The sequence below is a fragment of the Physcomitrium patens genome, chromosome 22 (genome assembly GCF_059467195.1).
Source record: "Physcomitrium patens ecotype Gransden chromosome 22, ASM5946719v1, whole genome shotgun sequence".
In the NCBI taxonomy this organism is placed as follows: domain Eukaryota; kingdom Viridiplantae; phylum Streptophyta; class Bryopsida; order Funariales; family Funariaceae; genus Physcomitrium; species Physcomitrium patens.
This window is the reverse complement of record NC_143431.1, coordinates 552,422-623,767: the sequence shown is the minus strand read 5'-3', so window position 1 is coordinate 623,767 and position 71,346 is coordinate 552,422. Positions and strand designations below refer to the sequence as shown.

General features: G+C 35.0%; 5 protein-coding genes across 16 annotated transcripts; 3 read left to right on the top strand and 2 right to left on the bottom strand.

The window, feature by feature from the left end:
* Positions 1-33,702: 33,702 nt before the first annotated feature.
* On the top strand, positions 33,703-40,486 carry LOC112275272 (DNA mismatch repair protein MSH2). 3 transcript variants are annotated; one of them, XM_024505502.3, is made up of 16 exons: positions 33,716-33,859; positions 33,969-34,199; positions 34,486-34,535; positions 34,871-34,903; positions 35,141-35,425; positions 35,625-35,902; positions 36,049-36,562; positions 36,856-37,410; positions 37,586-37,696; positions 37,889-37,978; positions 38,160-38,231; positions 38,568-38,678; positions 38,831-38,957; positions 39,246-39,454; positions 39,678-39,836; positions 40,064-40,486. In XM_024505502.3, exons 2-16 carry the CDS (start codon positions 34,142-34,144, stop codon positions 40,265-40,267), a joined length of 2,856 nt encoding a protein of 951 aa, XP_024361270.1. In that variant the 5' UTR covers positions 33,716-33,859; positions 33,969-34,141; the 3' UTR covers positions 40,268-40,486. The 3 variants fall into 3 exon arrangements, with proteins under 3 accessions (XP_090102308.1, XP_024361270.1, XP_073386353.1); XM_090246182.1 differs by having other exon boundaries at positions 33,703-34,199; XM_073530252.2 differs by lacking the exon at positions 33,969-34,199 and having other exon boundaries at positions 33,817-33,968.
* A 1,116-nt stretch (positions 40,487-41,602) lies between these two features.
* LOC112275384 (transcription termination factor MTERF4, chloroplastic) lies at positions 41,603-44,330 on the top strand. 2 transcript variants are annotated; one of them, XM_024505732.3, is made up of 3 exons: positions 41,603-42,147; positions 42,424-42,535; positions 42,777-44,330. In XM_024505732.3, the coding sequence occupies exons 1-3, from the start codon at positions 42,062-42,064 to the stop codon at positions 44,169-44,171; spliced, it is 1,593 nt and encodes a 530-aa protein (XP_024361500.1). In that variant the 5' UTR covers positions 41,603-42,061; the 3' UTR covers positions 44,172-44,330. The 2 variants fall into 2 exon arrangements, with proteins under 2 accessions (XP_024361500.1, XP_024361499.1); XM_024505731.3 differs by having other exon boundaries at positions 41,703-42,147; positions 42,774-44,330.
* Positions 44,167-47,937, bottom strand: LOC112275386 (protein HEAT-STRESS-ASSOCIATED 32). 8 transcript variants are annotated; one of them, XM_090246325.1, is made up of 8 exons: positions 47,295-47,887; positions 46,913-47,178; positions 46,752-46,814; positions 46,439-46,583; positions 45,884-46,075; positions 45,524-45,695; positions 44,941-45,161; positions 44,167-44,574 (listed from the first exon to the last, which is right to left on the bottom strand). In XM_090246325.1, the coding sequence occupies exons 3-8, from the start codon at positions 46,775-46,777 to the stop codon at positions 44,485-44,487; spliced, it is 846 nt and encodes a 281-aa protein (XP_090102451.1). In that variant the 5' UTR covers positions 46,778-46,814; positions 46,913-47,178; positions 47,295-47,887; the 3' UTR covers positions 44,167-44,484. The 8 variants fall into 8 exon arrangements, with proteins under 8 accessions (XP_090102451.1, XP_090102452.1, XP_024361506.1 ...); XM_090246326.1 differs by lacking the exon at positions 46,913-47,178 and having other exon boundaries at positions 46,752-46,870; positions 47,295-47,515; positions 47,823-47,885; XM_024505738.3 differs by having other exon boundaries at positions 46,913-47,033; positions 47,295-47,775.
* Positions 47,938-48,127: 190 nt separating this feature from the next.
* LOC112275385 (protein MITOFERRINLIKE 1, chloroplastic) lies at positions 48,128-51,264 on the top strand. Its single transcript, XM_024505733.3, has 4 exons — positions 48,128-49,200; positions 49,427-49,628; positions 49,983-50,348; positions 50,474-51,264. The coding sequence occupies exons 1-4, from the start codon at positions 48,878-48,880 to the stop codon at positions 50,915-50,917; spliced, it is 1,335 nt and encodes a 444-aa protein (XP_024361501.1). The 5' UTR covers positions 48,128-48,877; the 3' UTR covers positions 50,918-51,264.
* Positions 51,265-62,728: 11,464 nt separating this feature from the next.
* On the bottom strand, positions 62,729-65,526 carry LOC112274755 (expansin-A15). Of its 2 annotated transcripts, none has more exons than XM_024504478.3 (3): positions 65,014-65,526; positions 64,126-64,436; positions 62,729-63,953 (listed from the first exon to the last, which is right to left on the bottom strand). In XM_024504478.3, exons 1-3 carry the CDS (start codon positions 65,041-65,043, stop codon positions 63,644-63,646), a joined length of 651 nt encoding a protein of 216 aa, XP_024360246.1. In that variant the 5' UTR covers positions 65,044-65,526; the 3' UTR covers positions 62,729-63,643. The 2 variants fall into 2 exon arrangements, with proteins under 2 accessions (XP_024360246.1, XP_024360245.1); XM_024504477.3 differs by having other exon boundaries at positions 64,126-64,429; positions 65,014-65,525.
* Between the last annotated feature and the right edge of the window lie 5,820 nt (positions 65,527-71,346).

The window sequence follows — 71,346 nt, the reverse complement described above, 5'->3', positions numbered from 1 at the left end:
GTTTTGTAACCTTGCTCTTTTTAACCTTTCCAATGCTATCTGGACATCTTCCGTTCTTTGCTCCAATTGTCGAATCCTAATAGCCAGAAGTTCTTCTCTTGTCAATCCATCTTCCCATGGTAGCATACTCCAAATAAGTACCTTTTCTTCAATCGGCATAATTGGTTTTTGACCTGTCATAAGTTCTACTGGCATATATCCTGTCACCGAACTATGTGTTGTTCGATCAGCCCATAATGCAAATGACAAAAGCCGTGGCCACTCTTTAACCTTCCCATTACAAGCTTTAACCAATGCTTTCACAATCGGCGGGTGACCGCGTTTGCTTTTCGCATTCCCTTCCAGATTATAAGCAGTAGTCAGTGATAGTTTAACTCCACATCTTTCAAAGAACTTACGAGCTTCTTGTGTATTTAATTCTCCACGATCTGCAGTGATTTTTCCTACGCACCCGTAACGGCAAATGACATCTTCAAGCAAAAACCTACAAATCCCCTCTGTAGATTTTGTCCTCAATGCTCTTCCTTCTACTTGATTTGATAAATCTTCACGAGCTAAAACCAAATATCTCATCTGCCATAACCCAACCGGCATAATAACCAAATCAACAACCCATTTAAAATGAATAGCCAGAGGATACGTAGGATGAAGACCATCTCGATGTCGGATATTAGAATACGATTGACAGATTTCACATGACTCTACAAATGAGAGCACATCTCGATACATATTTTTCCACCAATATCGTTCCTTGAGTTTAGCAAAAGTAGCCCAGATTCCTCTATGCCCTGCCCATAAACTATCATGAAACTCCTTTAATAATTTTAGTTTTTCTTCCCTTTTGCCTATCACTCGTTGTGGCATCCCAATTCCTTTCTTCGGTCTCTTCAATAAGAATCCATCTTGAAGTAAAAATCCATATGCTTTTTTTCTTATTTGTTTGAATTTTTCTGTAGACCAATTCCCCTGCTTAGACAAGGTATTCAAATAATGACCAATATCCAATAATTCTCCTTCATAAGATTCTTCAAGAAATAGCTTGTCTTCTCTGTTGAGATTTGATATTGAATAGAATTTCAATCCAACATCATCAATGTCTTCAACCATTTCGTCCTCCCTCTCGTATCTTACTCGAGATAGCATGTCTGCTACTAAATTGTCCTTTCCAGTGATATGCTTAAATTCTAGATTTAGTGACTTAATATAAGCAATCCATTTCAACATTACAATATCTGGCGTTGAACAGTTAATAATCATTCCAAGCAATGGCAAGCAATCTGTTTCAATTACTACTACTGCCCCAATCAAATAGTCCTTTTCAGCTTTCATAGCCGAAACGACTCCCCAAAGTTCTCTTTTGACTTGCGAATATGCACGCTGATGAATACTTAAAACTTTAGCCCCAAATCGAACTGCAAATCTACTCCCATTCGAATCATCTTGACCCACAGCCCATCCAACGGCAATTGGACTAGCGTCTACAGTAAGAATCACTGGTCTATTGCACTTATAATCAACCTTCTTCAATATTGGAGGTGACATCAATAATTTCTTCAATCTTTGCATTGCCTAAATATGCCTTTCTTTCCATTCAAATCGGTAACCCTTGCGTAACAGTTCATATAATGGATCCGCTATGTGAGCAAAATGAGGAATCCAGATTCGATAAAATACACATGCACCCAAAAACCTGCGAACCTCTGTTAAAGAACGACAATCCTCTTTCATCCTTCCAATCGCATCAACTTTAGTCGGATCTGGTTTTCTTCCGTAAGATCCGCATAAATGTCCAACAATTACAACCTCTCGCACTCCAAATACGGACTTCATACCCGATAATGTAAGATGAACTTCTCCAAGCCGAGTTAAAATCTTTTCACAATCTTGTATATGATCAACAACATATCTGCGACACCCCCTCGTATCTAAAGTTTCATCCTTGTCTCCTTCTCTGCACCCCTTTATAAGAACATCATCCAGAAAAGGCATAGTCTTTTCCGGGATAAAATCTCTCAATACCTTATTCATCCCATTCATCATATGCGCAACTGAGTTGGTCGCGCCTTGAGGAAGAGTGCACATTCTAACCAATCCAAGCGGTGTCCTCATCGTTGTCATATCTCTACTTCCTTCAGCAAGTTGAAATTGATCATAACCTGAATACAAATCACCCATTGAATAGATCGCCCTTCCAGCAAACGCCTCAGCAAATTCATCCACAATAGGTCCAATTCCTGCATTCCTGACAGTTACAGCATTCACTGGCTGCATATCTTGAATAAACCGCAGTGACCCATTCTTCTTAGGTACCGTAAAGCATCGACTAGAATATGGCGCAAATGAAGGTTCTAATATTTTCATCTTTATCTTTTCTTTCAATAGTTCCACCAATTTAGGTAAATGTGCCCTCGGTACTGGAATCGGTCTTAGATTCCAAGGTACATGCGGTACAGTGAAGATAACCATAGGTGTTATAATATTTGGATCCACACACCCAATTTCATGAGATTCGAAGGCAAACGATCTACCTTGTTTAGCCAACATCTTTTTGAAGCAAGTAATTTCCTCTGGCAATAAAGAACCATCAGAACCAATCTTCAATTCTTCAAAAGTCTCTTCAGTAAACTGATGTCCAATACTCATTGGATCTCTTAAACTTGCTTCTTTTGATGCTTCTCCCATTTGTTCTTTAGAATCCTTTGGTAATGGTCCGGCAACAGGCTTTACCTTCTTATCTGCCGTTTTATATCTCGTCTCTACTGTGACTTCTGGTGCTTGAAAAGATTCAAGCATGGTATAAACCTCTCTCGAATGAATCTCAACAATCTTATCATTATCCCCTAACCCAATAGATGTAATCAATTCCAATGAATCTTCCAGTCCATTTTCTTCATAAACACCCAAAATCCTTTCATCATCTTGCAATGTACCTATCTTGCGTAACTGTCCTTCAATATCATATAATCTTTTTCTTTCTTTTCTTTTAAAATCATCAACTTTCTTATACATAATATTTCCATTCTCCAATATACCAATAAAACTCGCATCAAAGGCACCTTCATCTCGCGAGAGTACCTCCTCTTTTGTACCTCCATAATCTCGCTTTACAGTGGTACCTCCCCAAAATCCTTAAATCCTTCAACAATCTTTGGCAATGGTTTCTCCCTCAACCTATCTCGATTCCGTTCATGGTTAGGAGGTACTGTTAGAAATTGTACAGCTTTCCTCCCATCTTCGCTCCGTACCCTTGCATAAGCAGAACCATCGTCAAGTACCTTTGTTTCCATCCGTGTTGCCGTGATATAAGGTTGTCTTAAAATCAACGGATAAGACGTTGTATCTTGAACGAAGAAATGTTGCTCCGTCGCAACATCCCCAATCCGAATTTTGACATCTGGACAAGCTCCATATAATTCGCCTCGTGTGTTATTAGCTGCTCGTATTGCCTATCCATGTTCCATATCAATTGGCCATTTTTGCTTCTTATAAAGATCTTTAGACATGAGATTTATTTCAGAACCATGGTCCACCAAAGCAACTATTGGTTCTTCTATATCTCCTACCTTCACCAATACCTCAGTAGTTGCCCTTGCCCAATGCTTTCGAGTATAATGGCTCAAAGTTTCCATTTCCTTGTCACTAGAATCTTCAAAACGTACTCGCTGATTATACCCATTCTTTTCATTTGTTGGTTGCTTGTAACCAATATCAACCTCTTCTTCATCTCTACATATTCTTGCATCAATAGCATGACTCATTTCAGTTTCGCTCATTAGTTGCCTCTTTCGCTTAATGCTGTCAATGATAACATCATGAAACTCCTTCTTTGCAATTCTCAAGACTTCTTTCAATGTGAATTCCACCTTAGCGTTTAATATACGTTCTTCCAACACCCCTTTCAAATTTGTTGCCGCTTCAATGTCAGAAAGTAGCTTATAAGCAATTGATTTGTCCTTATCTTTTGTCTCCGTTGTTTTTTCTCCCAATGATGCTGAGGTATCCTTTACAGGCATTTCTTGTGAAGCTGCCTCCCGAGCCTTGTCTCCTCGAGTTTGCCTCTTAAAAGAATTTCCTTCTCTAGTATCATCAAAATTTCCTCGTCTTTTTTCTTCCATCAAAGCTTCATGTTGGCTCTTAGCAATATATGCATGAACTGAAAGAGACTCAAGAGGATCCTCCCAACCTGTTCTTCCTCGTATTGTAGCTGCAGTTCTCAATAACGCTTCTCGAGGTAATTTCCCTTCTTGCATTGTAGAAACGGCAGAAGCCCAAAACTCACTAGTTTCCGTACTTCCACCAATTGCATCATCTACTCTAGCACCATAACTTGCACTTTCTCGTACTACTGTTTCATGCTCTTTTAAGTAATCTTGAACCAATGCTCTCATTCCTTCCTTGCCAAAATTGGTTTGAAGAAGATCCTCCCTATCTTTCAATGCTATCTTCCCATCTTTCCAGCAAATAATTCCCTCTCATATCATATTATTAAATTCATTGCAATCTTTTCTAGTGTGTGAAGCATCATCACACCAAATGCATCTTTGTACATATCGTTGTTTTGAAACATTCTTCGAATTGTTTATAGAAGTATTCTCTTTAAGTCTTGCTAATTTGATTTGAAGATCTCGCATTCCTCGTATAATTTCTTCCATACCCATATCTGCTTTCTTTGACAAGGATGTCGAAGGTTGAACTGTAGGCATTGTCGGTGGTGTTGTACGTACTGGAGCTTTTGATGCTTGTACTGTTTTCAGAATATTACTCCTATCCTTCCTCCTTTCTTTTTTTGTAAGCAACCCCATCGCATCTTCAACGTTCTTCCACTTCGTTGTCAATCCTTCATCTTCTTCTTTGTCTTCAAGAAGGGGTTCTAATTTCTCTTGCAATTCTCCATCAGCAGCTTGAAGAAATAGATCAACTTTGTTCGGCTCCAATGTCAATTTTTCTACCTTCGATAATTGAGAGTACTGCCTCTCAAACTCTCTTAGTAGCTCTGTTGCTTGCAAATTCTTATTGGGCCGTTCAATCCATCCCAGAAACAGCTTCTTAGTAACGCGATCAGCATCTTCTAAGAAATATTCGTCTTTCAATGCATGTGAAAAATCCTCCCATGAATTCCCACAACGATCCGTAATTGATGTAATGTGGTCCCTTATCTCCGGTATCGTGGCAAGTTCAAATAGTGCAACCATTTTCTTCTCAGAAACCCGATTTAATTCCATTTCACGAACATAACATCTTAAATACCTTGAAATATTCCTCCCATCAAATTGATCAATTTTATTGACCACTGCTTGTAATGCTTTGGTTGCCAAAGCTTCGTTTCGATCATTGCTTTGCTGTTGCTGCATTGACAATGAGAAGGCTTGAAACAAAATAGCAATAGACGGATCCATGTGCATACCTTGTCCTTTAGAAGACTCCCCACCAGAAACTTCTCCCAAAAATCCTTCAAAATTTTTATTTTCGTTTTCCATAAAAATAAAGATAAAATCAACCGAAATCCAATACCTTCTACCTCAAGCTTTCACGTCGGGTTCACCACTTATGTCGTATTACGTGCTTTCCTGCTCGAGAATGTGCCGGGCGTCTGGCTGTAGAAGGTAGTATGGAGATCCGCCGATAGTCAAGCAGTCTATCAGTTTTTACTGCTGGAATATAAACGACTACAAGAATACACCGTAAATCTATACGGGTGCTCTTCGACTGCTTGTTGAAGTCCTTTATGCCCCAGCCGGTAGGTCTCTAGACGTTACAGAGAACCCCGTACAACCCAAACTGTTAACCTTCAATACTGCTTTGTACTTACGATCTTGTATCCACTGACTGTCTTGTTAGATTAACCCAATAAATTTCATTCACTCCGCATACTCAATCCTATAGACACCCTTTTAATCCTTCAATCACAGACGTAACTTGATTTCACAAAACAGTCAAGAGTATTCAAACCCACTTCATTTAAAAATCCCGATTCACCATTACAACATTGACTTCAGCAGCGATTGCCTCAGTCTTCCCCAAAACTCTACGAAGAAGAAAAATCCAAATTCTATGTCTTTCCTTCCCCGACCCGAAGCATGAAGCTCCTCTCTCTCTTTCCCTTGATCTTCAAAAACCTCCAATAAAAAAAAACCCCGAACTGGTAACCTTGCAAAAGCTTGAAAAATCCTTCCCCCCCCCGATTTCCCTCAAAAAAAAAACCCCACACCCTCCAAAACTATATCCCACCTAACCTTATCCTCTGAATTTCTTCAATCTTCCGTCTTAGATCCGGAATTGGCTCCCACCTCAAGCTTGGATCCGAAATTGGCTCTCGCCGTCAAACTTTCTCCTCCGTTTTTGCCTTTAAGAAATCCATTTACCGAAAACAACGTTCCCTGAGACGGCACATAGAACAGGACAGCCTGAAACAGAATCGAACCCCGTAATCGGGACCACATTGAGTCGCCCGACCAATTCAGGTCCTATATTGGAAAAGATGCCCGTAGTAACCTGGATGTTCCCGTAATTGGGTCAAATTGGTCCTCGCGTCAGATTGGCTAAGACCCGTAGTAAGACCTGGATTTCCCGTAACTAGACTGCATTGGGTTGCCCCACCAATACAGGTCTCATATTGGGTAAGAGGACCCGGATTGGATTATCGAAATTGGATCCAATTGGCTCTTCGAACCCGTCGTGTGAATTGGTCCTTCTCTTCCTGCTGACTCCCGTTATTGGAATCCAACGGGGCATTTCAGTATGCCCCGGCAGACTGTAACGGAGTCACTGAACCTGACCACTCAGTATTTGTACTGGAGTTGGTCGATGCTCCCAATATTCGAGGTAACTGAATATTAATAAAATTCCCCTTTCTTTTTATTTTCACTGTATACTCGTGTTACAACACGACAGCGGTAGATATGCAGTCCAATCATCTTGTTGATAGTTGATGCTGCATCGTAAATATTGCTCCAAAACTTGATTCACCCGCTCCGTTTGACCGTCAGTTTGAGGATGAAAAGCCAAAGAGAGCTTAATATCCACCTTCAATATCTCAAAGAGGGACCTCCAAAACTTGGATACAAACTGAGTACCTCGATCCGACATGATATCATCTGGTAGGCCATGATAACGATATATGTTATCAAGAAAGAGTCTTGCGGTGTCTTCACTTGACGATGTTTTTTTGCAAGGCACGAAATGCGCCATCTTTGTAAATCGATCCACCACAACAAAGATGATGTCAAATGAATTCGATGGCGGTAGGTCCGTAATGAAGTCCATAGAAACTGAAGACCATGGTCGGTGCGGAATAGGCAATGGCTGGAGAAGTCCATATGGACGATGTCGAGGGATCTTGGATCTTGAACAAACATCACAAGAAAGGACAAATTCCTTCACATCCTTCCACATTTGAGGCCACCAAAAATCTCGTGAAATGAGCTCCAAAGTCTTGTTGAATCCAAAATGTCCCGCAGCTGGAAAGTCGTGGCGAGATTGAAGTACTCGGAGTCGAGTTGGTCCTTTCGGGATATACAACCGCTCCTCAAAATACAGAAGATCTCCCTCCACCTTAAACTTGTCATTATCGACATGTTGTTTGATGTCAAGAGCTATAGAATCCTCAATGGTCGCAGTACGTACCTCGCTGAGGAAGCCGTCATCGATAGTTGCAATAGTAGCAAAAATCCTGAATTTTTCTGGTTTCAACAATGTTGTACATTGTTGATCAAACGCTGCTTCTCCAGCCTTTGGCGCAAGATACGATCTCCTCGATAATGCGTCAGATAATCCTTGCTGTTTTCCAGCGCGGTAGGTGATAATAAAGTCAAATCGTGATAGAAACATATTCCATCGAGCTTGACGACGATTCAAAATTCGAGCTGTCATGAAGTACTCCAAATTCTTGTGGTCCGTATAAACAGTCACTGGATGTGCAGCTCCTTCGAGGAAGTGACGCCACTCTTGGAAGGCATCCACTATAGCAAGCAGCTCTTTGTCGTGGATCTCGTAGTTGATCTCAGCAGCAGAGAACTTCCGTGAATAGAACGCAACTGGGTGAAGCTTCTTGTCTATGCCCATCTGTGAAAGCACAGCTCCCAAAGCAAAATCTGAAGCATCGGTCTCTAAATAGAAAGCCTTTGCAAAGTCAGGGTGTACCAAGATTGGAGCCGTAGTGAATGCCGTCTTGAGATCTTGAAATGCTTTTGCTGCTTGTGATCCCCATTCGAGCTTGTCTTTGCTTGTTAGACGCGTGAGTGGTGCAGCAACTTGAGAATAATTCTTGATGAAGATCTGATAGAAGTTAGCAAATCCAAGAAAACACTGAACATCTCTAACCGTCTTCGGAACTTCCCAAGATATAATTGCTTCTACCTTTTTTGGATCCATCTTCAAGCCCTCTGTAGTCGCAATGAAGCCCAAAAATTCCATCTCATTCTGGTGAAATTGACACTTCTCCAACTTGGCGTAGAGTCCTCGTTCGCGTAGTTTTTCAAGAATCAAACAAACGTGCTTCTCATGTTCTTCTTCATTCTTGGAAAATATCAAAATATCATCCAGATAGATGACAACAAAGTCATCGAGGTACTCCCGAAAGATGTCGTTCATCATATGCTGAAAGACCGCTGGAGCATTGGTAAGACCAAAAGACATGACATTGTACTCAAAATGGCCATACCTTGTACGAAAGGCTGTCTTCCATTCATCTCCTTCTTTGATTCGCACAAGGTTGTAGGCTCCTCTTAAATCAATCTTTGTAAAAATCCTTGCACGTCCAAGTTGATCTAAGAGGCCGGAGATCAAAGGTAAGGGATAGCGATTTTTCTTGGTCACCTTGTTGAGTCCTCGGTAGTCCACGCACATCCGCAGTGAGCCATCCTTTTTCTTCACGAATAGGATTGGTGCTCCAGCTGGCGACTTTGAATGTCGAATAAAATTCTTGGCTAGATTCTCATCGATGTACTTCCGTAATTCTGCCAACTCCGTCTGCAATAGGTTGTATATTGGACCAAAAGGTGGTTGCGCTCCTTCCTCTAAGTCTATGGCGCAATCATATGGTCGATGTTCCGGCAGTATATCGGCGTTCTTCTTCTGAAACACGTCTTCAAAATCCCTATATTGCTCTGGTATATTCGATATTGAGATATTCTCGCCGCTAGTTGGAGCTGCATAAATGACAAATGGTGCACCTTCCTTGGACGATCTTAGGAACGCTCTCGCTCCAATAAACATGGATTTCTTCATGTAGGTTCTACCAACAGGTTTATTATTATTTTTTTCAGGAAATGTTATCCTTCGTAGCCTCCAATCAATGGACGGATTATGATCTTCTAACCAAGAAAGACCAAGGATAACAGGGCTTGATGGGGTTCTAATAATATTAAAAATAATGTGACTACTATGGTCCTTAAACACCACTTCTATAGTTTCTGATTCGTGGGTAACGTTACCTGACAATAAGGGTCGTCCATCTATCACCTCTACGTGAACAGGTTTGGACTTCTGTACTAAACGGATCTTGTGGAGTTTAGCAAACTCTTCATCTAAAAAACAAGTAGATGCCCCCGAATCCAATAAAGCTAAAGTTTTTTGTTTTTGAGGGCCTAAAAACAAATGAATTGTAAAACAACGGGCAGGTTGGACAGAGAAGGAGGAACCTGATTGTTGTCGTGATATTAGATTGTCCAGCCGCACGGTTCCTACTGTGGCTGGGCGTCGTCATTTTTTGGAATCATCGCATTTCTAGTCTTGACAGGGTGCCAATTTTGCTTCTTGGGGCAATTTCCAACCTTGTGACCTTCTTCTCCACAGTACAAACATAACCCTTCCTCCATACGCCGTTTCTTCTCTATTGGAGTAAGAGATCGGACACGCGCCGTGTCGATTTGCATGTCTGTTGCCTTCGAATGTGAGTTTAAGCTATTTGCAGACATAGTCACATCGTAACGAGTCATTTGGTGTCTTGGACGTTGGTCTTGGCGACGCTGGAATAGGCGGTTGTCACACTTTATAGCTTGGCTAATAGCTTCGTTGAGCGTTTGAGGATCAGGAAGAGATAACAGCAAGTCCTTCACATCATCCTTCAAGCCCCAATAAAACTGACTCACCAACGCCTCTTCACCCCAATTAATGTCACTTGCCAATTGTCTGAAATCCGAGGCATAGACTGATGCAGAGCGTGTTCCTTGTCGTAGCGATCGGATCTTTGTTGTAGCCCATCGAACTTTATCATGCTCGCCAAATGCTTCTGCAAACGTCTCCAAGAACGTTTCAAAGTTGCTCAGGATTGGCGATCGCTTCTCGAACAAGGGAGTAAACCAAGACAGAGCTTGTGTTGTAAGCAAGGTTCCAACAAGCCCAACACGCGCTTCCTCCGTCGGATAACGTTCGGGCTGTAAAATTGTTATCAACCTGATTTGGTTGACAAAACCTCGAAACTTGGAACGAGTTCCATCAAACTTATCCGGAAGACTAACTCGAGGCTCCTTTCGTTGTAGGACTACTCGATCTTGTTGAAATGGAAGTAGAACTGCTTCTTCTGGCGCAGAAGTTTGAAGGTGATATGCTTTAGATGGCGCTATCCCAGATGCTCCATTGTTATGGAGTCCTACCATGACTCCTTCGATCTCTGTTGTCCTATGTGACAACGAGGCAAGAGCATTTATGATGGCGTCTAGTTTGGATTCCAAACTTTCAGCCATTTTAACGTCTTAACCTTCGACTAACCTTCAGAAAGAAGAAAAAAGAGTTTTGACAAGAGGACAATATTGGTTCAGAGGAGAGTACTCCGCAACCTCTAAAACGCCTTAAGACTCCAAGATGAGGGGTAATCCACTCTCTCCAAGAAGAATAAGGCTCCAATATTGAGAAAGAAGAGATATCAGTTTAGAGGAGGATAATCCACAACCTCTAAAACACTAGCACACCTTCAAGAAGAGGGGTAATCCACTCTCTAACAAGAAGGAACTAGCTCTGATACCAGTGAAAATGCAGTCTCGACAAACTGTCACGGACACAAAATACAGACTTGAAATCTAACAAGAAGTTCAAGAAGAAGTGGCAGAACTAGATTAAACAGATGAGTACAAGAACAACACCAGAAAGGTGAGCTAGAACTCCAAGAGATGTGTTGTCGAGACTGAAGAACCCTTCAGCCTCGACTCCTATATATACTATTGAATAGGAAGCTTCTCGAGCTACTTCCGCTAACTAGGACGCTTCTCCAACAACTTCTACTAATTAGGAAACTTCTCGAGCAACTTCCTAGAATCTATCAAAATATTCTAGAACCTTCTAAGAATATTCTAGAACCTTCTAAGAGAATCTTTAGGAAATATTCTAAGAATCTTCTAGAACCTTCTAAAGGAATATTTAGAGAATCTTTAGAGAATATTCTAGAAGAATATTCGAAGAATCTTCTAATATATGTCCATGACAGCTTGTTGAAATGAAGAGTGCAATGGCACAAATGCAAGAACAATTGAGAGAGTTGATGCTTGCGATACATAAATTTAGCTTATTTCCACAAAGATCAACAAGAATGGTAGGAAGTGAGGATATAGAGCTGCTTCAACATCTGTACCAAATCATGTCCTCCTACCCATGATGGAACATATTTCAAGTATTAGAGAACCAAGAATTTCCTTGTCCGAGAAGTTTGATGGTACAAGATCCAAATTTTGAAGATTTATCAATCAAGTATAATTTATGATTGAACTTCAACCTCAAAGCTATCCAATTCTAAGATCACAAGTTAGATTCATTGGTACACTTCTTTTAGATTCAATTCTATCATGGTTTTCATCTTTTTTTGAACGACGAGATTCAATATTGGATAATTTGGAGGTGTTTTTGGTAGAATTCTAGTTTATATATAGAAAACATGATACAACTCATGTTGCAATCCAAAAGATCCATATTTTGTTAGAAGGCAATCGATCTGTAATGTTATATGCTTTACAGTTTTGACAACTTACAATTAATATCAAGTGGGATAATGGTGCACTTATTAGCCAATTTTTCTATGGATTATAATATGAAGTAAAGAAATTGATGCTCAACTTATCTGATCTTCAAACATTGAGTCAAGTAATTGAGTTTGTTGTAAAATGCAACAATCGATTTTTTGAATTTCAATCTGAGAATCGTACAAATGGGCCTCAATGTTATTATAATTCAATGTTAATACCAACATCTCCTCAATACATACATTCAAAAGCAAAGGATATGCAAATTGATATGGTATGTTTTAAACCTCTTATTGAGCAAGAAAAGATTCATTGCCGTCAAGTAGGATTGTACTTATATTGTAGAGAACCTAAACATACTCCTCAATATTTTCTAAAGAAGCGAAAAAATAACAAAATGAGAAAAACATTTGTCAAAGACGACAATGTGTAAGAAAATGAATTTGTCTAGCTACAATAGGGACCGTGTGGCTGAAATCTTATACAATTTCTAATAAAGGTCTTATCCTCTCCTTAGAACCCTCTCTTTATTTTATAATAGATATGTATTTAGGACCTAATAATTATAAAGCCTTTATCTTGATAGATTCAAGAGCCTCAACTTATTTCTTAGACGTAGAATTTGTTAAAAGTCATAAAATATTGTTAATACAAAAAATCAAACTTATTTATGTAGAAGTCATAGATGGTCATCTTTTGTATTCTAGAGATGTTATTCATAAAATACTTCCTATAGATATAGTAATAAATGATCATAGTAGTTGTGTAATCTTTAATATAACTACATCTCTCTCTAATCGAGTCATTTTAGGTTTATCATCGTTAAAAAAGTATAATCCTTACATAGATTGGATTTCTCGTATCCTTGAATTTTCTAAAAGCATAATTAAGAGTAAAATTAATCTAGTAGAAAGTCATAAGTCTAGTATAGTTAAACCTATGTTTGTAGGTGCAAGAACTTTCATGCATGTTGCAAAAGAAGGATCACCTTATGTCATTTATGCCACACCTGTTTCTAATAACGCAAAGACTTTAAGTGGCATTCCTAGCCAATATCAAGAATTTCAAAATATATTTGAGAAGAAGAATGTGGATACTCTTCTAGAACATCATCTCTATGACTATTCAATTGATCTTTAAGATGGAACACAACCACCATTTGGATCAATCTATAGTTTATTACAAAATGAATTAATTGAGCTCAAGGAATATATTGAAGAAAATCTGGCCAAGAATTTCATATGCCATTCCAAATCACCAGCAGGAGCTTCAATCTTATTTGTGAAGAAGAAAGATAGATCATTGCAGATGTGTGTTGATTATTGAGGACTCAATAAGATCATTATCAAAAATAGGTACCCTCTATCTTTAATATTTGGACTTTTTGATTAATTGAATCAAGCTAAGATCTATACAAAAATAGATCTATAAAAAATATATAATCTAGTACGTATTAAAGAAAGAGATGAATGAAAGACTATATTTCGAACTAAGCATAGGTATTTTGAATACAATGTCATGCCTTTTGGACTTACAAATATACCAATAGCTTTTCAATATCTAATGAATGATATTTTTCGAGAGTTTTTAGATAATTTTGTTATCTGTTATTTATATGATATCTTGATCTATTCTAAGAACACAAATGAACATGAACTTCATACTTGTTGTGTGTTATAAAAATTAAGAAATGTGGGATTCTATGTCAAGATAGAAAAGTATGTATTCTATATTACTCAAGTCAACTTCTTAAGATACATCATTTCAAATGATGGACTTATGATGGATCCTAAAAAAGTTTAAATAATTATAGATTAGAATATTTTAAAAATAGTAAGATATGTCCAATGCTTTTTGGACTTTACCAACTATTATCTCATCTTCATCAAAGACTTCTCTCCAGTTGCAGCTCCACTTACATGTTTGACTTGCAAAGACAAACTTGAGTGGAATAAAGAAGCTGAAGCATCTTTTAAAACTTTGAAGTCAACCTTTATTTTTGTACCAATCTTGTATCGCATCAACTTTTCTAAGGCATTTTTTATGAAAACAAATGCATCAAACTTTGCTTTGGATGCCGTATATTTATAAATGGGAACAAATGATAAACTTCATCTAATAGCTTTTTATTCCAAAAAAGTTTTAGCAACCAAGATTAACTATGAAATCCATGAAAAAAAAACTTCTTGTAATCATGAATTCATTTCAAGAATGGCATCATCATCTAGAAGGTTCTTCTAATTCAGTCACCATATGTACGGATCGTAAGAATCTTAAGTACTTCATGTCAATACATATTTTAAATTGTCGCCAAGCCCGTTGGAGCATGTCCTTATCAAGATTTGATTTCAAAATTACAAATCGACCCAAAAAATAATAAAATTTGTCAAAAATTCTTTCTAAATATTCTTATATTATACCAAAAGAAAAAGATGCATCTTTTGATTGATAAAGAACAATTCTCTTAAAATCAGAGTATTTTTATCTTCGAGTAATAAAATCAATGTTCATTGTTGATTCGACCTTTGTGAAATAAATCCAATCAATTATGTCTTTTGATCCTCTTATTCTTAATATTAAGAATCCTTCTTTTAAGTCACAAGATACTTCTAAGTTTGAATTCAAAAACAACCTACTTTATTTTGAAGGTCAATTATATGTTCTAAAAAAAGAAATATGATTACGTGTTCTTTGAGCAAGTCATGACTTTCCAGCAGCAGGATATTTTGGATACAAGAAGACTTTGGAGCTTATATCTAGAGATTTTTGGTGGCTACAAATATGGAAGGGTATAAAAGACTTGCGATATTTATTCAAGATTAAAAACTCCTTGTCATCGACCTTATAGACTTCTTCAACCATTACCTATTCTAAAACAACCATGGTCTTTTATTTCTATAGATTTCATCATAGATCTTCCAATCTCAGGTTCTTATGACTCTATATTCATGATAGCAGATTATTTTAATTAGATGGCATATCTTGTACTATATACAAAATCTATCTTAGGTGAAGAAACAGCTAAGTTCTTTCTTGGCAATATCTATCGCTATCATGGATTATCCAAAGATATTATATTGGATAGAGGAACTCAATTTATATCAAGATTTTGGTGGACTCTTTTCAAAATTCTAAAAGTAGATATAAAACTATCTTTGACATTCCATCATCAAATTATAGACAAATAGAGCATGTTAATTAAGTTTTGGAGTAATATTTAAGATGTACCATCAACTATCAATAAGATGATTGGACAACTCTTTTGTCATTGGTAGAGTTTGCTTATAATAACACAGTACATTCTTCTACAAAATAAATACCTTTTTTTACCAATTATAATTATCATCTATAATTTGATACTTTTGACTTTTCAAAAAGCTGATAATCCTATGGCACAAGATTTGACAAATCATTTATCAGAGCTACATACAATAATAAAGGCACAATTAAAAGAAGCTCAAGAATAATAAAAGATCAATGTGGATGTCTATGGAAAGGAACAACCACCATTCCACACGAGTGATAAGGTATGGTTACTCTATCACAATATCAAGATCACTCATCTTTATGATAAATTGGACTATCATAGACTTAGACCATTTTCTATTTTTACACAAATCAATCTAGTTGTATATCATTTATACCTACCAAATTCAATGAAAATCCATCCAATATTCTATGTATCTCTTCTTGAGCCATACAAGATACTTGGCATACCAAAAAAAAGACAAGCTCCACCTTATCCTATAGAAGCATACAATAATAAAGAGTTCAAAGTGGAAGAAGTCCTGGATTCAAGGCAGCATCAAAATAAATTAGAATATCTTGTGTATTAGTATAGATATGATATTAGTAAATACATATGGGAGCAAATAAAAAATATTACAAATGCAATAAAGGTGATAGAGGCTTTTCATTGACGACATCCATCAAAATTAAGATGAAAAACTTCTTTATAAAAAAAACAAGATCTAGGTAAGATAACATTTTACTTTCAATCCATATTTGTAGCTTCTTTATAGTTGTGACGCCAAGGAGATGGAAAATCAACAACGAGTAGATTTGATTGAAGAGTCTATGTTTGGTGACCTACTGGATAAGACATTAAAATTATTATAATCTTCAAGATGATGCAATCGAGATGAAGATCCTCAAGAATAATATATTTTTCCTTAAATAAATGGTAAGATACAATACGTTTGTTATCACAACCTTGGAAGAAACTCCTGATGTTTGATAATTTTATTAGAGGTAAGAATAACTCTTGACGATGTTCCAAATATTTTATTTGAAGGAAGTTATGAATGCTTCAATAACGATCAGATAACAAAGTGGTCTTTCTACCTTGGTATGAGACACTATCGATGGTTGAGAGGCCCTATCAACCATCTATGAAGAAAACAAAGATCTGAGTATGTGGCGACTATAATTCATTGTATTATAGATTTCTGCAACATATATTAATCGCTCCTCGTGGATCTCATCCCTAGAAGAGAAGATAATATCATAGACATGTACATGTAAGCCAATAATTACATGTATAAATAGATAGAAGTAAGTAGAAGTAGGTAAAAGTAAGTTAATTCTATAATATCTTCTATGGAAGCTTCTTAGAAGCTTTATAGATGCTGCTTTGACTTTATAGGTATCTTTAATTGATTTTTTGGGTTAGAAACGTGGTCAACAAGTTGGCCATGTGTCATACATGTTGTTAGCTTAGAGACCAAGCTAACTATCTGGCCCATACATAGAAAAACTTGCCTTGTAAGTCAAGGCATGTATTCTAGTTAGATAGTATATATAGAGACAAGAATGAAGCCCTCTTCACTCTTATCAACTCCTTTCTTGCTTCTAGTCTAGTTTCAAGAGTCTCAAGTTTTTTTGTCTTTTGGTAATAAGCCTTTCTAGTTTCTTTTAATATACGTACTTCTTTATTTCTATTTTGTTAATTTTTCTTTGATATGGATTCCATTGGTTTATGCATCATCTTTTAGTTCATGTCCTTGACAATAAAACATCTTTTATTGCTTCAATTTTGTTAAGAGTCTATGGACTCATCTTTCTTAACAATTTAATGTTAGAATCTAGAGATATAATCAAAGGTTTATAATCTTCTATGTCAAACCTTTTAAGAATATTTTTCAAGTATTTTTGTTGACTAAGATAAATTATATGATTTCTTCAATCTCTTACAACCTGCTTGCTTAAAATATAATGGATTTCTTTCAAAACTTTTATTTCAAATCTTTTGGCTAAGTAAACTTTTGTCTTAAAAAGAAGTCCCATATTATTGTAGACTATAGTATAGTTGCATCAATTTGTTGATGACAAAGTGTATAAGCTTGCAATCAAATCTTCTTTATTAAAGATGAAGGATTTGAAATTAGAACATTGTTGACCATTGCCATTTTCTAAATCTTCTACTATATTGTCACTTTTATTCTCAAAGTCAAATGTAATGTCTAAAGATTCAATTTTAACCATTATTTTTAAAGACTTATTATTAGAAATTTCTAAAATTATTATTTTTTTCTTACTATTTTTATATTCAATAAAATTAATATCATTATTCTTGATGATTGAGTAATTTTCAATGTAATAAAGATGATAGTACTTTATATCTTCAATATAGCCAATTTTTTTTTTTTTTTGCTTTTGGAATCAAGTTTTTTGTATTATTTTATTAAGAATATAAGTATAGGCAACACATCTAAAATTATGAAGGTATTAGACTCAAGATTTTATACCAAGCTATATTTCTTTAGGTATTTTTTCTCCTACAAGTATAGATATACATTTTATTAAGGTACATAAAATATAGAAAATTATCATTCAATTCCATTTTTTTATAAAATTTCTTTAAAGCTTTGGATGTACATTCACCACTATTGTTATTGTATAATTTTTAAATCTATAAGCCAATTTGCTTCTTAATTAAAGCCTTAATTTTTTTGAAATTTTCCAAAACTTTTGGCTTTTGATTGATGAAATATATAAAAGACTTTTTAAAAAAATCATCAATAGAATTAATAAATTATTTTGCTCTTCTATATAATATAGTTCTTATAGGATCCTTTATATTGAAATATATCAATTCCAAAAGTTTTGTTGTACATATATCACCTTATATTAGAAAAGCATCACAATATTATTTTCTATAAATACATATTTTAAAAAATTCTAGCTTTGTATACTTGCCTAAATTCAAATGCATAGTCATATCATCTGTATGTAATTTCTTTAAGTTGAAAATGCCAAAATCACCAAATTATTGATTCTATAGATCAATCTTGTTTGAATTTTGTTTTGCCTTAGAAATTAATGAAGTTTTTTTTTTTTTTTTTTTTTTTTTTTTTCAAAAGAGCCTAATAAATTATATGATTTCTCTAATCTAACATCTTTGATGATAGTATTGTTGCATTCTTTAAGACAAGCATTTGCTTTAAAATTCACTTCATAACTTTGATTTGTGATTTGATAAATAATAAGTTTATAGAAAGTCCTTATGATATTTTGCATGTATATCATTTATACATGTAAAATATCATTCATATCTTTTTTAATATTATTTATAATCTTAAAATAAATCTTATTATTTTTTTTGATTGCAAGTCATATATTAACTTCTAAATAAATCTTAGGATTGGATATGAGATTTTTATAATTTAAATACCAACTTTGATTGCACGTCATATATTGAGAAGCATCTAAGTCAATATACCACTCTTTATCACTTATAATAATAGAGAATGTAGCTACAAATTTACATTCATTATTTGTATTAGAATTCTTGTTGTCTATTGTATTAGCTTGTTTAAAAAAGTTTTTTTCAACTTTTATTAATTTTTATCTTTTTGTCCATTAATCTCTTTCATAGTAGATTTTTTTGCTATAATACATATATTTGGCATTCTTCTTATGGTCATGCAAATGCCTTTTGCTATTATGATTATAAAAATGTGATTTGGATTTATTATTTGCTGCCAATATTCTTTTTGAGGTTAGTTTTGCATCTTTGTCATAAGACTCTAGTTCCAATAGAATAGATGTGACCATTTGCAATTTCAATTCATTTAGAGATCTTATTCTCAATATCACTACTAATATATAATATGTCACGTCATATGGCATTGGCTACCAAATCTCATCAAATGTATATAATTTAGTTTGGTTAATAGTTTTTTATCCATTAATAGTTTTTTATTAGCTAACTTTGTTAATGTCAACTAAGATTTATTTACTTAAGTGGAAAAAAATCCTTGACTTGACATTCATATCAAGTCAAATCTTACAAAAGATTTGAGGGAGAGAACTTGTTGTAAGGTTTAACATAGCTATGATGATTTAGATGTTTTAGTATAATTTAGGATTTTTTCTATTTTCACACTTGCATTCTTAAATTTCTTCTTTGTGATATAAAAGATAGCTTAATTTAATTTGTTATAGATTTTTAATATTTCACTTCACAAGAACTTTTCCTTCTCTTCAATTTATAGTGTGTCAAGTTAAATTGAAGTAGATAAGAATAAAAAAATAAGAATAAAAAAAAAAATTAAAAAAAAATCTTGTAATTTTGGTTTATTTTTGCTACTTGGTTTTAGATATTATTACATCAGGCACCAAAATCTAACTACGCCAAATATTGATATATTACAATAGGTACTAGAATACAATTATAATGTTGGCTATTACCAAAGTTGTGGTATTATATGAAAATATGCTATGGCATGAGAGCAATTTAGTAGATAATATTATGTAAGATAAGATTACAATATAAACAATATGTTACTTTACTAAGTAAAGTATATTGAAATAAGTTATAGTACAGAATTAAGTGGGAGAATACAAGGTCACAATGTTGTCAAGAGTTGTAGGGTTTTGAGGTGAAATCTAGGTGTGATGTTAGGATTTTAAAGCATAGGATTTCAATGTGCAGAGGTATGGTTTGTTATTTTTTATTATCTTTTTTGTTGCATTGTGTATTGGATGGTGTAATGTAGTCATTTGGTATGGCACATTGAAGTCATTGAGTGCAGTATATTGAGCTTATCAATTTTAGCACAAAGACTTCATTAGAAGAATATAATCTTTGTGTTGTACGATATTTGGCATAATATACAAATTATATACAAGTTATATACACAAAATTATGTGAGGAAAAAAAAAAAAAAAAAAAAAAAAAAAAAGATTTATGGTAGCTTGTGATGGTAGTCACCAACTTGTGGTAATAAGCAAAGGGAATCCACATCACATGATGATAGGGCTACATTGTCATTTGATCCCATGGTGATAGACATTTGTAACTATAAGACCTTCAATTATAGGGCTACATTGTTATAGGACCACAATAATAGGATAAATATGGTCATAGAGCCAAAGTAGTCATAGGCCTATTATATGGTCATAAGATCATTAAAAATTAAAAAATTAAAAAAAAAATGTTCAAAATTCTTAAGTATTAAGTTTAGAAGCTCACTTTAAGTGCATATAGAGTCCAGATTTTATCATTATTTAATCAATTTTACATAAAAGAGACCTAAAAAATTCATTGGCATTCTTGGTTTTTAAAGTGGAGATTATTTGGAGTATTAAAGTAGCATTTATTAAATACCAATGGCTTTCTAAGTGAGTTTTTGATTTTTTTCCTGTTCTCTAAATTTCATTTTTTTACAATTATTTGTTATTGTCAACAAGTTTTGCAATTTTTGATCATTAATTGTAGGCAAGTGCTGATTGCTTTGGTTGAATTTTGATTTCCACTTCTCTATTGTTTGAGATGAGGATCTAATGTAGATTTTTAGATTTTATTTTTGGTACCTTTTTCTAATTATAAATATTATTCTTAAAGATTTTATGTGGTTTTCTTATTTTATATTTGTACTAATTTATGTTGATAGATATAGCATAGGGATGAGGTTGGATTGATGGCTAGTAAGACTCTACTATTTGTATGTATATTGGACTTGTAGTCATTCAAAGGTGATGATTAAAGAACTACAAAGCTTGGTGGTATTTGTAGGTGCAGGTTATTCTTTTAGCCTTTAGATAGTTGAAGATACCTAATTAATTTCTTTTTATGGTGTATACTATGATTCAATGTTATCGATCTCTTTTACCAAACTACTTGAATAGTGACTATACCAAAGACTAAAGGCTAATAGTAGATATTGATAAGGTTTTTCAACTTGTTTCAATATTTGATATCATTAGGAGGCTTTTGATCTTAGTGGTGGATATATTTTATTAGGTGGAAGATAATTCTCACAGCATGGTAAAAGATCAATTTTCAATAAGAATTACAAGCATTTCTTTGCAGAATTGGAAGCTTAGATTTTAAATGTAGATGAAAGAGAAGCATCAAAAGTCCCCTATTTTCAATGAATGGTATGCCTTTGAGCTCCTACTACAATTCTTGTAATATGAGGCACTCTAAACCCATAGAAGATAGAATGAGGAACACTTACTTGAGTTGTGAGAAGTAAAGCATTATTGAGAAATATAAATAGAACTTATTTCAACTCTTAAGGAGGATGCTACTTTATGTTTAATGTTTATGTTGAAGAAAAAAGTTCCAATCTAAAGAGAAGATATATCTTTAGAAGACACCAAAGAAAAATGAATAATTAATTTTTAGTTAATACTTTATCTACTTTCTGAAGAATGTTTCAAGTAATAAAGGTAATAATATTTGTAATATAAGAGCCACCATTATTTGAACTTATTTTAATGTTTATTAAATACTTGGAGCATGAATATGGAGGTTTTAGGTATGATCAAATGCAATACATTCAAGACTTCAAACATAAAAAAAAAGATAGTATACATACCATGTTTTTATTTAGCTTGATTTGCAATAGAGTCGGGAGATGTATTTGCTAAGAGCCAACTTGTCAAGATCTTCTTATTTAAGATTGACAAAAGACCCTTGAAGTTAGCTACATTGAGAATTATTTTCAACTATGATAGTAAGGAAATATTTGAATAAGTATTTGATAAGGCATATTATCATCATTATTCTATTGATATGGTAGCTTAGATGATAGATGTATCTAGGCCTAAGAAGATTACAACTATTATAAGTAGCTTGACAGAAACTCAACCTAAAAGAACTATCCATTGTTGGAGGTGTGATAAATCTCATTGTATCAAAAATGAATCCAATTATTCTATGAAGAAGAAAACTTTACATACAAAGAAGCTTAAATTAAAACTAAAAATAGCTAAGATAGGAGATAAATCCAAAAAAAAATAATTAAAGTGTATTCATTGTGGTAAACTTAACCACAATGAAGATAATTGTTTCATATTATATCTACACAAGTAGTCTATTTTTGATATAAAAAAAAAAGTGTTAGAAGCAAAAATTATTGAGTTAAAAAAGAGATTCAATAATATAGTATTATTAGGCCAAGACTATGGATTTTATATAAATTCTAAAAATAGAATAAGTTTTTTTTTCCAAAAAATTATATATTTGGTGTATCAAGACAGATAGTAGTTGCAACTCTTACACGTATCTAATAACAACTAAAGATATGGCACCTATAACAAGTGAGGCACTAAAAACTTTATTTTGTTGTACAAATAATTGTAGAGATCTTAGTACTCATGTACAATTGTTTTTATCATTTGGCCTTACAAATATTAATTCTATAGCAAGACCTTTCATTTCAACTTCAACACTACATGAAAATACTAGTATTAAAGATATGATACATACTTTGGCTTATAAAATATTAAATATACATATTTTTTTAAATTAATTTTTTTAACTCCAAAATTTAAATCTAGAAGGGACTTTTAATTAATTGGTAGAATATTGGAAGTAAAGTATTTATATCAACTTTATATGATGCTTAAGTAATCACAAAGCCTTCAAGAGAGGAGGATTTGGCTAAGTTGCAAGCAAAGCTTGCAACTATAAGTATTAGTAAATTTACTTCAAGACTTTTTAGTCCTCTTATCTTTAGCAATAGTCATTCTAATTTATTATTTTACCATCTTTGAGTGATTTCTTAGCCCATTAAAGTAACATAAGAATTTATTGAAATTTTCTTTTTTTGATATTCATATCTTTGATAAGCTTGTAGGTGAAACTATTGCCATATTTGATGAAGATCATTTGAAGAAAATAAATATAAATCCTTTAAGTGAGGTACAATTGGCTATAGAAGTAGTATTTTTGTCTGATGTTATAGCTAGACCTTCTTAGAAATGTCAAAATTTGTATCTAATAGTTATATTATTAGCTAATGATAACAACATATTTGTTGTTAGCTATATGAGTAGCAATACCATTCATGCTACATCTTTATATGTTATGATGGATTGTAGAGCTCAATCAATTATGATTAGTAAGCAACTTCTTCAATTATTAGGTTTTAGTCCTATAGACCTAAAGCCTTGTCTTTTTACTATAGAATAATTTATTGGCTATACGAAGAAGTCATTGCAATTAATATTTTGTACTCAATCTGGATCAGTTTATTCATAGTTGTCTCTAAAGTGTGCAATAACTAGTGACATCAACTATGATATTTTAATTGGTCAATATATACTTTATCTATTCAATTTGAATCTCTATAATTGGACTAAAGAAACATGGATTAGACTAAGATGGTCTACTAATGATAGAAGAAAAGAATTCATTTTAGTTATATTTGTAGCAACTACCATGATTATGTTGACAAAAACTTTATTTGATTATAGTACATTGGCATTTGATTTGTCTTATGAACTAGTTCTATTAGAAGAAATATTAACATTTATATCTAATTTTGTAAGACCAAATAATCTATGAAATTTAGAAGTTTAAGCAAGACACTAGATGAATCTATCTCTTCTTTAAAAAATTTATGTAGAACTTTTCTAATACTATAAAAAGATTGTATCTTTATTAAATATATTGAAGTTATTAAACTCTTATTTATTACCTACCTTTGTTCAACCTATTTATTGACATCTATCAGATTAGAATATTATTCTTATAGAACTTTTTGTAGGCAACAATATAAGTTTAGCAGCAACATTAAATATTGGATATATTATTAGATAGTAAATTCATGTGGATATTAGAATTATACCTAATTAAGTAGTCAAATATCATCTTGAAAGGTTGTTGATTTTGTATCTTCAGTAAATATAATATTTTACTATTTTTGATTATTTTAACTAACTCTCTTAAGATATCACTTTCATTAGTAATGAGGATTTGAAGAAATTAGGCAAAATTGATTAATTGATTGATTTCTAGATGGTCTTGTTAAGGTCATTCATGTATTGGAGTAAGTCAAGGATTGAATGACTTTTGATCTAATTTATTTATGGATTTCATGTGGCTTATAAAATGGTAGTTTATGTACTTGGGTACAATTTTGAAAATGTATCTCTATTAGATGACACTTATATACAAGTATTAGAATCTACTCAATATATTAATCAATTCTTTAATCTTCCAACCTTTGTGGATATTGTGGCTTTGGACTTTTATATCTATTGATCTCATTTGATTTAAAGTAATTTGAACTTATTTCACATGCTTATAAAAAATTCTAAAATTAAACAACTTCTTGAGTACCATGTTAATGATATCTTAGATTATTACTAAATTTATTTGGTTTTCATAAGACTAATGAATTATTTCTTCTTTTGATTAATACACTCGCAAAACTTTGTAGTATATTTCTTATCTTTATAATAATTCTAGCATCATTTTCATTTTGAGCACGTGGATTTGGTATGGATTGAGATGTTAATTCTCAAACCTATAAAAAATCTAATCCCAACAAAAAAATAAAAATAAAAAAATAAAAAAATGATGTGGTCTTTTTAACTAGCATTACAATTACTTATGATATCATTGAGAGACAACATCATTTTTTTCTAAGCTAGGCTATAGACTTCAACACTTTAGTAAGGTTTTTTGGTATATGCCTTGCAATTCAATAGGATTTTCATGGAAATTTTAGTATTCTAAGGCTAGAGAACAATGGTCAAGAGGTAGTAGATTCTAAAATTACTAAAGTTGAGGAATTTGACTCACTTTTTTACTTCAAATAGCATGTAATTAATAAGCTAGAAGCTTGTGAACTAAAATTAACCTCTACTACTTGGAAGCCTATTCTAGTTTATAACAATTTAATTACCTAAATATTCTAACAATTATTGATTAATTTTTTATTTCATGTCTAAGAATTTTAATAATATATGAGTTGTGAAATAAAACAACCATCCTAGTAGGTGGTTTCATCTAATTCATAACTACTAATTAACTTATGAGAGATTAAATAAAAAAAATTCTTACTTCTTATTAAGAGAATTTAACCAATTTAACAATTAAATTTACACTCAAGCAATCACAATCCACAATATAAGCCTTAGAATAATATTAAAATCACATACACTTAAGAAATTATTATTTATTTTATTTTATTTTATTTTTATATTGGTTTATTTTTAATTTTTTAATTTTATTAAATGAATTTTATTTAAATTTGAACCTCCTTCTAATAATTTTTCAATGTAAATGAATTTTTATCTACAAATGAAAATTCATCCAATTTCAATAATTAATTATCTTTTTCAATCCTAATTCATCCAATTTTAACCTAAATCACTAAATTCGAGTAAATCACTATGTTAGAGAGAAATTCATCTATGTAATGCATATCATGCATGCATTGGAAATATTAAGAAAGTTTAATAACAAGAATGAATTTTGATTTAACTCAATAGTTTTGTTTTTTTGGTAGATCATGGGAGATCCAACAAGATGCAATGACTGTAAAAAAAAACCTATGCCGCAACAACCTTCAATGAATGATACACACTCTAATTCCTCCAATCTTGGACTCGCAAAAGTAGACAGATTGTTGCATGCTGTTGGATATGGTACGGCGGAGGAACAAACTCAATCAATGTCAGGTCGGCTGTAGTTGGCCACCCGAGACCAACCCAGCTCAGCAGACTCTCGACTATGTGATTTTGCACCTCTTACACAAATAAGGACAAAAAATTTGAGCTGCCTAGATCCACCACTCTGCTGAGTGCCAAAATCTCTAGCCTCAGCACCTCCAGATAGCCGACAAATATCTAAGTGCGTCTACTCTGCAATCTTTGGGCTCCATACGAAAACTTTAAAAAAAAAAAAAAAAAAAAAAAAAAAAAATCATAACACAAGAAGTGCTGTATCATAGCCTTTGCAACGCAATGACAAGAGGGATTTGATAATGTCGCAGCTTTGCATATAACATTGATGTAACTTGGCCCGCCACAGGGAAAAAATTGAGGTTCGTAGCTTCATCCACTTCCACTCTTCCCAACTCTAGGAAATCATAGCTGCCTTGCGTCACAAAACAACGGAAGAAACTGAAAAAACCAGGCAATGCTGTAGGCATCTCCAAGTGCTGCTGCAACAATTTGACTCATCAAACCTCTCAACACAATAACTCAATCTTTGAAATTCATGAAGCACAAGAAATTTTCCTCCTAGTCGAATCGTTCGCAACGTCCAGAAAACCAAAAACAAGAGGCCAAGAAGCAGCATTCCGGAGCGCCAGAGCTCGTGAAAACAGAAAAAATAGAACAAAAGAAAGTGGATCCAGGGCGTCCCGGACCCCTATCTGTAGGGAGGTTGCCAGAATTCGAGGGCAGCCTTTCGCCCTCCAATCCATCTTCCGTTTATTTTCTTTTTCTTTTTCATTTCTCCGTTTCTTTTTTGATTTTTTTTTTTTTTCCCTTTTTATTTTTTTCTCCCTACTCTCTTCTATTTCTTCTATCCTTTATTTATTTTTATTTTTTTCTATTTTCTTTTAATTCTTTTTGAATTGGCCACTTCAAATTCACATTTTGCACCTAATCCAATTAAGTTTTTAATGAAATAAATCTGCTATAAAAAACGTCCTAAATATATATCAGCTAAATTAAAGGAGAAATTACTTATTTTTTAAATTCTTTCTCAAAGAATTTTATAAAAGACATATTCTAACTACCACTTCCTATTAATTGTTATTTATCTTTGATTCCTAAATTAATTTCCTAATTAATGACTTTAGGCACCATAAATGTCTTTTTTATATTAAAACCATTAGTAAGTCAATTATGTATCTCACACATGATGGCCATTTAGAACAACTTACAAAGGAGAAGAATCTAAAATTGACTATATAAAATCTACTACCTAAGAAGTAACATTGCTATAGAAGTTGTCAATTTTTCTAAGATTAGAATGAGTGAGCTATTTCCACTTAATATTTTAATTAAGTTGGATTGTTCTGGAACACTACCAAAAAAACATGAAAGAACTTGAAATCTATCTTATGACTAAGATTTTAAAGACAACAAAATACTAAAAATTTTAAAAAAATTAATACTCTAGAATCTTTTTCAACATAAAAAGAGCATGGCATCAAGCCATATAAGGCTTACATGGCCTTTAGGTTTTTATTATTGGTGCTTTTTGTGCTATTACTAATTCATTGAAATAACCCATTGTTTTCAACAAAATTTAAATCTGGAACAGTCCATTAAAAATTCTTCACTTAACCAACAATTTTACAATCTTTGAATGATTAATAAGACTTAACCACCACTTCCAAATATCTATTTTTATTTTTATTTTTTGAATCTAATGAAAAATTCTTTTCATTTGTTTAGAATAATTGAGATGTTTGATAAAGAGTTAATTAAAAAGAATATAAGATGAATGAATATATCAATTGCTAGTCTTAAATTTTAAAGTTTTAGAGTCCTAAATTCTATCTAATTTTGATGATTCATCACTTAAAGAATTGAATAAGAGTGAATTTAAGAATAAAATTTTTAGCCTTATGTATGATAAAAATCACATTTTATATTCTTTGCATCTATTTTCCAAAGTTCTCGTAGAAAAATAATTTTTATTTAGAATTTGTAATTAAACTAAATTATTTAGAAAGATTTTTTTGACTAAATAAGATTCCAATCATATGGCATCAAATTTGCCTAAGAAATCTAATCTCCTAGTATCTTATAAAAGAACCAATACGCTAGGCATAAAAATTCTAACCTTCTGTTGTTTGTCAAAGGTAATTTTTTTTTCTTATTTATATTGCTTATGAATGTTAAGTACTTCATCTTCTAGCTTTATCAAGACCTTCTAACCATTTGAGCCTATTGATTAAATAATTTTTAATTGACAATATTCCTATCAAGGCAATCCAAAGAGAAGGAATTTCAAATTCAATTAATAAAATTGCTTCTATGCCATAAACCAAGGAGAGTAGAGTTGCTTGAATTGTCACCTCAAATGTCATCTTGTAAGCCTATAAGGTTGTAGGAAGTTATATATTTTAATCTTGTTTAGACATTGACACTATTTTTTTGAATATATTAACTAAAATTTGATTGATCCATTCCATATGGCCATTGATTTGAAGGTGATAGGAAATAATCTTCCTATGATCAATTTTAAATTGTAAATTCAAGTCTTTTATTACTTCATTCAAAAAATATTTCCTTCTATCACTAATTAAGATTTTTGGACATCCAAATCTAATGATAATCTGCTCATAAAGGAATTTGGCACCTTACTTGGCACCATTGGTTTTAATTGCCTTTGTCTTAGTCTACTTGATCGACTATTTGATTGCTACCACCATGTATATTATTTTATTAATAGAATTGGGATAAACCTCTCTAATATAATCAATTCTCTATTTCTCAAAGGAAACTAAAGGTAGAAATATATGAAGAGATAAGCTCATCTTTAAGTTATTCCTTGCATATCATTGGCATGGATCATAGATTTTAGCATATCTATACATGGCCTGAAATAATGTAGGCCAATAATAGCTAATTTTAAGGATTTTTTGGCCAATTAAGGTTCTTAAAAAGTGACCCCAACATATACTATTGTGATATGTCCATAGAATGGTAGGAATTTTATCATCTATCATACATCTCCTTAATATTCTATTAAATCTTTATCTATATAATTTGTCCTTAATTATGATAAAGTATTTATTATTGATTTTTACCTTTATATGTTTTATTTTAGAAAGATGAAAAAAAAGACCTGATTTGTCAAAAACTTGATAATTAATTCATATCAAGTAGGAGTAGTTGAAACAACAAACAAGATTTTACCTATCAAGGTGTCATCAATTGGAGCTTAACCAATTTGTTTTAACAACCTAAATAAATGATTTACTTACTTGTGCATCTTATTTTTAAGACTATATTCTATTGTATAATTGAATTCTACTAATAGAAGCTTCCATATTATAAGTCTACCTTTCAAATCAATCTTATTAACAAGGTATTTGATTGCCATGTGGTCTACAAAAAGTACTATTAGATTTAAGAGAAGATAGTGCCTAAACTTCTTGATGGAAAAAACCATGGCAAGGCATTTCCATTTGGTGGTAGTATAATCCTTTTCTACAAGATTCAATTTCCTACTAAAAAAAGATATAGGATAGTCCTTGCCTTTTTTCTACTTGCTTGATACAATGTGCTTCTTACTACCACCAACAAAGTGTCATAAAGCATATAGAAGGATAATAATCAATTGGGTGGTCTTAAAATTGGAAAAGAGCTAAGTTTTATTTCAAGAGTATCAAATGCATCTTGGCATCTACTCAAACTTCATTTCTTTTTGTATTAGTTGAGTTATGAGTATAGAAAGTATAGCATAGTCTTTTATAACTTTCTAATACTATCCAACATGTCCTATGGTTCTTTGCATCTCTTTTATCATTGAAGAAGGACTTAATTCCATAATTATCTTGACTTTTTTTGGATTAAGTTCCCTACCTTTTTTTGACACTACATATTCTAATAGGACTCATCTTTTAATTGCTAGGAATATTATGTGAAGGTTCAAAGCAAACTTAGCTTTTCTATACCTTTAGAAACTAGCTTTTATACAATCATGAAGTATTGTCTTAGAAGATTGGATGCTAAAATCATTAATGAATATTATCATTGATTTGTATAGTAGATCTAAGAAGACATATGACATTGCTCTTTGAAATAGTGTAGGAGAATTGTAAAATCCAAAAAGAATAATCACATAGATGAAGGTGCGTCAAGGTATAGTAAAAGCAATTTTATGGTGGTTCTCTTAGGCTATGCATATTTGATTATATCCCAAATATCCATCCATAAATGAATAAAGTTCATGACTTGTCACTTCTTTTAAAATGATATTAATAAATAGCAAAAAAAAAAATCCTTTTGAGTATACTTATTAAATTTTATATAATATATGTATATTTAAAATTTTCTATTCTTCTTTTTTACTAATACTATAGGAGAAATCTAATCTGTGAGCTATATAAGTTGAATAGATCCAATTTAGAAGAGTTTTTCTAATTTTTCCTTGATAATTAATTGAAGATTAAAATTCATTCTTCTTTCTTTTTATTTCATAGGAATTGAATTGAAAAGGAGAGGAATTCTATATTGAACTATTTCCAAATGTATGTTCTTAAGATCTTTGTAAGATCAAGAAAATATATCCTTATACTCCATAATTAATGATTTATAACTTATCAATTCTTCCTCTATCAATTGAATCTCTACTTTTATGAGTTTTGGATCCTCACTTTCCAAAGATACATCCATTAATTTTTAATTGAGGTTAAGTATATGATATTGCTTTGTGGATCCTTTATACTAATCATTTGGTATTTGTGGATAAATAACCATGTCATTTTTGGCAATAAGATGACTAGAAGTTTGTTTAAATTGTAGGAGAGAAATTAAGGTCAAATTCTTCAATCATATCCTCTAATTCTTAACTTTGAATGTTGTTAAAGTTCACCTCAAAGATATCTTTAATTTTAATGTCATCAACTAAGGTAGCTAAATCTACCTCTATTATATTGTTTTATCAAGTAGCAAAATCTTCTATAAAGTTGATATTTATTACTTCATAAGTATTTGAAGTAGGATGTTTTGTTAACCATTAGATGAATTCTCTATCATCCTCTCAATTATATAATCTGAGGCCTATACAACTTAGTAGGGTAGGTTTGACTATATTAGATTGAGTCAATTCATTTCTCCCTAAATTAACAAATCTTACTTTCTTTTTAAATTTTTGCTTAGATTAAAGAATATATGTTTCATTGTCAAAAGAATTATTAGAGATTTTTTCTAATGCCAATCCTTGGAGTTGAATGAGGATTTTTGTTTAAATTTTGTAGAAGGCAATAAATAATATGGGATTTTTTACCACCTCAATCAATTTTTATCTTAGTTGCCTTTAATGAAGATCTACTTAATAGTAAGTAATAACAATTCTTACTTAGGTGCATATAAATAATATGAAAATTGAAGAAATACTCTTCACCACTTGTTGTGATGCTACATCCACTAATTTGGCCTAGGAGATGTATCTTGTCTTTGATTAGCCATGTTAATTTCATAGGAAGAAGGGCCGGTGATACTAAGGCCCAACTTTTCCATAGTTTATATGGGCATTATATTTAATCTACTACCCCTATCCACAATTGTGTAAGAGATGATCTTGTCAACTATTGATACTTCTAATTCTATTGCCTTGACTTCCTATACTCCTTGAATTGTTTTTATATGGAGTTGGATTTTTGCGTTAGACCTTTTTCATCTTTTAATAAGTAGGCTTGTTTTTAAAACCCTTCTCAATATTAGAGAAACCTCTAATAATTGAGAAATAGTTATTTTAGCCTTAATTTTATTCAAGTTTTTTCATAAATCATAAGATTTTTTTTATTCTTCAATTTTTAAGGAAAATGAAGTATTATATTTTGATTTAGAAATCCTAAGATCTTTTGATTCTTTTGTAGAAGGAAATTCCTCCATATGAATTTTTTTCTTTATTATTTAGGATTTCTAAAGGAAATTAGATTCAAAATTTGAGAGAAGTATTTTTGACTTCTTTATATTGTCCATTGCCTCTTTTGTGACTTTGTTTAGATTAAAGAAGTAAAGAGAATCCTCTGAGCTATTCTCACTATCTATTAAGATAGAAGGGAGAGGAATAGTATATCTACATCTTGTCATAACTGCCAAGGCCGGAATATTAGGAAGTTCTTTATCCTTATTAAAATTTTGTTCATAGAAAATGTAATTTGTCTAAGAAGATGATGGCTGATTTCTAATAAGTTGAGAATCTTATTCCTTAGATGGTATTTCTAAGAATATTTTAATAGTTTTTTTTTTTTTTTTTTTTTTTTTTTTTCCAATGTGAAAAATATAAAGGTAAAATTTATAGTTTTTATTTTTGGTTAAACTTTCTAATATGTAAAATATAATTTAGACATAATTGCATGCTTTAAGGATATAAATAATAGTATATGTGCATTAAATTTTTTAGTATCATTAGTTATTTAAATAAATAAATTTTAATTTATTTATTTTATATTGTTATAAATACATATCTAATATTAAAAATTGAACATTATTTAAAATTTTCTTTAGCACTTAAATGTTAATACTAAATGGTTGAAAATATAAATATTACCTTAAAAGATCTGATGTATTTAGTTCAATTAGATAAATTACAGCTCTATTTGTATTATAAAAAAAACATCCTACATTATACATTCAATTTTAAAATAATGATAATTGTTTTTAAAACAACTACATGTTTGATGCTATATATTTATTGCATCAAATTATTGAATGTATAAAATTTTATTAAAAATTGATGTCTGGCAAGACAAAAATATTTAAATTTCTAAAATTAATTTGCCAATTATACCATGCATAATATGATACCTAGGAACTTATCAATTTAAGCAAATTGTTATTAAAAATATTTGCACATAATTCATATGTACATAAAATGTTTATTAGTTTCATAAATGAAATTAATTTTTTTAATCTTAATCTTAAAAATAGAGGTTGTCAATGTGGAAAATTAGGTTTTAATGATAAAAAAGTGTCTAAAATAAAAATCTAATTTTTAAAATTTTATGTAGGAATCTAATAATTTATTCTAATAATCTAAATATAAACCCTAGTAGTCTAAAATATAAAATCCTGTTATCCAATGATTAACCTAAATATTAATTATTTAATTATGTAACCCTAAATATTAGATTTTGAATTAAATGAGTGCTTTATTATATTCTGGATTGGAATTTAGTCTAGAGTTACTTCCTTAGCTATTACAATATGGTTTTGAATTAGGTTCTAAATGTTGCTCATATTCATCTCCAAATCTCAACATTAATATAATACTTAGCAATGTTTAGCAATTTGTTGGAATATTATTAGTTGCTCAGCTTCCCAGACTGCGTGGCGAAAGCCTGTGAAATCAGAACAGAGTTTCTATGCTTTCATAGAAACGTAGGAGGCGCGAGGGGCACCGCAGGCTTGTGCAACACCCACTTCGGATACCTATCGAATCATGTGTCGGCAGGTGTGACAGATCACATTATCACAATTAGTTTTAACTCACATGCAACCACAGAACCATGAGAAATATTTTTGGTGCTTATGAAGCGTAGGTGTGAAAAGAATTGCCGGCTCCTTCTCCGAAAGCGCATTAAATTCGTTCGGCACAACAGAGTGTTGGTCCTTGTTTCATCTACGAGAATCGCTTTCATCAAGGGGATGCATTCATTAGTTTTATAAAAACACAGCAAATATCGTGGACTACCAATTCATCCTAGTTGATGAATGCTAGAGTTTTAGTGAGGCACCACTTCCCCGACCCCTGGATGGCGAACAGAAGTACGAGAGTAACACTAAATAGCGGCTCCCATCCACTGGATCTTACAACATTTGATACATTGGGGAGTGCAAGTCCAACGGTCGAGAGAGTAGGGCGGGAATAGTGGCTCGTGAGCTCTGTTTTGAACGATGAGCCAAGTGCTTTTGCCGTTGAGTCGAATTTGCGAAGCCGTCGACTGGAGCGAGATTGTGTTAGCGCCGCTCTGGTAATCTAGTCAGAAGGGTTCGTGTTATGGCTTGATTCTTGAATTGGCGCGATCATTAGGTTTTTAGCGTCGAGGACGTTGGTGTGATCCATGTCGGAGGTGCATGCAGGTCAGCCTTCTTCATACTACACCTCGGTGAGTTCGGGATTTGGGAGCGCAATTTCGTAGGAGCTTGAAGTATTTTCGCTTTTCGAGTGCTTTGAGCACCGAGGCGTTGCGTTTTTTTGAAGATTTGAATACCTACAGCATAGTTAGTGTTGGATTTGGCAATCCGATTGTGGGATGGACCCAGATAGTATGGAGAAGGGGGATGAGCCGAAGCTGCCCGAATTGAAGCTAGGTACATGAATTTTTCCTCGCATTGGTAATCTTTGACACTGAATGAGTGACGGTGTAGTTTTCGGACCGGAACGGTGCTTGAAAGGAAGATATCTAAGAAGAGAAGGGGTTTTTCAGGTTTTGGACGTAGCAGCTAGTTACATTTGAAAATTGGCGAGGCAATTCGTCCAATGCCTGTGTCTAAGATTACCGGAAGTGTGAGGAAACTTCAATCACTTGCCAACAGGACCGTGGAGAGTAGATCTAAGTCTAACGACTGTGCCCTATCTTGTGGATGTCGTATGCAGATGTTAAGCAAGCACAGGGGTTCATTTCTTTCTTCCGCAGGCTTCCCGAGGTTTGTATTTGTTCTACCCGATATCTCATGAAGAAATTCGTTGGTAGTTCCCTCATGTTGTGGGACAAGGCATCCTATCTGCGACATCTTAAACCCCTTCAGTATGCAGCTCGAAGTGTTCAAAGAGCTTGCGTCTGCGTAGAACATAAAGAGACTACCTCATATCACACACGAGATCTCTGTACTCCTTTCGCAGAAAAAAGAACACAATGCGTAAGATTTGTTCGTCATTTCAATGCCTTACTTAGCAAGGCATTTCAGTGATCCGAATGGCTTGATATGTTGGAATTATGTGTCTTACAGCTGGATTGATGTCCTGCTTGATGCTTATGCAGAACGAGCAAGCTGTGCGCTTCTTTGACCGCAAGGTGAAACTAGAATTAGCCCTTGCTAGCTTTTGTTATATGCCCAATATTTGTTCTTGCGTGCCGGAGCTTCTCATAGTGGGCTGTTAAAAAAATTCTTTAAAGAGCGTAGAAATACGTGTTTCCACTGAATTAATTATTCTATCACTGCATCTATCTTGAGTATTTTTGTAGGTCTCTTATGGGTGTCACTAAGTCCTTAATATTATCCGTGGTTATCCGATGTATTCTGTACCACAGGATTATTTCACTGCTCATGGTGATAATGCAACCTTCATTGCCAGTACGTACTATAGGACGCTCACAGTTCTCAGGCAGCTGGGGAGCGGGGCTGATTCTCTCCCTGGTGTGACCATCAACAAAAGCATGTTTGAGACTATTGTGAGGGATCTCTTGCTAGAAAGAACTGATTGCACTGTTGAACTCTATGAGGGCACCGGATCTAAGTGGCAACTTGTTAGGAGCGGGTCTCCTGGCAAGCTTGGCAGCTTTGAAGAGGTCCTGTTCGCAAGCAATGAGATGCAGGTATAGTCGAAAAAATTTGGAATGTCTGGAATGTCTACCGAAGCTATGGAGAAACTGGACACTGTTAGGATGAGATTGTCTTTGAAACGCATGCATTTGGTTACTCTGTGAAGCATTCGAGTTAATTTTCCATTCTGAAGTTGTGTTATTTCAAATTATCTGGTTCACTGTACTTACAACCTCCCTCTTCAATACTCAGGAAACTCCTGTAGTCATGGCTGTAAATATTACTACACGTCAAAGCGAGCGGTGTGTTGGGATAGCATTCGTGGATATGACGAAGAGGCAGCTTGGAATGACAGAGTTCTTAGACGATGACCTATACACCAGTTTGGAGTCCGCCATGGTAGCTTTAAGCTGTCGTGAATGTATCATACCCATGCCAACCGCTGCCAAGTCCCCTGATGATCGTAAACTTCGTGATGTAATGGCACGCTGCAATGTTTTGGTTACTGAGAAGAAGAAATCTGATTTTAGGTACGCTGTACTTCTGCAGTCAACGGCCGCACTGGCATCCATAAACAATGACCATTATTATCGCAGAAATGCTTGTGACAATGGTTTGTGTGCGTCGGCTGGTTATACTTCAGAACCCTCTCCGACCTGATTCTGGGCTTGTGCAGGTCGCGAGATGTAGAACAAGATTTAGGCCGATTAGTCAAAGGTCCTGCTGAGCAACATAAAGAACTGGTGGCAGCATCTGATTTAGCGGCTGCTGCTCTTGCCGCGCTTCTGACATATACTGAACTCCTCTCTGATGACACAAATTATGGAAAATACGTCATTCAGCCCTACAGTCTGGACCTCTACATGCGATTGGATGCAGCAGCTTTACGAGCTCTCAATGTCACTGAGAGCAAAACGGATTCTAACAAGCATTTTAGTCTGTTTGGTTTGATGAACCGGACTTGCACCCAAGGTATGGGAAAAAGATTGCTGAACCGGTGGTTGAAACAACCCCTAGTGGATGTTGTTGAGATAACCAAAAGGCTGGATACAGTGCAAGCGTTTGTGGAGGATCTAGAATTAAGGCAGGACTTGCGGTCTCACCTACGGCGAATGCCTGACATTGAGCGCTTGGTTAGCAAGCTTGAGAAGCGCAAAGCGGGATTGCAAGATGTTGTGAGATTGTATCAGGTGAATCGCATGTGACGTGTTATTGATCTCTTGTTATTTTACAATTAAGCCTACAAAGGAGTAAACAAGATGTCATGGCTTATTGTGTGGTTTTCATCCATCTTTATGGTAGATATGCTCTCCGCTATATGGTTAATCACACGATTTCTATTGAAATTTTGATGCTTTAGGTTCCTTGTGTCCCAAGTCGTGGGTGGAATTACAAGGTAGTCGCGAACTTCAGAATCATAATTGTTCTCAAATTTGTCATCAGATCTCAGAGGTATTTTAAAGCGAGATATTATTGTTTGCAGGCCAGTTTGAGGCTGCCTTTGATTCGAACCTGCCTGGAGAAGTATGACGGAGAGTTTTCCAAGGATTTGCAAGAGAAATACGGCACCCATCTTGATGTATGGACACAGCCAAATCATCTAGGAAAATTTGATGGATTAGTCGAGGCAGCTGTCGATCTTGAACAGCTCCAGAATGGAGAGTATATAATTTCAGCAGATTATGACAACAGTCTTCAAGAGCTCAAAACTGGGCGCGACGATGTGGAAAGGCAGATACTTAAAGTTCACCAGCAGTCAGCAGATGACCTGGGGCTTCCTGCGGAAAAGTCATTGAAGTTGGATAAGAGTACACAGTATGGACATGTTTTTAGGATTACTAAGAAGGAAGAGCCGAAGGTTAGGAAAAAATTGAATAGTCAATACATAACCTTGGAAACTAGGAAAGACGGCATAAAGTTCACGAATGCCAAGCTGCGAAGGTTGAGTGAACAGTACACAAAGCTCACAGAGGAATACTCGAGTGCACAGCGAGAGCTTGTTGCAAAGGTTGTGGATGTTGCAGCAACATTTGTTGAGGCAAGTTTCTCTACTGTTTACATTAGTCTTACTTGTATTTCATAATGTATGTTTTCTTCGATACCAATTCCCCTACATAGTCTTCCCAAGCACTCGACGCCTTAATCATGCAGATATTCTTTCCTGTTTTTGAGTGTGTCATATTAAACATGCATCTCTGTCCATTCCCTTCCAGATTTTCTCAGGAGTTGCAGTTCTTCTGGCTGATATGGATGTACTTCTTAGCTTTGCTGACTTAGCTTCCTGCAGTCCCGTACCTTACGTCAGGCCCTCAATCACTTCTGCTGTAAGCTACTCTTGACACTGAAACCACTTAATGTGTATATAGCTTATTGTGCTGGAAACCACGCCAAAGTCAAGATTGTGGTTTTTTTCTGTGAATGTTAGTCCGTATTCAGTCCTTAAAGTTACTATTTGTAAACAAGGCATTCTTTCCAACTTGAGACTATGCAGATGACGTGGGCCATTTTGATTTCAGGATGAAGGTGACATAATTCTGGAAGGAAGTCGGCATCCATGTGTAGAAGCCCAGGATGACGTCAATTTCATTTCCAACGATTGTCGATTGGTATAGTGGAGTAGAAATCACAATCTTCTCTTTGGCTTTTGAATTCCTTTACCTGTTTAGCTTAGTTTCAGTGTTGAATTTGAATTGTTGAACTTCTAGGTTTATCGTCTATTCTTCAGTTTACTAACTACTCTTATAAACAGAACTTTGGAGAAATAATTTTGTCACTTGTTTCTCTCAGGTGCGAGGCAAGAGCTGGTTTCAGATTATCACAGGACCCAATATGGGTGGAAAGTCCACCTTCATTAGACAGGTGAAGTTTATCACCTTTTTTTCTACTTGTTTCCTTCGAAAAAGTGGATGGGAGGATAGAAACCGCAATTGCTGCTGCAAATGGACCTAAGCCCTCATTAAGATTTGATGTTCCGTGGAACTAATCACTGACACGGTTAGTGATTGTCCGGATGGACTTGTTGTTTGGCTGTGTAATTTCACCGTGTGGAAGTACTTGCCTGCATCTAGCAGATTTATTTGGTCGTGACAAGGTCATGATATATCGTCATTCAGCTGGGACTGACTTATGGCACACTGGCCTTCGTTGTCAATTTTTAAGTAGCATTCTTGATGTTGCTTGATGTCTCATCTTCAGGTTGGTGTGAACGTGTTAATGGCTCAAGTTGGATGCTTTGTACCATGCGACCGAGCAGAGATCAGTGTGCGTGATTGCATCTTTGCGCGTGTTGGTGCTGGAGATTGCCAGGTACTAATATACGCATGCTCTCTTAGTGCGTATCAGCGCCACTCTGCGAAACTTCTGGGTGTTTCGTCTATTTAGAACTGCGCCAGATTTATGTTGTTAACAATCAGGATGTGAAATTGCTGTTTACGTTTTATACCTCTATTCTTTTGCAGCTACGCGGAGTGTCAACATTTATGGCTGAAATGCTGGAAACAGCCAGCATTATTAAGTCTGCTACAGAGCGTTCTTTGATCATTATTGATGAACTTGGTCGGGGTACTTCAACTTACGATGGATTTGGTTAGTTCTCTTTATAACCTTTCATGGAAAGAGGTTGACCAAATACTTTTCCTTCATGTGGTTAAGCTGTAGGCTAATGGAGCTTGGGACTTGCGAGCAGGATGAGGGTTCACTGTTATCTTTTGAAATCATGTTAGTCATTAGAGTCGTCTGTTTTGTTCTGTTCTTGTCGTGAAGTTACCGAGTTCAGATGCAATGTCTTCAGGTTAACTCCATTTTTTTTATTATGACACATTCAAAGAGCATTTATATGTCGATACTATTTGTGCTAAACCATCTGAAATACAGGTTTGGCGTGGGCAATATGTGAGTACTTAGTGGAGGTCACTCGTGCACCCACTCTCTTTGCAACCCACTTTCACGAGCTAACAGCTTTAGAACATTCAAACTCTCCACCTGTCCATGGACCTCCCAGAGGTCCACTTGTAGGGATTGCCAACTATCACGTTAGTGCTCATATCGACACAAAATCACAGAAACTTGCCATGCTCTACAAGGTAATTTTTTTTTTAATGAATATATATATATATATATATATATATTAATCGTGAGTGTAGTACTGTAGGAAGTGTGCAGCAATCAGAAGTCTTGCAAATGAATAGCTTCGTTAGCTAATTAAGCGAATGTATTAAGTGGCGGAAATACTTTCAGACCTTTCTGCCCTGTCATCCACAAAAATTGCGTTGGGGTTTCTCATCTATATCGTGTTCGATTGTACAGGTTGAAGAAGGACCTTGCGACCAAAGTTTTGGTATCCATGTAGCTGAGTTTGCGCATTTTCCTGAAAGTGTTGTTGAACTCGCTAAGCAGAAAGCGGCAGAATTAGAGGATTTCTCTGATACTGGGAAGGATGTTTCAGGGGGGCTTAGTAAGGATGAGGTGCGATTTAATCTGTTCTGTTGTGTTATTCATATTCCAATAGGTGTATGTCTTGTAAATTGTGATCACTGACAGAGAGTTCTTGTTCTCTATCTTTTGACATATTCAGACATTGAGTGATACTTATATTAACAAGCGTTTGTTTTAGTGATCATTAACAAAGATAAACTGCATTCGCCGTTTGATGCTCGTTTGAGTTCTTACGCGTTGATTTTGATATTTAATAGGTTGGCACTAAGCGAAAGAGAGTAAGTGGCCCTGATGACAAGGTATTAGGAGCTGGGCGGGTGCGAAGGTTCCTTCAAGAGATGGCAGCATTGCCTGTAGACAAAATGAGTCGTGAGGAGACTTATGCCAAATTAAAGGCCTTGAAAAGTGAGTTTGACAGAGACGCCGCAACAAACTCATGGCTGCAACAGATAGTTCATTGAAAGGTTCTCTGAACGTTATGTACATTTGATCTAGAGACAAACATGTTTTATTTATGAATATATCTTCCTTGTGAGGTGAAGTAAATGATGATGAAATGTGAAGTAATTTTTTTGATCCGTAGCTTTGACAAAATACTTATCTGTCTGGACGAAACGCAGTCTTCAAGCTGTTGTATTGTTCGACTTATTGATAAAGAGGGAAACTAATGATTCACACAATCGTAAAGATTTGGCATCATATGGGATTCCATTTCTTCATCTACCCGTTGTTACTGTTACACATGTTGGAAAGGAAACATGTATGTGGACATATGTTGTTGGTTTTGACAAACGCTATAAGTGTAACATATACGTTACACTTTGGTTAATTTCAGAAATTTATGTCACTTGAATCAGGAATCATGAATAATCTTATTAGAACTAAATATCGATCGATGTTCAAATTTTGTATCTGTACTTCAGCTTTTCTCATTTAAGTTTTATTATTATTTTTTTGCATTACAGTTATTTTCAATATAGGAAGGTGCATTGATAAACCAGTCACTATTGATAGAAGAGAACACATTCTTTTACCTCTGACACAGGAGAAAATTTTCTTTTACAATTGGACATGTCAATTTTGAAGTTAGATTCAAGATTAGCATCTTCTATTCAAATACTTGAGATGTATCTAAGAGTAGTTTTGATAGACAATACTATTCATGCCATGTAGGAAAAAAAAACACACACACACACACACACACACACATTCCACCTCATCATTTTTTTTTCTTCTTCTTTTAATTTTAGGGCCTTTGAACTTATTTTTCTAAGTATAAATCCAATTCAAAGAGATTTCTCGATTTCACCAATCAAAACATTTAAAGATTAAGGCCTTCCACCTTGCCTCCTAAGTATAAAAGTGGCTCTAAAATTCACAATTCATTATATATATATATATATAGAATATGTTATGCAAAAAACGATATTTTTAAGCCAAAAAGAGTACGTACTTGGTTTTTTATTACCAAAATTAGAATCTCCAAATTTTACATTGACCAATTTCTGCATTTGTTTGAATTCTGTTTCTTCAAAAATTCAGAAGCCAGAACTGAGAAAGTTTAAATCTCAACAACATATCATTCTTTATAATCATTCATTCCAAAGGAGCTCGTCTCATAAACAAAGTGCATAGCTCCCGCATCACATTTCATTCAAGAAACTACCACAAAAAGTTAAAAATCAATAAGAAATTTAGTGAATGGAATGTTTTTATGGGATGACCTTGTAAGCTCAGAAATTTTGGTTGTTACGAGCTGCCCGTCAATAACCCTAGTTAGTCTACGAGTCACCATCAACAAACACCACGGTGGAGCTTGGCCGATCAATCCGGAATCGTCTTCAATGGAACCCTAGAATTCTAGAAAGATCGTGCCCTGATGTTGAAGCGGATCGTCAGGTGTCCAGTCAGGTGTCCAAAATGCGCTCAATTCCGGTGGGTACCGAAGGTGATGGCGGATTCGCAATTGGAGACCTAATTGAAGCATCGTTCGTAAGCATCATTCCGTGAGGATTGCGGGGGATCAATGTGGTGGGTGATTCGACGGAAAGATGTTGGGCGAATTCTGATCCTCGGTGCGCAGAGAATCTAGCGCGTGGTTTAGCTTAGAGGTCGAACGAGGGACCGTGGGTCTCGATCGAGGTGTTCCGAGACTGGATCGAGAGGGAGGTTTTTGGAGTAGCGTTTTCATGGAAGCAGGAGGAAATTGTAGGGGTAGACTATGAGAGACAAGGTTGGATCGCAGTGGAGAAGAAATGAGGGGTAGTGTAATGGCTATCTTACTGCTTCCTGTCTCGAGAGGTCTCCACCGCTGGCTTCCGAATCATGTCTTGCTTCGCCGGTACGTTCTAGTCCCAAATTTCAGGTTTTGATCCTTCACACTCCTTCCTCCTGCTTGAATCGTCCATCTACAACGCGGTGGGTGTGACAAGTGTTACTCGTGAATTTGTATTTTTTCCTTTTTCTTTTTAGCTTCGGTGTATTCCCTGTTGTTGCAATGGAGTTGGTCAAACGAGTCAATTGATTTGGGTGAAATTAAGGAAGTTTTGTTCGTACAAACCTGGCGATTCATCGCTGTTGTCAGTGCAACCGTTTTGAGAAACGTTGGTCGGGACAGGAGCCTTCATGGGGTTAGCGGGCATGCGCATGGGGACAGGGGCGGGCTTGGCAACGTTGCCACCGAAAGGCCCGCTTCATACATCAAAGCCTGTGACGTAGATCAAATTCAGGTTCTCGTCTTTTCATCTCTCTATTTCATTGCAGGGTACATTCGGAAACCGTTTCGAGAGGGAGGCAGTCGGAGATGATTTAGTGAAAGGCTTAATTGAAAGTCCAGGATTTAGGGTTTAGGGTTTAAGGATAGGGAATTTTGAGATGTACTTTTATTATTGTGCTCAAGCAGTTTTTATAAGTTGGAGACGATACAGGTTTTCCTTTTGAGTAATCTGTGGGCTGTTTATTCCACAGCAGTTTCTTCTGGGACCACGCTGGGGTTTACGGATGAAACCCTTCGGGACCCAAGGCTTGTCAATGTCTGCAGAGATCGATGAGCAGACAGTTGACGAGGGCGAAGACGTTGGAACGAACAGTGCAGGCGAACAGCCTGTAATGGAGTATCTGCAATCACGGGGGATCGATATTGTGGCCTTGGAGGAAATGGAATTCGAATTACCGAAGTCAAAGTCTATAATCAAGGAACGTCTTGATTACCTGCAGAACGTGATTGGCTTGACTATCAAGGATATTAACGATTACCCACTCATGATTGGGTGTAGTGTGAGGAAAAATCTAAGTCCCGTTGTGCAGTATCTTCAGTCGCTTAAGGTGACGAAGAATTCTCTTCCTGTAGTGGTTCGGAAGTACCCACAGGTGTTGCATTCAAGCGTTGCCATCGATTTGATCCCAAATATACGCTACATCCAAGGCCTGGGGGTGGAGCTGAAGCAGGTTGGTTCTGTTTTGACTCGGTTCCCTCAAGTTTTAGGGTATAGAATAGAGGGAACCATGAGCACTTCCGTTGCGTACCTAGTGATGATTGGCGTGGACAAGCGTCAAATAGGGCCGGTACTGACAGAGAAGCCGGAAATAATGGGCATGCGCGTGTCCAATAACCTCCGACCGAAAGTGGAATTTATTGTCAGCTGTGGAATTCCTCACCTCGTTGTGGGGAAGATGATTGAGAATCGGCCTTACATTTTGGATTATGATGTTGATCTTAAGATGCGACCTGCCGTAGATGCGCTTCTTGAGTTAGGTGTTCGAAAGGAGGCTCTTCCACTGATGCTCGTGCAGTACCCAGAGCTGTTGGGAATGAAGATCAAAGATAAAGTGGAGGCGAAGCTCCCGTGGCTTACTGCAAAAGTTGGTGTTCGCAGAGAGGATACAGCTGCAATCCTTGAAAAGCTACCACAGATCCTTGTCATAAATGTTCCTACTGCTACTAAGCGAGTTCATGCTTTGAGAGACCTGGGATTGACAAAGGACGAGGTCGCTCAGATGATAGTAATTTGTCCTCAGTTACTTGGTTTGAGCATTGAGAAACACATATCTCCCAATGGCGAGTTCTTGGTTAAGGAGATGGGGCGGGACATAAAAGAACTGCTGGAGTTTCCTGCATTTTTGACTTACGATCTTGAATTAAGGATTCGCCCTAGGTTTGTAAAGATTAAAGAGAAGGGCGTTAATTGTCCTTTAGCATGGATGCTCAATTGCAGCGATGCCAAATTTGAAGATAGGTTGAACGGGGGTTATACTCCCGAATTGAAAGTTGAAGTGGATGCAACTTTTGACACTGTAGGCCGTCTGCGTGTCCATCAGGTGCCGAAGTCTCAAGACCAAAGCCTATCATTTAAGTCGATAATTTAAAAGTTTCGCAGGTTGAACATACGTCAGCTGCTCGTATTTATTAGATTAGCTACAGCCTAGGGCATATGACAAGAGTGACGTCATGAATCGTACCAATAGTAAGATGATGTTCTTCCTTGCCAATCATTAAGCAACCTTGCGACAATATCTTTGCAACTATCAGAATTTGCTGTTCTGGGTGTCAGAGCGCCTCTAATATTTACTTGTTCTCAATACAGCCGGCTTCCTCATAGTGCCACACCCCAAGCCGCTTGACAAGCAAGTAAATTTGGCCAGTGGCATGAGAATACCATAATCTACTCGTCGAAAATGATCACGCAAAGTGGATGCTTCGGGTACCAGGTAAACCTGAACGCAAGCGCTCCAACTGCCCAACTTGTGAATAGTTCACATTCAAGTTAACCTGCGATGTGTCACAAGCAGTGTTGATGGGTAAAATGTTCATTTGCAGTCCCTAACAGCCAGAAATTGTTAATTAATACCTGCAAATTACCGCGTAGAGGTGCCCTTTCAGGGAATTAAAACTTGGAAGACAACATACACCCCGTTCGAAACATTTCTGCCGTCATCACAAATAATCCGTCGTCTAAAGAAAGAGACAAAAATTGGTAATCAACTTTTAACTTGCAAATACTTCACGAAATTTCAACAGTGACAGCAGAAAAAATCTGGACAAATCTGCATGGTCAGTGTACTTTTCAATCTCTAAATTCGTGACCAAACACGAGATAATAAAACATGCATGTATTCGGAATTAAGGGTTACTCACTTTAGGACCATAGTTCTGAATGAACCACTCAGACACATTCGGGTCATTAGCTTCGAACATTATCTTCTCCAGTCCCAAGCGCTCAATAATCTTAGCCACGAGGTCAGTGTGGCAGTTGTTCGTACTGTTGGTGAGGCCATCTGAATTGACCATGATCATATCTGCTCCTGCCTCTAAATAACGCTCAGCCCGTCGTATTACCCAATCAAGATCTACTTTACCTGCATGAATTCCGAACACTGGAATGTCATCGACTCGCTTTATGTGATCACTATAGAGCCTTCGACAGCTCAGTGCATTGCAGTGATCGATAATACTAAGGGAATCTCATCAAATCCAACAACTGCACTAAATTCTTCAGTGGCATGGTGTTGTAAACATCAGTATGAACAAAGAGTGTTAAAAATTAGAGAAAGACAAAAGATTCATTCATTGAAATTAAATAAAGCGTTATTATGCAAAAAAAAAAATTTAAAAAAAATTTAAAAAAAAAACACAAAAGGTAAAACTGCCATCAATCTTCACATTAAAAATAAAAATGCACATAAACGATACAGCACACAGACAGGGGAAAACGAATTACCAGACGAAGCAAGTTCAGCATTTTCTCCACCAAAGAAAGAAAGCCCAAGCTCGGGTTTAGGCCTCATTCCTGAATTTTTCACCAAGCGTATTAAACGAAGTAGATTATCTTCATTAAGCTCAATGAAGCTAGCGTTCAGCTCTATCGAATCAAATCCAAGTTCCTTGCAGTCCTGGTCACAAAATATATTAGTTTTAATAGAGTAAGCAAGTGAACGGTCAACATTTTGTTGAGCTAATACATCCAAACTAAGTAGTTGAATGTGCCAAAATCACACCCTCTAATCCAAAAGAGTGTGAGACGAACATGAAGGATTATGGCTATCCTAGTAAGCATGTAAAGATAGAACTGAGAGCGTACTTGCACATACTGTTTGAAACTCCCCGGACCTTTGCGGAGAATGTGCTCTGCCCAACCACCAGTACTCACATACACATCGTGGTCATGAGCCTGGCGGATCAATTGCTTCAAGATGTCTCTAGCCATCAGGCTCATACAGCCTCCAGAGAATTTAAGGCCGTCAATGTATTCTCCCATGCTTTCGAACAGATTCTGCATCACACATGCGGCAAGCCGACATTATAACAGAAGATCATGCTCCAGAAAATCAGACCAAAAGCATAGAGGAGACTCAAGTGAACAAAAACGTTCCCAAGTAGAATAGGAATTGTCCTCCTTCAATCCACGACTCGGAGAATTGAAAAACTAGAAGGTAACTTTTCATACCCCAACGCAATGTGCAGAAAAAAAATGAAATAATTGATCCCTTCTCATATCGGAAAAAGCCAAGGCGTCAAAGAAAAAACAACGAATAACTACGACTTGAAATAAGTGGCTGACATAATGTTAGGCATAGATTTACTGTACCAAATCAAGGTAATTAAGACGTAGAATTGGTTATGGATAGACATAGACCTGCAAGTGTTCGGGTCCAGTGACAGAGTGATGCGGTCCATGAATCTCTGTTATTCCATACAGTCGCGGTTTTACAGACCTTCTATTGCTAGCGCTTAAGATTTGACCATTTTTTATCATCCGCTTACGGTCCTCTATGCGTTCACTGAACAGGAGATTACAATCAGTGAAGGTTCTAACGCAATTCTGATTGAATGACCAATTCACAAGATTTGTTGACAAAATTTTAGGCACTCCGCAAATGCCATCCTAACATTTGGCACACAATGAAAACAACAATCAGCCACTGCATACGATTCATGTTTAGACGTACCTTAGAAGAATAAGCTTTTCCTCCATCTTATTCAATTCGAGCAACCCTTCAATTAACCCTTCCCTGTATAGCCAAAGGAGATCGACTATACGTTATTCTGCTTGAGCAGAAAATATGATCTGCAGTACAACCAGTAATGGACACATGTAAGCACAACTCACCTGCTCACGAATCGAACTCATTGATGATGCTTACACAACTTCTCTCAAGTTTTTACATTTGTCGGCCGATGCCATCGTCACTAACAAAACGAGTGACTCCTACTGATCATATTATCATAACCTGGCATAATTGAGGCTAGGTTAGGATTATATGATTAGGAGAGGCCTGTAATATGGTTCAGCCATGGATCTCATGAGACAGCCACCTTCGCAAGTACAGGTACCTGCTAACCATGTGCCGTCGATCTTGTCGCTGAGAAAACATACTACAGAAAAATCTCATCTTCAGTTTGCAACCATTAACATCCTTACAAGAGTCTCTTACAAAATTCAGCGCCCAGGAATAATATGAAGATGGCCTAGATGAATACATTGATCATACCATTTCAATTCACCTTTGATCGCCAATCATGCACATCGCAAGCAGATGCGATCTACAATTTGAGAGAACTTCTGGAATAACAAATATTATTCTCAAATTCGAGTGTCCGAAATACTAGAATGTCTGAACAATTGAACTGTGCGAAATTCGACCACACTGCAGTGATCATGACCGCTTATCGCCTTCCTCGATGATCCAAGGCAAGAATCATCCTCCAAAGCCTGATACAGATGAACAACAAGACACTTACAATGTGCGGCAAGAACTAAAGGCACGAGGACAACGTGACGAGTGTTGCAGGCGTGCTACAGGAACGGGCAGGCGTTTCAATTCAGAGGGCAGCTCACTTCAGGCCACGCTCACTCTGCAAGCACTACGAACAAAGAAAGGCCTCGAATCGATTTCCACCAAAGGACCATCGCCAAGCCACTCACATTCAAACCGGATTAACGCTCTCACCCTTAAGCCAAATCCGACGAGAGAAACAAAATCACGTTGCATTGTGTTTACAAGCTCTCAGAACGACACCTTCAAAGCGATGCTTCTCTTTCGGTTCGAGAAACTACTAGAATTTTCCTGTAGCGTCAATTTGAACAAAAGCTCCAATAAAACTCACGCTAGAAGGTGCGAGTTGATAAGCAGGAAAATATATTTCCACCTGCCCAAAATCACATGCGTGGAATTAACCCATAGACTTCCCTATTAAAACCCTAGCTGCCCGAACAGAAAATTTTTCCTCAGAACACGATGAATGACGACCCTCATTCATCCACCCCATCCGAACGGGCAATAAAGAGTGGGACATATCTGCTGATGTGGCATGGAAGGGCTCTCCTCCTCTGTGAACTAGATATTCCAGTCCATGCCTTGAGGAGCTGCCCCTTCAGGAACTAGCCCATCTGTTACCCTAATTTGTTTTGACGCTGCTCGTACTTAGAGTATGTGCAAATAGTGTAGGTTTCGACGATTGTGGGGGTTTCGCAGGGAGCTTCTTCGGATGTGGAGGGTGTCCTCGAGGCTTAACTTACCACTCCCCCCCCCGCCCCGAAACATAGATGCTTGACTGTGTGAACGTAGTGAATTGTCCGAGTGTGTGGACTTTTGCTCGGAGCTCGGATTATTGTGCTTGGGAGACTTTTAGGCAATTGTGTAGCAGAGAAATGGCGATGGACATCGTTGCTTCGTTGTGTGTTGAATTGTTGCTAGGGTCACGAAGCTGAATGTAGATAGATAGATAGATAGATAGATTGTGCGTGTGTTTGGTTTGGAGTTACATTTGTATTCTGTGGTGTGGTATTTGTGTCACGGTAGCAGAGGGTTGTATGTTATTCAATCGCGAGGGTATGATTGCGGGGTGATAGCCAATTCACAATGGTACAGTAGTTCTTCGCGAGCCTCTTTGGGAGATGAGTGCTTCATTGTGGGGGAGGAAGTTGTGGATTGCGATTAGGTGTCTACTCTCTTTCATGAATTTTGTTTTGTCTATCTCCATTTGAATGTGGTGTGAAGGTCTTGCCGATCTCAAACATTTTCGGATACGGCTGAAACAGTTTAGGTAGCCGCTTTTTAGGTGAAGTTTTTCCATGGCGTCCTCCTCAAATGATGAGTTCACCTTGTATTACGAAGAGACTCCCTCTGTTATCGACGTCTCCGTGTCACAAATTCAATCCAAGTCGATTTACCCTTCGTTCTCGCAAGCCGCAGAGACTTGGTATGGTTTAGTGCCTCATACGAAAGTTAAGTATAGCTGGAGCGAACCCCATTGTGCAAAGAGTAAACGAAACAGAAGAGGAGGTGACTTATTTTTTGCTAGGGTTTCTGTATTCCAAAGCCTTGAATCGTGGCAGGAAGGAGGTTTTGGCGAGTTTGTTAGGGAGAGCAATCGCCGAATGAATCAAGTTTTCAGGTTCGTCGCTCCAATCCATTCTCCTATTGTTTCATCTTTTTGAAATAATTATGTCACCTTTTTGGAATGGGCTTGACTAGGCGGTAACATCTGCAATCAGCATTGTCTCGTCGTCACCAATTTTGGTGGCCCCACTCGTAAATATCGAGATTGAGATCAAATGTGCTTTTCTTATGCACTTGGTCTGTATCCGGAATTGTTGACTGTGATGATTGATCTTTTCCAGGTGCATGACAATTGTAGGAAGTAGCGCTGGCCGGATGGTTAAACTGCCTCTGCTCGAAAGGGCTGGTATCAGTGCTTTGGCTGGTGGCATAGCTGGAGGCTTCACGAATGCAACGCTGCACCCGATTGATACCGTTAAGACGAAGTTGCAAACTAGGGGTGCTTCAAAATTGTACTCTGGTCCTCTTGACGTTGTCTCTAAGGTGAGCAAGGAATCCTTCAATCATTCTTCTGTGGTTCTCTGCAATTCCATTGGCCATAATGCGGGGGATTGTTGAAGGGTTACAAAAGAACTTAGTGATGTGAATAAGGTTATTTTTTTGGTTTGGTACTAGTAAAAATGGAGTGAGGAGCCAAGGAGTCATAGTTAAACACTAAGACACTCTTCCGTGCATGGTTGATCTGGAACGGCTATCTTCATAATTGTCTTCGTGTACATATCCTTCAGCTTTGCGATACCTGTTTTTATTGAATCGATTTTCTACGATTCCTTGACTGAATACATTACATTAAAATATTACTGATGCAAACAAATATTAACACGCACATTTTTCCAGGTAATTGCAAAGCAAGGCATTGCAGGTCTTTACAGTGGAGTCCAGGCGGCTTTTGTGGGTTCCATAATTTCTTCCTCTATCTACTTTGGGACCTATGAACTAGGAAAGGGTGTCTTCACGTCAATAGGCAATTGCCCTAAAACCCTCGTTCCTCCTCTAGCAGCAGCTCTTGGAAACATAACTTCTTCAGCAATTCTAGTGCCGAAGGAAGTTGTGAAGCAGCGCCTGCAAGCTGGAATGGTCGGTTCAGAATTGGACGTATTTCTGCAAACTATTCGGACGGAGGGTATTGGAGGTTTATACGCGGGATATTCGGCTGCGTTGTTAAGAAACTTGCCATCGAATATTATCAGCTTCTCTACTTTTGTGAGTCTGATTTCTAGGAGTATTCTGCTTCTTTCTTTTGCTACGTGTGTAAATTGAGGTCACGATGGTGGGCTTGTAGCTAGCCAGTGAGTCTTGGTGCTCATACTACGCGTGGTATGTTTCAGGAATATTTGAAACTCGCCTGGTTGAAAGACAGTGAAAAGACAACTCTAGAACCATGGCAAAGTGTGATTTCAGGAGCAGCAGCTGGAGCATTGTCCGCCTCTTTAACGACTCCATTGGATGTGGCTAAGACTCGATTGATGACTCAGGCTCGTAAATCAGTCACTAGTGCTGGCCTTTCTGGAGTTCGTGCAGAAGCAGCTGCTCGTGCACAAGCTATAGCTGCGTACACTTATACAGGCGTCGCTTCCACTTTGCATCAAATATGGGTGGAGGAGGGAGCGCTCGGACTGACGCAGGGAATGGGACCTCGGTTATTTTACAGTGCGTGTTTTTCAGCACTTGGATTTTTCGCATTTGAAACCACGAGGGTCATTATACTTAAAAAATATTTGGAGGACAGAGCTGCAACTGAAAACGTTGATGTTAGAATCCTTAGAAGTTGATGCACGTTTTCTGCTCTCATAGCAGATTTGTAATATTAGCGGTGTACGTGCACTTCTCCAATCTCTCCAATTTGTTAGTGGGATAATTGGTCCGTTCACGGGGCGAGCTAATTAGTGACGTTTCCAGATCCAAAGTGCTGCACGTGCATTGGGTGCACCTAAGTTGAAGTGTGTAACCATGCATGGCTTCACTCTGCGAGTTTTCTCTTTCTCGTGATTAGTCCCTTTCGGAATGAGTGGTTAATGCAATTTCGCTTCTGAGCACACATACGAGGACTGCCATGAGAATGTTTTTGAGTGTATCTTGGTTTAAAGTATTTAATGCAATTCAAAGACTCTGGAGCTCATCTCGTGTCTAATCGTTATTTTATTTTTTAAAACTAAAGCCTCAGATAATTTATAATTTCGTCGAAATGTGACCACGATGCATTCCAATAGCAGGAGGCGTCATCTGTGTCATCATCTTCATTTCTCATGGTTTGTTGTGACTTCTCGAGGTTGATAATATAATCCACTGTCGCCCAGCTGACAATTCAGCGCTTTGCTTGTCGAAACAGATACTTTTGAAGCAGTGCTGGAAGATGTGTAACCTGGCGGTCATTGGGGTTATTGAATTAAAGCATTTATAACATCAGTAAGTTGAGTTACCATGACGGGAGATTGTGCCGAAGGTATTTTCAGAAGCAATCTTGTTTTCAGGGCAATTAAAGCACCTACGCTAATTCGAAAAAGAGAACTTGTAAATCACTTAAATTCCTCTGGTTTTTGCTGAGACAATAATTTTGATGATATTGCAAGTGGTTTACATCATCCTCCAGGGGATTGGCAAGATGGATTGGACACGTTCTGCACTCTAAATAAGAGCTTGGAACTCTACAGTATGATTCAAGCTGGTGGGCATCACGTGGATTATCAAAGCTTCGACTTACGAGGGAATATAACAAGTTGTGTTGTTTCTGTGAATCAGATTACATGATTTATCCAAAAGCCTCTGCTCGGCTGGACACCTTATCAGAACCCCATGCCCAATTTGCATGTAGTTCATACGTGCTATTTGTGTGCTCCTGGATTCTTTCTCGGATTGATGCACCCAAATTGTGCTAGTTGGAATTCCTGTTCAACATGTAAAGTTATCTCATGTGCACTTTGGCGAGTACGAGAATATTCATCATAATTTATCACGATGACACAAAAATTACGCTGTTCCAAAATGCTACTACTTTTGCAGAGCTGAATTGCAGAGCAGAGCTCTTCATATGGAGCAAGTCCAAACAAGGCCTGAGAGTTATCGTAAGCTCAGCCTTCCTTTCAGACCGGGATTCCGTTGTCGTCTGAGAGAGTGCTGGTATCAACACTTCACTGCACCACGTCATTAGACGTTGCAATATGGAACTTACAAGGACCGAACAATCGCAGTCTGCACAAGTGAAGGAGACAGAGATTGAAAATCTGTTTATCATCCAGCAGCAGTACGAATAAAATTAAACCCAACAACAACCCATGGCAGGAATCAAACAAAAAATATTACTGTGACATTGTAATTGCAACCGAGTACTCTCCAACTGAGCTCTCCCCCAGCCCAGAGGGTAGGGAGCTTCCGGGTGGACCGGCATCTCCAACCCACAACAATCGCACAGACAGGCAGACGCGTAGGCATTCATCATCTGTCAGATCACACATCTTCAAGCTCTGACACACCATCTTGGATCCCAATATCGTGGCGCGCAGTGCAGCTTAAAATAATCGAATTGTGATCCGTATGTTTGGATGATTGGAGGGGTGGATAATGTCCGAGGAGGACTGGCATTGCCAATTCAATCGAGTGGGAAGCCAACTCTACGAACATCGAATCATCAACCTTCCAGACCAAAACCACAGAAGGGACACACGCATGTTGTGCCGTTCTCGCAGAATACGCGGGAGGCTCCGAGATTATGGTGAAATCTACCACTCTGTCAAGTGGCTTTTAATAGTGAACACGAGAATGCACGAGCACGATGAAGCTCCGAAGAGGACCGCCGCTCAGGAGGAGAAAGCTTCGAGAGAAATTGCAAGGCAAACACCAGTGTTCAGAGTAGGATTTTTGCTCAATCGTAAGTGAAGAGAGGGAGAGGAACACCCGATCCACCCTGACTGCCTTGAGCGTTTACCGCGGAAAAAGGGACACTTTGGTAGTGCAGAGTAATTTTAGGGTTAGTGAGTGCAGTAGGTTCTGACCCCACTAGCAAAAGGGAGAAGTGGGATGTTTCTCACCCAACAACAATCGCTTAACTCGGGGGGTGGTTTACAATCAAGATGGCAACATATGCAGAAGTGCTAAAGGCAAGGTTGGCCCATGCCCTAGTAGATCCTACTGCGTCAGAAGCGAGTCGGAGGGTGGAACTTGCAAGGAATGGAGATTGCATGGAACCGAAACTAATTGTTACCACAGCAAACCTAGGTAAGTATGTTGCCTTTAACTCAATTCGTGCAATACTAGGAGAGCAGTTACCCGAAGGCTTAGTCAGGAGTTATACAAGGTTCTTATTCAATACTCAAATTGTAGAGGTTCAGTTTGATGAGGAAAAAATCAAGAAAGAAATGGACTATCTTCAGAAGTGCGTAGTAATAGTTTATTTTGTGGGAGGTAAACCCGCAAACAAAGCCTTACAAGTATGATTGTAAGGCTTTAAAACAGAGGCAGGCGAAGATTTGCATTTAGGTTGTGACTCAATTCACAACTTCTTTTAAGTAGTGTACCTAAATGAAATAGCTTCACAGAACTCACTCATCCAAAATCCATATCTTTTCCAATGGAAAACAAGCATAATTCAGTCATAGGTGGCTGGATTCAACCCAAGTCATGTGATCGGCATAAAAATGCCAACATGAATAATTCTTAAAGGACTTTCAAACGAGTTAGCAAGCAGTGTTAGAGAAATGGCGCAAAACATCAGAATGGTATTAAGATGCAATCAAAATAACAAAACAAGTGGAGATCAGAAATTTTGTATTGCTTTAACCAATGGCAACTTGTATGTGCTTACTATTGATGCCTTCAACCCGGTTACAAAAACAACAACTTGTATATAGGTGGATTACAATAATTTGCATATCAATTGTAGATTTTGTTTATCCATCCGGCACCTAGTTTGAGACTGCCTTTTAGTATATAGCCACTATCAAAAGGTAAGAAGTGAATATCAAGCACATAAGGAGCCAAATACCAAATCATTCCTAAAGACACAAGCTTGACCAAACTTACAAATAATTGATAATCAAATAGTTGGCTTAGACATTGTAAAGTGACACAAAGGGTTATACTTACATTGGGCTCTATAGTCAGCTCAAGTAGGTTAGTAATAGAATAAAGAGGCAACTTTATCATGGCAGAATTAAACCAAGGGAGATAAGGTCAACACAACAAATTTGCATCAACAAAGTCTAGAGTGGATTACTTAGCTTAACAGGGAATAAGTGAAGAAATAAGAATCGTTATCCAATACATTGGAGTTTTTGGATATTAATGAATTAAATGAGGTATGTAATGAATGGATACATCAAATGGCAAACAAGATCCAAATTATGGGAAAGATTGTTGAGAAACAAGTTGGAAAAGATGTCCAAATGGACTTGATATCACTGAGAGGTTCAAAGGACAAATAAGCCAAAGCAGAGACCAAAATTAGAATCTAGAAGAAAAAATCTGTTGTAGCATATAAAAAAGTGAAAATAAATAAAAAAAGATATAATAGTGGATTTCATGGGTAGTGATGTTGATGGAGAGGCATAATTAAACTCCCATTTAGCTCCAATTCATATAGACTGGATGGAAGGAGATATCAGCATTGAAGAATTGGGTGCAAGTAATGGCAAAATAAGCTTGGTATGCGATATGATGGATACTCACTAAGATGAAGGAAGCAACTTCTTCTTGTATTAACTAGATATTGATTTAAATTGAAGCAATCCATGACATTTAAGATCTCTATGGGTGAATTGTAAAATCATGATAAATATAAGATGAACCTCATATATGGCTAGTGAAGGAGGAAGAGAAGCAAGGTCAAAAGGAACTCTATAGTCCATAGAAGTTCCTACAAAAATCATATGCAAAGTATTAAAAGATAATAGACAACTTACTATGTATCTAACTCCATTATTCTAAGATTGATTACATAGCTAAAATTTGATGGTTGACATGATATAATCCACGATACAAGTATAGTTGTCTAGCACATCAATAATATAAAGAAATCAAAAAATATTTTCTTCAAAATGGCCCAAAGACACTCAAAGAATATTTTTTTCCATCAATTGAATCATAAGAGTAGCCATTTTTATATAAAACATACAAGGTATGAACAACTCGACTAAGATCAAAACTATTCAAAATTATCTACAAGAGCACTAATATAAAGTTGATATTTATTATATTTGAAAATATAAGCTTTAGGGGTTGAATTTGGAGATACTAAAAAGGGAGTTTTGGCCAAGATCAGCTTTTTTTGGGCAAGAAACTATGGTTGCATACAATCATTTGGCCAACAAAGAGAGATAAGGGAACAAAAGAGTTGGATTATAGATCGCCGCCCATTTCTTGTATTTTATTGAGTCTTTAGATTTTTTAAAATCAACGAGGATTCATTGAATATATCTCTAAGGCTTATTAAGTAATAACATCAAGATTTTGAATCTATATGCCTTATATATAGTACAAGAATAAATAAAATTATTTTCACAATTGATTAAAGTTCTACCAAGCAACTGCAAGTAGGTGCTTACAGATAACTAGAATAATGTAAAAAAAGAATATACTCTTGAAAGAAGAACAATGAATGTTTAATAGTGTTATATCTTTGCTGTAAGTCTTAAATAGCTTTTCAAAAGTCCATTCCTTATGTTTTAGTTTAGATAATAGGTGCTAAGGGGCAGACTCAGCTATAGTATATTTCAATAGTATATATGTATTCTTCTAACTGGATGTTAGTACTACCACCGTGAAGTACTTGATTCTTGCTAATAACATCTATTTGAACCATCTTGTAGTTTGAAGGCAAATCCATTTGCAACAAGTAGCATAGAAGAAGTTCTAATATGTGACAAGCACCCAATACTTACCCTTGAAAGAAGTCCAAAGAAAAATTAAGCAGATTTAGCATTCTTACTTATTTTATTTATTTATTTGTTTAAAAATAAAAAATATATACAATATTACAAACTATTTTATATTTACAAGGTGGCAAAATGTTGAAGGAACCAAGGTCACATTTGAAGTGAATTAGACAATGTAATTGATGCACTATAGAAGTATCCAGGGAACAACATTAATCAAGGTTGGCTAATTAGCTATGCCAACATGCTATAGGAGCTTAAAAGCTAGAAGGTGGAAAGACAAGTACTTTAAGTTAAAGTAAAATAAAAGATAATGGATAATAGTTGCCATGCTAATTTATTCCACATACATGGACGATAGTTTGTAACTTCATATATCACATAGTTAAGAGATGAAGATGACCAATTGTAAGGTAATATAGAAGTGTTGGCTTACATATATTAGACCTTCTATAGAAAATTGCATAAGCGACAAGATGTCACCCCAAGTATGAGAATTTTTAGAAAAAAGATAGCAAATTCTATGGCTGATTGGCTAGAAGAAGAAGCAAAAGAAAGCTTGAAGAGACCAATCATACTTAGGGAATTAACAACAACATTGAATGTCATGCAAGGAGGTAAGTCACTTGGACTAGATGGATTAATATTAAAATTTTACAAAGCTTAATAGCATCTAATAAAGATAGAATATTAAAATATGTTATAAGGGAGCATTATAGAGGGTCATCTTCCTAATGGAGTTATCCATAGACTAATAGCCTTGCTACACAAGACTAGTTCAAGATATGATCTATCTCAATAGTGACCAATTATTTTATTAAATATTAGATATAAGATCTTTGCTAAAATGTTATAGCTTTGTCTTCAACTTGTTTTTATATAAGTCATAAATAAAAATTAATTTTTCTTTTTATATCTATGCTTTATATTGAATAATTTACTATTGATTCATGAAACAATAGTATGGGTAGAAAAATCAAGACAACTTCTTTTATTTCTAAAACTTGATTTTATAAAAGCTTATAATATGGTAGATTAGAGTTTCTTATTTTTAGTACTTGAAAAAATGGGCTTTTTTAAGAAATTCAACTATATGAAATAATTATTATTTATCAATACTAAAGCTTGTATAAAGATCAATGACATTCTTTTTGAAACTCTTGAGATCGAGAAGGAGATTAAACAAATGTGTCTTTTATTATCCTATTTATTTTTGATAATAAAAAAAATACTAAATTCCATAATTAAGATGGAAGCAAAAAATAGAGCAACAAAAAGAATTCAATTATTGATGGCCAACAAGTAACAAATTATGGCATAATATGGAGATGACACTTCTCTAACTTTATTAGGTGTAGAAGACAATATGTAACATATTATTTGCATTTTGGAAACATATTGTGTAAGTTCAAGCCTCATTCTTAATTGAAATAAGTCAAGCATTCATTGAAAGAATAAACAAGCATTAATCTTCCTTCCATAGATAAATGAATTGAGTATCACATGGATAAATAAAGGATCAATGAGAAAATTATTAGGAGCCCCATTTCACCTTTCTATTGTTGTATTGTGATTTGGCTACCATGTGAAAATATTATATTTATATGTTTGATATAAAATTTACTAAATAACATAATAAGAGCCATGTTAGTGGATTTTAATTGATTGTAGAATGTAATTCAATTACTACGTTAAAAAGAAGTTGTTTAAAAGAACTATTATTTGTATTCACATAACTTTATTTTCATTTGATAGTGGCTTTTAAGATTAATTTTGGTTGATAGTAACTTTTACATATTTAAAGTCAACTTTGTTAGACATTGGTGATCCTTGAAGTCTTATTTTGTTTCTTTTATTTGATTTTTAGGACATATATTATGTAAATCTTATTAGAAAAAAGATTGAAGAAGGGTCTTGGTAGCAAAAAGAGAAGTTATGGCATCCATATGGATGAATGGAGATGGATGATAAAAATCTCCATTCCTATTGGCCAAAAATCATGCCTAACGGGCTTCAAGGAAGCTATTTAAGGCCTTATTAGGAATTAGGATTATTCTTACGAGGCCATTCAAACTTTAGAGGCAAAGGTTAGAAATTTTAGGTTTTTGTCTATGGTTTTGATACAAATTTTGTGTGATTTGGAGTTTAGATAAAAGAGATATGGGCACTCAAAGTTAAGGTGATGATTTGGTACCTACTATCACTCTTTTGAATATAATGTGCGCATTTAGAAAGAAATAAAGGATCAGAAACTAGAATTGAAGAGAGCACTTTCTTGGCTATACTTTTTGTAATGTGCTTGATGAATTTTAAGTTGAGATAAAAGAAATATTGGAAATTAAAATCAGCACTTCAAATCTAAGGGTAGTAAATAACCTGATTCACTAGTAGTTGTGTTTTGAGCTACATCTTAAGCAGTTTGATAAGATTTTGGCTCAAATTTTCTAAAAATGTTTATAATCATGTTATTGAACTTTATGAATAAATTTTGTGATATTTGAATTTTGTATTTTCAAGAAAATAGTACTTAGGTGCTTACAGATTAGGGTTTAGAGCACCTGCTAGGATTTCTAAGATGCCAAAAGATTGGTAGTGAATTTATGGTTTATTTTTTTAATAAAACTTAAGAATAAGTGTTACATTATTTAGTAATTTGAAAAAAATTAAATTGTTGGATTAAGAGATATGAATTTTTAAAGTTTGAAAAGCATAAATCTTTTGTAGAAAAAATAAGTTTTGAGAGATTTTGCTACAATTTGGATATTTTATATAAAGTGAAGAGGTTTTGGAAGCCGAGACTTTGTATATAAGTTAAAGGTGGAATAAATTATTTATTGGAGCTTAGCCAATATATTTAAATTAAACTCTCTATAGCTAAATATCTAGTGTATTTTCAGATTACAAATCACACTATATTACACCATTAAGTCTAAAGATTTTGATATCTTCTTACAACAAAAAAAACCAAAAAATTAAACCACTAGAGTACAATGATGGTTAATATCATGGATAGAAGAATAATTATCAACAATAGCATTTTTCTTTATATTCTTATGTAATGGAACAAAACAAGAATTATCCAAGAAAAAAACATCTTTGAACAATTATCTAGCAAAAGAAACAATATAATAGATCCATACAAAGATCTTTTGGTTACAATATTGCCAACCTATGCAAAAAAGATGAATTAATCTTATTAACCTAACAAATACAACAATAGCTTTAATAGTTAAATGGATCATTAAGGCCTTGGAACCTAATGAATCTAATTTACACTTAATTTTGAGGCATTATCTTAGCCAATTCCAACCATATGTGAAAAGGAGGTGGAAACTAAGTCTAGAATTTTTTACTTTAAAAAAACAAAGTAGAAAAGATTCTATGGTGTGGAATAGAATTGCAACAACATAGAAAACTCTCCTCCCTTTTATCACCTGTATTCTACCAAGAAGTCATAAAAAGCGACTTGTATACAATATGTGGTGCAAATGCAAGATATGGGAATAGGTGCTAGATTCTCTAAAAGTCAAGCATCACAGTGTTGCCATCAAATTCTAAACTTAAAGGGGTCAATACATGAAATAAAGAAAGAATGCAAAAAGAGGTAGGATTACTTTGGTTCACTTGGCATTGGATACTAGTTGTAAACTCATGGAGAGGCAGATTTAATGGAAACATAGATCAATGCTGCCCAGTGTGTTTAATTGTGGTGAGGGAATTAGTACTCCATAAATTTTAGGAGTGTACCTTCACAGAAAAAGCATAGAAATGGAAAATTAATGTTATACAGCTATTGGCTCATATAGACCAAATAATATAGCTGAAGAGACTTGCAACAGATGACCCTCTCAATGGAGTGTGTAATAGAGAGTCCATATGATCATAAATAGTGATATAAAAGTGGTTTTGAACGTCTAACAAATTCTACGCAGTTCTCCCCCTCTTGGAAGCATTGCATTTTTGGATATAATAGTAGTTTTGTACATAATAGTAGGCAGTAATCTAACCTGGCTAGACTTGGCTGGGGTAGTGTACTCTAACACTGTAATAAAGAAATCTTTATTTGTGTCAAAAATAAATAAATAAATAAATAAACGCCGCAGAAGAGAAAAAAATAAAAAAAATAAAAAAAAAATCATAGTTTACTCATCTATCTCAACTTTGGGTCAGATATCAACTCAGATGGTTTTTGAGCAACAGGACTGTCGTCGGAAAACGGCAAATTGTGAAGGGATGGCTTCGGTATGAGGCATCAGCAACTGCTGACACCACCGCCAAGGGGGATTTCGAGACCAAGCAGGTTGTGGACCGTGCCTTACAATTAGCCGGTGCCCTCTGATCATGCGGGGTGACCCCATAATTCCACTCACAGTCAAAGTGACTGGCGGTGTCGATAGGCCTGAAACGCGAAGCCTGTTGCAGCAGCAGTCGTAGGCGCCTTTAAAGCTGAGAAGAGGGAGGCTGAGCTGAAGATATCCCATGTCTTAGAACTTCACGTCTGTGTCCGATTCTGTGTCTGTATTCCCCCTATCAGTGCTGGTTGCAGTGCTGGTTTGTTTAGAGTGTTGCAGGCTTCAGCTGTGGATGTGTCGGCTGGCGTGATTCATCAGACCTCTAAGCCTAGAAGAGCATTCTAGCGACCAAGGATGTTCTGGTAGCCTGCGGTGCCACCGCTGTCTCTCAAAACCTTAGCTGTGGCTACTATACATGGAGGTGGATATGGTGATGTGCGGCATTTCCACCTCTTGTTATGAACAAAGACTTCAAGTCTCATGAGTGAAAAATATTGCATGGACGTTGAAATGGATGAAGAAACAGGCAATTCTACACCCCATGTGCCCATGTTATGATAAGTCTCACAATAAATACAGGAATAAATAAATAAATAAATAAATAAAAACGCAGTTTTGTAGGTTGGTGTTTCTAGGTTTATTATGTGAATGGTTCCATTTTATTTATTTATTTATTTATTTTTCCTTTTTGATGATTTGTGGTTAAACTATGCAGATAGAAGTAATTCTGTAACTGTAATAGATTCAATTAAGTAATTATTTTGGTTTAGTTAAAAGCATGGATCATATAAATCATGAAGAGTATGTACAAAGGCTGTGCATCCAACTGAAGGATGACACCAAACTTTTGATTTTGGTCATGTTGAGCATTTGGTACGAATCAAATGCACAATCAGTTTCAATACATTGACTCTGCCAAATACTTATAAGAACATGCATCTAATAATTATTATTATAATAAATATTAAGTAATTATCTATATGTTTCTTGGTAGCAGATAATTAATGGAAGGATAATTATTATTTGAATTAGATATTGTGAATTCTGTAATCAATATAATCTAGTTCTCCAGTCTTAATTGTGATTTAGATTATAACCTATTAACTTCGCTGCAATAGACTTCATTTGTAAAAAAAAATGTAACAATTTATTTATTAAAAAGTTAACTATCTGGTGTTTTTTTAAACAGTATACATTGAATAAAATAAAATAAAGTTGTGTATGTGTGTAGTGATGCTACATCATATTCAAATTAGTAGAAGCAAGAATAATTGATGAGCTATATAATTGATAAATCAAAGAGTGTGTATAATTTTACAAAAAGAGTTTTTAGAATTAAAAAAGTAGAATCAAATCATATCAATTTGTTACATTTTCTTATTCATATCAATGTTTAGTTAATAATTTTTTTTTTTAAAGATTCAGTATATATATATAATTTTTTTTTGAAAGATTATGAAACCTATAACTATGCTTATTTAATTTACAATTTATAAAATTTCAAAGAAACTAATCAACTTTTAATTACAAAAAATTAAAAAATAGAAATGTATTTTACTTTTATTTTTTAAAATTCAATAATGCTATTAAGTGTTAGTATGCAATCAATATATTTGCCTGTATGTATATTAAAAAACTATAAACTAAAAACTAAAAATAAAATGATGATGTACCTTTAAATTGAATGCAATGCACAAAATGATGGTTGTGTGGTTTTCATTATGGGTTATGAATGGAAGAAAGTACCAAAAACAGTTCACATTGATGCACAAGAGTTGTTATTACAGTGTAATTACCACAAAACATTTGATAAAATGACATAGATTTTTTTCTAAATATATATCAGTAATTCCGATAAATAATTAAGAACTTAAATGTTAGGAAAAGAGAGCCGAATAATTTTAATGATAAAAAAATAAGGTATTATAAATTGGATGATCAAAATTCATCACAAGATTATTAAGTAAATTAAATTAAGAAAATTGACAGCAGAAATAAGAATAAAGTTATACAACCTAATAATTGGAATTTTTGACATATTTCACAGGTACATAGATAAATAAGTTCAAAGATTATTCGTGGCCATGCAATTTTTCACAAATACACAAGAGTCAGAGTTGAAAAGAAAAATTGTAAATTGGATAAATACCTGGGTGAAATAGAAATGGATGAACAAATATGATTGAAAGAATTATGCCGAAATTTTGGATAAAACCTGTACTAAAAACATGATTACACAAATGAAAGGTATTTATGTGTATGTATGTAGGTATGTATGTATGTATATAAAGAGATGTCATTACCATATAAGTCACATTTTTCTTTCATGAAAGTGACTTGCAGTATTGCTTCTTTACTTTGAATGCAAGCCAAAAATGTGACTCAATGAACTTTGTGGGTTGAATGAGACAAGTGGACGTTCAAAAACCAAGAATGAACCAACATTAAACCCGAACAGAAGCTGTAATAAACATTCATAAAGTATACTAAGATATCATGAGAGAGCTTACTCACAACATCTAAAATATTCAAACCCACAGTAGAGTGGGTTTAGAATTAAAAAATCTGCATAAGTCGTGCAACGAAATGGCAATGGAAATCAACTTTCACGAAGTGGTGGGGGAGAAACAGTTCTCCAACCAAAATCATGATCCTCTTGTACATCTAGATATCGCCACGTCATGAACAAAACTAGTGAAGAAGACAAAGAAAATCTTCATTTTGTGTCAAACGTGAAACAAAAATTAGAAGGACCTGCAAGAATACTTGAATGCTACAAGCAAGAAGATGCTCTTGTGCACGACTCACTTCCATAATTTGCGAAAGTTGAACTGAGAAAGTGCGGGTGGCCAATCTGTGAAGTACAGTGTATGTAGCTGAACCACCTCGGCAGGTCTCAAATATAATCCTGGCTCGTAGGGGAAAACTCTCTTTAACCTCCTCCATCGAAGAAGCATGAGGTCCATGGGAGAAAACTGTGGGGAGCTCATGCCGATCGATGACATCGTGTTTGTAAATAATACAGCTGCAAGGAGCGGGTGGTGTAGTAAACAAAATGAATGAACATCTGGCACACACACCTCGGCATCCCTTATAATCCTCTCTTCATCTTCGACTTGGGGCTTATCGGTGAGGAGTGCAAGAATAGAAGTTTGCTTGCAGTCACTCGCTCCGAACACTGTGAGGTCACTCAACGACGAAAATGAAGAGTACGTGTATGTATATATATATATATATATAGTATGCAGAAGCGGGCGGTCACTTTTGTCGAACGCCTCAGCTATGCTGAACCCCAGAAAAGCTTAGGCCAGCACGACCAGCGGGCCGATGATCAGTTGCTTCAAAAGTTGGAGCCTTCGAAGGTCTGGCCAAAGCCCCAGTTGGGTGGGGCTACGTTGTTGGATACCGCGACAGACCCGTCGCTTGTGACAGCCTTGAAGGAGATGGCTTGGCCGTGCATTCTGCTGTTGCCGGTGAACTGCCACATCTGGCCCCAGTTGCGCTTTAAGGGTTGCCAGTTGGTGCTCGATCCCTTCATGTACAGTTGTTGGACATCACCGGCTCCTCCGACATTGGTGACAAGTACCAGCAAGAAGTAAGGGTTGCCGTTGACGGTGAATCTCATGCCTCCATCTTTCAAGCAAGACACTCTGCCAAATAATTCCAACTTCGAGCCGCATCAGAGGTGGTGTTTAAGAAACTACGGCGAATGACAGGGCAATGCGTGACGATTAACAGGCACTGCTCTGGTTGGACATATCGCAGGCAGTGCTTCTAGACTAGGAAGATAGTTCCGACCACAGTTTATGGAACGTGATGTACCTCCTGTAGTTGATTGGGACGACGCCACCAACTGTTCGAGCGATCTTCCTGAATACGGGCTGGGCCAAGTCAAAGTGCTGCTTCGGAGGATTGCACCAGCCTCCATTGGAACCGGTGGGGCAGAAGTTGGTCACGGTGATGATTGCTGATCCTCCAGGGATACAGAACTTGGAACCACTGGGGTCACAAGTAAGCTCGTAGCATGCTCCACAGCTGAGTCCGCTGTTGAATAAAGCGGAACTCAGCGCCGCAGTGTCAGTGCCATAGCCGGAGCTGTAGAGGTTTCCGAATCCACACGCGCCCCCTGCAGACTTAAACGTACACGCAAAAATTACAAATGCTGAACTCAACGGGGAAAGAATGAACGTATACAGATCAAAGGAACCACACTCCAAAATGTGGAGCAACTGTAATGCCACACAACTGACGATGACGAGCCAACATACCCTGAGAAAAAAAAAAAACAAAAAACCGACAACCTGAGCTTCGAAAACTTCCAAGACCCCCATTAATCACAGGAGACATGGAACTTTCATAGTGGTGGCAAAGAAAGCTAAAAAGCACAACAAAGCTTGAAAACAACTCGCAAACAACGAACGCTAAAGACCATGAAGTGACTAATAACTACAGCTACACTGCCAAACTCCTAACGACTCCAGCCCGCTTGTGCTCCTCATCTTAAACTTCGAGAAGCATTCATGTTCGACACGTCCGTCTTTACAACTCCAACAAAGGGGTAATCCCATACAAGCAGCCAAGACACAACAGATCTGGTTTTTATTTGTTGTTCGAAAACTGTATAGCAATCTGATGAGACCCACTCACTACAATACTGGAACCACAACCAAGAAACGGAGCCTGGAGGAGCGGTGTGGGATGGATACCCACCTTGGGTGCCGGAAGCATCAGCCCCGCCATAGTAAGTGGCGTGAGCTCGGCCCCAATTCAAACCACCCCCCCTAAAGCGACTCCCCGTCGCAGAAGCAGCCTCCACAGAGACCGGCACATCTATCATCATCATCGTCAGCAACAACAACAACATGGCTTCCAATGCAGCAGCATGACTCCTCCACGTCTCCATGACCTGTTGCTGCTGCGGTAGCTTGCTTCGACTCTCACTTCTCTTCACTTCTCTTCTCCTCACTGCTCTTCTCTCCTCTTCTCTTCTGCCCTGTCCCAACGGAGGAAGAGAAGGAAAGCCAAAGGGACTTGACTAGTAGTGGTGGTGGTGGTGGTGCAGTTAGTTGAGTGGGAAGCTGAGAGAGAGAGAGAGAGAGAACGGCCTCGCAGCTGCTGCTCCGGGTGGGTATAGTAAAGTGAAGAGGAAGTGAAGCGGTAGAGTAAAGTAAAGTATAGTGTGCTTGAGACTTCAAAACACATGGAGCAGCAGCAACAACAACAGAAGAAGGCGAAGAGGAGGAAGAAGAAGAAGACACCACCATCTACCACTGTGCCTTCATACATTCATTCATTAGTTTATTCATTCATCCCGACATTCATCTGTGGGTTGGTGTGATCGATTTCATCTGGAATTGTTCATCATTCATTCATTCATTCATCCGTGATTAATGGCGCGGTTTTATTTGTATCTTATTCATCCTTCATTCATCTGTGGTCTTGTGTGATCGCATTCATCCACTTTCATCCCTGCACTGTTGATGTTGTTTGGTTGCTGACCTGGCTGTCCTGTCTCTGGAACAATATATATGTGTATATTTGTATATGCCAAAGGGTAGATTTTCATTTATTGTATTTTAATGTAGATTTTGGAGATTTTTTTTTTTTTTTTAAATCAGAATTTTTTAAATTAAGGTTAGTTGATTGACTGTATTTTCGTTTGTTTGTTTGTTTGTTTGTTTGTTTTATTTTATTTCTTCATATAATTGTATATGATGTCTATGTTATATTGTCTACAAAAAAGATTCCAAATCAAGTCTACACATAAGATTTTATTACAGGTGTTTTGAAATTAACTTTTTTAATCCAAAAATTTGGCATCAACACTTACATTTTGAATTCCTCGCTTTCAAAACAACATTCAAGTTATTGAATAGCCATCTATTGTTGAAATCAGTCTATGAAATACTTGTATAACAAGAGTATTGAATCATTCCACATACTCATTTTTTAATTGAGATAAAAAAATTCATTTGTTTATTCCAAACAACATATTTGTGAATTTGTTTAAGAAGTATGACAAAGACTTAGAAAGTATTAATTGAAAATATTTTTCACTAAACCATTAAAAAAATTAAAATGGCTATAAAATATAAATAAATGCTTAAAAACTACAAGTATGTTAATCTTATCAAAAAGTGAAATATCTATGATATCATTAGGATATTGCTAATGCTACTATAATTTTACTTATTGCCACCACAATTTTTGCAGCTACACCATAATCTGCCACCTACTCAACATATTTCTTTAGTTTTTTATTTTTTATTTTTTTTAATTGAAAATTTCTGAAAAATTTAAATAATTTTTTAATATAAAATAATTAAAAAGCTAATATGAATAAATTATGGTGGTAGTAGCACAAAATGTGGTGGCATTAACAACACCTTAACTTTAAAATAATTTGTTTTTTTTATTTTTTTTATTTTATTAAATTTATGCTAGTTTTTTATTTAAAAAAATTATTCAATTCAAATAAAAACTAATACTTATGGTGATGATATCTCTAAATATTTTTTCTAAAAATATCTATTAAATTATATATATATATATATATATATATATATTTGTTGATTATACCTATATTTTCTAATTTTTTCACAAATTATATTGAGGCTAGGTACAAAACAATGTTGTCCAAAAATAAATGTGCCTACATACAACTTAGATTAACAAATATATCTAAAAAATATTAATATAAGAATTAAAGACAAAAAAACAAGTCTTTGATATTAATAATTTTTTAAACTTCACAAAAACTATATTTGACAAATGAATATGAATATATATATATATATATATATATATATGGCATTAATAGAAAAATTATTATTATTTTTTTAATTTACAAAAATATCAGTAATCATTTGATTTTGCTAAAATATTACATTGTAATATCTTTTGATGATTTGTTAAATACTTTCAAAGTAATGAAGTCTATTAAGTATTCTTTCTACCAAAATAATTCTTATAACTATTACATAATATATACTAGAGTAATTTATTAAAATCTTGTAAGATACCAGCTTGCCATGTTTGGAACTTTATAATATTATGTATTTTGTAATAAAAAATTCCACAAATAATAATAATAATAATAAATATATTTATATATGTATATATGGCAACCAACATTAATTTAAATTAAAAAAACACAGACTTAGAATGGTCTTTAAGGACATAAGAAAATAATATGATTTTTTTACAGTATCAAAATTGGAGATTCTTAGAAATAAACTAAATTAAAAGAAAGTTAAACATAGTATAAAAATAATCAAGACTGGAATGAGGAAATCTATAATCCAGCAAGTTATTGTAGAATAAATACAATAATATGACATTATTAACTAGTTGAAAAATTGATGTGACAATAAGTTGGAAGAAATACATGCAACTACAATTGTAATTTGAAGTACACAAATGTTCTCAATAGGTCAAAAAATCAACGAAAAATGGATGGCATAATTATTATAGAACAATATTAAAAGATACAAATATATTTATTTAACTGAGATCCATAAAACTACTTTAGAAGTCTGAGAAATGTAAGTCTAAAAACACAAATTCAGATCAATGTGATTCAATCTCTAATTTATACATTGTCATTTTATAGGATCTAATAAGAAATTTTGAACCTAATATTAAGATTGTAAAATTGTAATAAGGGCTCTTGCATCCAATATAGATTATATGTATTGTTTCTAATGCATTGCATATTTTTTAGATTTGTTCATCAAACAATGTATATTTTTTTTAAATGATTTTTTTACCACGTATGATAATTTCCATTGACTATTTTTTTGTTTTGTTTTGTTTTGTTTTTGTTTTTGTTTTTTTTTTTTGTCACAAATAAACAAAGACTTTATTACAGGGTAGAAAAATACATACAAATATGTAGGCCAAGGTGTGGTTCTATAAGGTGACCATATTACTTTCTAAGTATATCATTTCATGATAAGACTTGTTGGGTTTATTCAGCCATGACAAGATTTATTAATCTCTATTAGAAACGCCCTGAAAATCTACAATGTTATTATTCCATTAACACACCATTGGAGTCAAAAAAAAATAAAAAATGATCAATGTTTGTTCTTGTTTAGATGACTTCTTTGTTTTATACGTATTGATGCCTAAACTATTGTTCTATGGTCAATGAGGCAAAGCCTCATTATATTAACCATTTGTTCACAGTGCCAATGCCATCCATTAAAGGCAGCATCATTTTGCTCAATTCATAAGTTCTACATAATAATTTCCTTCAAAAGAAACCATTAACGACTAACTTTTATGTATTGTAGTGGTATGTTGTGGACAAATATTCCTTCTTTCTATGTAAGGTTGAAATCATGTTGTTGTTGGCCTCCTTGTGAATTGTTCTCTCTTGTACTTGAAACATGAATTGTTTATCTACCTCTCCTACCTTATCTTTGCTATGTTTAGTTTTGAACCACAAGGATGCTACGTCCACCATTCCTATCTCTTTGTGTGAGTAACTTACTTATGTTCTATTTTATAAAAAATTTAAGGACTTTGCAATGTCATGTCTAAGCTCTAGTTGCCACAAGATATGCCCAAAATCTGTATAGGATGGGTTTAGAACTCCTTACAAGGTATACAAGGGAATTCTAGTCCATGTTTGTATTCTTTCTGTCTCTCCATACGTTTATAGTAACTGCATAATGTCAGATTAGTTAGAGAAGGCTAGCTTCTTTTCATATGCATTTATTTCAAATATTGAGCCAATATAACTTGAATACATTTGGCAATATACGTCCTCACTTTCATGCCATAACTATTGATATCATATAACAATGTTGTAAGTATTGCTATATTAATTGTGTTGTGTACCACAAAATTAATTTCTTATCTTTCCAATAGAACATCTCTAAATTCCATTAGAATCAATTGACTCTATATAAAATAAATAGAAGTTGGTTATATGTTGGGTTCTTTTCACGTACTCTATTCTTATCCATTGAATTGTAACTCAAACTATTATATCTATAGTTGTATCCATGGTGCATGTAGATGTCTAAGATATTATATTCCACATCGAGACAAGGACTCAATTACATATGATTTCTTAGACCTAATATATGGATATTTCAATTAAAAGCCATAATTTTGTCTTGACTATTACTAAGTAAAGTGTTTTACTTACTTGAAATGTTGGATGTAGAAGTGTGTTGTTATCCATACCAAATACTTCCACTCAATTATCTTCTTTATATTTCAATTGGTTTGCAGATAATAAATTTTTCTATCAATCATATATGAAACTGCAAGCAAAATTCCATGTGCTTTATTCCTATGGAATTAACCCATAAATTTTTGTTACTTCTTTTGCTAAAATAAAATTTTGACCATTCCACATATGTCTATAGACTTGTATATTAGTTTTATGTAACTATGATGTCTTTAATTTTAAAAATTTGGATCCAATTAATGTGGCAGTTGGATAATATAATAAGTTATAATTTAGGAGTTTATTTATGGTTATAGGTGGTATATAAGTGTACTAAAGAAGTAGCTTTTTTTTATGTAAAAGTAATTTGGTTCCATCCAATTAATCTATGATGACTTTAATGGGATGATATCATAAAATAATCCAAATTGGGTTCCTATCTTCCTCTTTCATAAGATTAATAATATCCTAGTTTATACTTGACCATTGGTTAAAGATTTAACTAACTTAGTTTGAATGTCTTAATGATCTATTTTATCATTAATGCTATTGTAGCTTTATTAAGATAGATTAGATTAATATTATCCTTGCCTTAAAATTGACAATATTACAACTACTTCAATATAGCTCTAGATCTCTCTATAGAACTAAAAATGAGGTATGGTTTCAATTTTATTTTAATTTTGACTAATTATTTTTTTATATTCCCTTATTTGAAAATAAATAAATATAATAAAGATAATAATATACTATTTATTATTATTCCCCTTCTTATTGCATTGATATGTTTGATGTACCAGTAAGTAAGTTTCTTTTTGATATTTGTTTTTTAGGAATTTGTCTATATTTTGAAATTTTAATAACAATCAAAAGCAAGAGCCAAGTAATTTATTTACTCTATCATGCTTTTTCTAGGTTATCTTCAAATTTTATATCTAACTTGATTTAGGTACATTTTTTTATATTTTTCAATATTTGCTTAACTTAGTCTAATTTATATTAAGATCCAATGCCAAATAAAATATTTTAAGAAAAGAGATAAAAATCTTCTTTTTCATATAAAATAAATAATGTGATATTTTTAATTTATGCTATAATATATTAATTATTACCTATGGATAATTAAATACTTTGGATATATCCTCTCAATATGGCATTAAGAATTTGTACTATGATAAGAAAAACGTAAGAGGCTAGTAGAAAATTTTGTCAAATCCCTCTTTTATTTGCAAATCAAGAAGATGGAGATCCATTAAATTCAACATAGGCTTTTGCTTTATGAAAGAATAACTTTATCATTTTAATATATTCTTGAAGCATATCAAATGTTTTTATTATAAAAAATATAAATTTTTAATCTACTATATTGTATGTTTTAGAAAAATAAAGTTTAAGAAATAAATAAGGTTATTTAGATTGCTATGCTTGTCATTATTTCTTGAAATAATAGCAAATTGCTGAAGAGGTACTTCATAGGAAAGAAGACTCCTTAATCTAAATTGATGATATTAAATAAAATTGGTCATAGATAAAATTAAAAAGCTTTAGCAAAGATCTTGTAGTTTGTCAAGGACAAAAACTTGATAAAAATAAATAAACAAGTGAAACTTTTCTCAAAGAAAGATGACAAAATAAAAATAACTAAATATGTATATTAAGAAAGAAATTAGAATGGCTATTGCCAAAAGACAAGAAAATTAGAGATCCTTGAAACTAGACTAGAAGCAAGAAAGGAGTTGATAAGAGTGAAGAAGACTTTACTCTTGCCTCTATATATACTATCTACCTAAGAGCTACGTTGTCGTACTATAAATGCTTACAGTATGTAAAAATTAGTTAAAACATATTATATGTTGATA

What these genes read in the sequence shown, in the direction of transcription:
- LOC112275272 (XM_090246182.1), top strand. Translation starts at nt 34,142, where the DNA reads ATGGACCCAGATAGTATGGAGAAGGGGGATGAGCCGAAGCTGCCCGAA. An exon ending in ATGTTGTGAGATTGTATCAG is followed by an intron (nt 36,563 to 36,855) that starts GTGAATCGCATG and finishes TATTGTTTGCAG; the next exon opens with GCCAGTTTGAGGCTGCCTTT. An exon ending in AACTTGCCATGCTCTACAAG is followed by an intron (nt 39,455 to 39,677) that starts GTAATTTTTTTT and finishes TCGATTGTACAG; the next exon opens with GTTGAAGAAGGACCTTGCGA.
- LOC112275384 (XM_024505731.3), top strand. Translation starts at nt 42,062, where the DNA reads ATGAGGGGTAGTGTAATGGCTATCTTACTGCTTCCTGTCTCGAGAGGT. An exon ending in AATCATGTCTTGCTTCGCCG is followed by an intron (nt 42,148 to 42,423) that starts GTACGTTCTAGT and finishes TGGTCGGGACAG; the next exon opens with GAGCCTTCATGGGGTTAGCG. An exon ending in GTGACGTAGATCAAATTCAG is followed by an intron (nt 42,536 to 42,773) that starts GTTCTCGTCTTT and finishes TTTATTCCACAG; the next exon opens with CAGTTTCTTCTGGGACCACG.
- LOC112275386 (XM_024505742.3), bottom strand. Translation starts at nt 46,777, where the DNA reads ATGGAGGAAAAGCTTATTCTTCTAAG. An exon ending in GTTTCAAACAGTATGTGCAA is followed by an intron (nt 45,696 to 45,883) that starts GTACGCTCTCAG and finishes TTTTGTGACCAG; the next exon opens with GACTGCAAGGAACTTGGATT. An exon ending in TGCTGAACTTGCTTCGTCTG is followed by an intron (nt 45,162 to 45,523) that starts GTAATTCGTTTT and finishes GAATTCATGCAG; the next exon opens with GTAAAGTAGATCTTGATTGG.
- LOC112275385 (XM_024505733.3), top strand. Translation starts at nt 48,878, where the DNA reads ATGGCGTCCTCCTCAAATGATGAGTTCACCTTGTATTACGAAGAGACT. An exon ending in CGAATGAATCAAGTTTTCAG is followed by an intron (nt 49,201 to 49,426) that starts GTTCGTCGCTCC and finishes GATCTTTTCCAG; the next exon opens with GTGCATGACAATTGTAGGAA. An exon ending in TTATCAGCTTCTCTACTTTT is followed by an intron (nt 50,349 to 50,473) that starts GTGAGTCTGATT and finishes GGTATGTTTCAG; the next exon opens with GAATATTTGAAACTCGCCTG.
- LOC112274755 (XM_024504477.3), bottom strand. Translation starts at nt 65,206, where the DNA reads ATGGAGACGTGGAGGAGTCATGCTGCTGCATTGGAAGCCATGTTGTTG. An exon ending in TGATGCTTCCGGCACCCAAG is followed by an intron (nt 64,430 to 65,013) that starts GTGGGTATCCAT and finishes TTAAGTCTGCAG; the next exon opens with GGGGCGCGTGTGGATTCGGA. An exon ending in GTCCCAATCAACTACAGGAG is followed by an intron (nt 63,954 to 64,125) that starts GTACATCACGTT and finishes ATTATTTGGCAG; the next exon opens with AGTGTCTTGCTTGAAAGATG.